Here is a 72,089-nt window from a genome sequence, read left to right as displayed (position 1 = left end):
AATTGGTTAGTCATAAAGAGTTAAGATTTGCAGACAATATGGTCCTTAAAACCAGTAAATCTGAAAGTCTGAACTTGCTCCAAAGACCATCTAGTTGGGATTAGCCATTCACCATAGCTTTAGAACATACTGAAATATGTACAGCGTGCCCTTGGCTTACGTGGGTGATCCATTCTGGACCCCCCTTGCGTAAGCCAAATACCATGCATGCTCAAGCCCCACTTAAGTCAATGGGGTTGTGCATGTGGCGGCACGCGTGCGCCATGGGTATGCACCCCATTTATCCGAATGGGATGTGTTGCCCTTTGCGCGGCGTAGCACATATGCTGAAAGCCGCTTATGACGCAGGTGCACTGTATCTCATTATTAAACTCATATGATAGCAAAATTTCTTTAGGAGTTTCAATATTAATAAATCTGTCACAGGTCTGGTAGATGCAGAAATTTATTTTCAAAACTATGTGGAATTTAATTTTTGTAGCTATGTTAATATAGCAGTAACCATCCCATAAAGTGTATAAGAAGCTTTGTAAGGAGAGACCTAGTTTTAGAAACCTGTCCTTTAAAATAAAACAATACTATATCAGAAATTGTCGTTCAAGCTCTTCTGCTTATTGACAGTTGCTGCTCATATAGAAGACTGCTGTCCTTGTGAACCAAATGATTTTCCAAAACTTGTGTGTGTTACAGGACTTACTATAATATGATGAGTGGATCTACACAAGCCACAGGACTGTTGGGGGTATTTGGGGAAAGATTCAAGGATTAAACATTATTTTTGTTCAACATATGGTATTTATCCTTTGTTGTACAAATTAATAGCCATTTAAATGATGGATTTAAAGAGTTCTGGCACAATATAGGTAAATGTGTTCTTTTATAAAATATGTAACAGAGAAGTTCTGCCTGCCCTTCTGAAGAGATCCATTGTGCTTCCCTGTATTCCTTAAAATGAGAGGTTTTGAGCAGGAGAGCTGACCTGCAAAAACACTAGAGCTTCCATAGTTCAATAGCTGGGTAGCATGTTTTGGGTTTAGGAAGGTTGAGCTGTAATTATCCCTTGATCGATCCCATTCTGATATCAGAAAAGTGGCATTTTCTCCAAGGTTAGAGCTGCCCTCTCTAATCTTGGATTGTAGACCTTTATGTCCATTCTCAGAACTGGAGATCAGAGGAATTCTAATGTCTTTGGAACATCCTCCCATTTGCTGTAGAGATGCAGCCTACTGTATGCATGTCCAAAGGAGGGTGACTAAAATGGTGAAGGGTCTGGAAACCATGTCCTACGAGGTATAACTTAGGGAGCTGGGGATGTTTAGCCTGGAGAAGAGAAGGTTAGGAGGTGATATGATAGCCCTGTTTAAAGATTTGAAAATATGTCATATTGAGGAGGGAGCAAGCTTGTTTTCTGCTGCTCCAGAGAACAGGACCCGGAACAATGGATGCAAGCTACAGGAAAAGAGATTCCACCTGAACATTAGGAGGAACTTCCTGACAGTGAGGGCTGTTCGACAGTGGAACACACTCCCTCAGAGTATGGTTGAGTCTCCTTCCTTGGAGGTCTTTAAACAGAGGCTGGATGACCACCTGTCGGGTATGCTATGATTATGAGTTCCTGCATGGCAGGAGGGTTGGACTGGATGCCCCTTGTGGTTTCTTCCAACTCTATGATTCTATGTATATACTCAACTATAAGTCGACCTCATGTATAAGATGAGGGCAGATTTTGGGGCCAAAATTATGGATTTTGATATGATCCATGGATAAGTCAAGAATAAAATTTAGGGGCATATAACAAAGGATCTAAAAGATGAAGCAAAGGAAAACAATGCCAAAGAACTTACAAAATCCCAACAGGTATAACTTTCTGTGCTCACACTAAAGGCTGAATGGATAAGAGAGTAGGTGGAGGTCAGGGCTTCCAGTACAGATTACACTCTTACCTTTCACCAGAGGATAGTTCCTATTTTTTAATAAGAGTCTCCAGACAATTAAGAACCCTAAAATATCAGGTCTTCTAATCCTATGGAAAGCTTCACCTTGTAGTGGGATTTTCCTGTTCAGATCGGTTGCCCTCCAATTAAGGAGAGTGATGGACCTGGGTGGGGGTAGGACTTCTTAGTCGTCTGATTCAGCACACATCCTAAGCGATAAATAGGCCTGTAGTCTTCTTACAAAAGGGACTTCAGGATCCTTAAAGGTTTTGCAGTTGGTCATGTAATGCTAGAGATTTGGATTATGTCCCTCTAGCTCAGTGTAAACAGTGCTTTAAAATTTAGAAATATCGCATATTGGTATCTGGCCTTTGTTAACTTAATACAGTGAATTGGATCTGGGATAAATTTCCAACATGTTGAAGGATTATGTCTCTGGAGGGTTTCTGATCAAGCAGAGAACTTCTGTGAGCAGAATGTTATTTCTAGTTTTTCCCTTGGCTCTGAACTTCCTCTTGAAAACCTGCTCCTAATAGTTGGGGAGCCCTCAGGAATAACATGAGAGATGACACCAATTTATGGGCAGGGGGAGGACTGAAGAGATCACCCTAGCAGTAGAAATACCCTAAGTGTAGCTTTTGTGCAGAAACACCTGACTCCATCAGAGTGAAAATAATTTTCCTTTGTTTTTACAAAACTCTGCTTTAAAAATAAAAGGCAATTAACTATGCATTGTGCTTAAGGATAGAGGTATTGGTTTCAGTTCATTGGTACAGTTCAGGCTGTTCATTACCTATCTCTTTTTTTTTTTCTTTCTCACCCCAGCAACAGCCAGAGTCAGAGACTGTTCATCTGTTCATCCCAGCCTTAGCAGTAGGAGCCATTATTGGAAAGCAAGGGCAACACATCAAACAACTTTCTCGTTTTGCAGGCGCTTCCATTAAGGTAATATTACAGTGATCAACTTCAAATTTCCTGTCTTCATTTACTGTAGATTCAAGTTTTTACAAGTACAGTACTGCTTTGTTCTGTATTCTAAGATAGATACTGTACTTGGAATGCAAAACAGTAAATGGTACCTGCTGTTTATGAATTGGATCTTAACTGTCTTCTTTAGAGACAAGATAATTACAAACATGTTTTAAAAACTTTTTTGAGGAGTGAAACGTAAACTGCAAAAACCTCATTGCCTTGGTGGTTATGACTGGTAGATTGTATTTATTCTTAACATGGCTTAAACCTTTAGACCATTTTTTTAAAGTTTAAGTTTATTTTGCCATATTGTACACAGCTGAAAATGCTACTTAATTAGCAAACATGAACGCACTGTAAATGTGCTTCTCATGATGCTCCAGATGTTTAGCTCAAATTAAGAAATGCAAATTGTTCCAACCTGTCAAGAATTTGCTGTTTCGGAAGGCCACTGCCTAGACTTCTGCTCATTTAATATATTAGGAATATTTCAGTATGACAATACAGTATATCTCTGGTGAAAGAGCTTATCTCTTCAAACCCTCACTGTAACTTTTACCTCACTTTCTGTCTAAAGGCATCTTCCAAAAGGTGATTTCACTTTTCCACTTTCTCCAGCTCTGTTTTCTGGAAAATTGGTGTCTCCTTCTCTGTAATCATAAATACATTTACATGGAAATCTGGACTGAAATCAGTGACACATACCTCTCTAATACTGTATCCTCATAAACACAACACCAGTAATTAAAGGTCTGTCTTCCCGCATATGAACCTGCCTGGATCCTGGCACTCTGCCATGAGATGTATTGATGTAGAGAAGAGAGGGGACAGACTCTTTTGTAGTAGCCCCTGTGGTGCTGATATTGTCATCTTTTTGGCTCTAAAAAAAAGGCACACACACACAGGTATTTGAATAATTGCAATGGTTCATCTTGGTAGCTATTTCTGCTGTTTTAAATCCTTGGTGACTAGGGATTGGTTTTAGGTGATCTTTTGGGAGATCTTTTATTAAATTGTCATGGTTTAAACAAAAAAAAAACTGCACATGCATGTATTTACAAACATCTCCGCCTTCAATAAACCTCTTCAAGACTCATTTTTGGCTGTGTGAAGCGAAGCATAAATTTACCGAACTGAACCACCAAACTAAAGCAACTCATAGGCAATATTATCATCAATTTACATGGTTAACAGTGAACTTGTATCTAAATAATGGAGTGGGTGGGCTGTGTGTTAGCTTTTATTTATGTTTGTTTTTGTTTTTATTTTGGTAATCATCAGAGTAAATGAATCAAAACCTTTTAAATCTTTCACTTATGTTACATTAGATTGCACCTGCTGAAGGACCAGAAGCCAAGCTGAGAATGGTGATAATCACTGGACCACCAGAGGCACAGTTCAAGGTACCGGATTCTATGTTTTCTAAGTCATTTTTTTGAATCGATTAGAACCACACCTGGCACATCTAAACATTTACATTTCCTTAGTGTGTAAAGCAAAAAATATGTATATTTATGGAGATGCCAACTCTAGCCTTCTATGTTATTGTTGGAAGTAGGCATTTGTATCTGATGTTGAGTGTGTGCATAAATGCACGTGCTGGTTACTCAACTATAAATATGAGCAGAATGATCCAGGGCAGTTTTAAAGAATGTTGCCCCATTCAAGTGAACCTTGACACAATTTTTACAGCTCTCTTGAAGGTGACAGTTTATGAAAGCACAGTTTCCATGTGAATGCATGGCTCAAGGACCTTACGATGACTGCTGCAGTTATTAATATAGCCAAACCACATTTACGGAGAAGGGAACCAGTGCAGTTTGTTTGGTTTGATCCAGGGGATCAGGATTTGAATCTCTGCGTAGCCACAGAAACCCATTGGCCACCTTGTGCAAGTCACATTCTCTTAACCTTAGAGGAAGCCATGGCAAACTTCCTTCAGATAAATCTTGTCAAGAAACCTCTGCGATAGGGTTACCATAAATTAAAGTCATCTTAAAGGCACATAACAATAACTAAATTTACTTGGACAAATAAAATGGCTTCAAAGTTCCCGACAGAATTTTGGATGACATCTACGTTTGAAACGAAAATGAGCTGTATGCTATCTATACATTTCTAACAATAGCATGCTGTGATTTCTGAAAGTAATGGTGAACTGAGGTTTTGCATCATGGAGATTATGTTTGATGTGACATTCAGAAGAATATACCCATCGTTCCTCATCAGTGTGGCTATCTTACCATAAAATGTACTATTGAACATCTTAAACTACAGCAGTCAAGTAGGATTTTCTCTTCACAATTAAAAAATTGGGGGGGGGGGGAATGTGCTTGTTAGGAAGATAGCCCTAATGCTGACTTGGCACTGGCATTGTGAACATTCTTACCAACCTAGTTAAGATGAGTCACATCCTCGTGCAATGAGATGTTGGAAAGACACACTTATCCCTTTACACTCTTAAAACAGGGCTGTTTAATGCAGCCCCTGCCTCCTGTTGCATTTTGGGATTTGTAGTTCAGTGAGGCTTAAGAGCTCTCTGGTTGAATATTCTAAATGCCCTTATGCATTTAAATGCATTTAAAGCGACCTAGTCCCGTTTTAAGAATGTAAAACGATAAGCTCCTTAGTCACGTTTCCCTCAAATCTTTCACTTTCATTTTCCATGTTTTTTAATTTAAATAGCACCTTCAGCTTTACATATCTTCTAACTTGCTGGTGTAAATTGTTGTGGCAAATGCAGCATCTAGCAGAAATCACCCACTTACTTTACTGGCTGTGAGATACCAGTATCAATCTTTGTAATATTTCTTTCAGCACTTTTATTCTTTTATTTCACAGTTCTTGGCCATATAACAACATAAAAGGAGAGGAACTGATCATGTTTTAGCTCACTCCTTCTGTTTACTACTCAGTATTTTAGATCAATTCTACTCAAAGTACTAGTCCATGGACCTATGCCAGTTTGTGAATCATTGGCTGCTGATCCATGGCTAGTTTCCAGAAAAGAGTGAAACATTTATAGCCAGTGTACACAGATAATTTACTGGTTCCTAGTACAGCGCAGGATGGGTGAGGAGACCTGCTGTGTTGAGTGAATATTTTTAGAACTGAAAACAACTTTGTGGCAGGTTCAAAATGTGAAAAATAATTTGTGAAAATTACACAAATACAACAATCAGCTGATGTACTAGTGGAGATGGAGTAGGTATGAAACTGAAACCTATTCCAACTCTATTAGTGATTACAGCTGCTAGAGCCTTAGCGTAGCATAGGACCTGGAACCAAGCATTGGAGGACCTGCCTCCCAACTGATAGACCCCTTTTTGCAGCCTCCTTGCTGAGTGTATGCAAAAGCTTAATAATACATTATATATACTGGTATATACATGACTATAAGTTGACCTCATTTATAAGTCCAGAACATGATTCGGGGCCAGAATTATGGACTTTTATATGATCTAGGGATAAGTTGAGAGTCAAATTTAGGAGGATGTAAAGGATGAAGGAAAATGATGCCAAAGTATTTACAAATTTCTAGCAGGCATAACTGTTTGTGCTCACCCTAAAGGCTGGATGGATGAGGAGTAGGGTTGCCATGTCCTGATTGTTCACAGAATAAATCCCGGTTTTGCCCACTGTTGAACTGCCCCATCCAGTTCAAGTTGCCTTTCCCGGTTTCCAGTGAGGGGACGCAGCTTTGGACCAATGGGGGAAACAAGGTGAGCACTAGTACACAGGGAATGCCAGAATACATAAAGTTGGGTCTGGATTGAACTCAGGGGCTTCTGGGAGTTGGGGCCCAACCAGGTGGTTTCAATGCTGGCTGGATTCAAATTCTTGCTCAGCCAAGGAAGGCAGAGGGAGGAAGGAAGAGGAGAACTACATCTCCCGGCAGCCCCTGCCCTTCCTGCCACTGCCGGTCAGTCGGGCTCTCCTCAGTTCCTCCTTCCTTTCTAGCCTCCTCTTCCTTTCCTTCTTTTCCTCCTTCCTCTTCTTTCTCCTGTTTCCTCTCCTTCCTCTTCTTTCTCCTCTTTCCTTCTTCCTCTTCCTCCAAGGCAGCGCTGCTGCCCTGGCTGAGTCCCCTCCGACCACACCGGGCTCCTCCCCCCGCCTGCCTGATGCTTTGAAGCCCTCAGCAGACAACAGAGACCCACCAGAGCCCAGCACTTCTCACCTGCCACAGGTGAACCATGCCCAGGCTGTCTCCTCTTACCCTCAGGCACCCTCCTTTCTGGGCCTGAGCCTCCCACCCTCCCTGGGGCCAAGCCAAGTGAGGCTGAGGACCAGGGTGGCAGGTGCCTCAAGGAGGCACCTGTCTGTCTTGGGCATTTGTTTGGGAAGGAGGCCATGCCCTACTTTTTTAGGGCATGTCCTACATCAACCTTCTGTCCAAGAAGAATGTCAAAATCTTCTCCATTTTGAGCATGTTTGAGAAGCATGAATCTATATTAATGTTTTAGAATTTTTGTTGGTCATGTCCTCCATTTTTCTTGAATGTCTTATATACATTTCCCCTACATTTTGTCCCCATTTTGTGGTAGAGAATTATGGTAACCCTAATGAGGAGGGAACTAGGCTAAATCATAGCTGTGTGATATGTGAGGGACATGACCAGGGACAGGTGGGCTAAGAAAACATGCACATGTCAAAAAGGATGAAAAGGCAAAACAAAGAAAATGGTGATTGTGCTAACACTGATCATAGCCTTTAAATTTAATGTGATAACTTTAACCCAGAAAAGTAAACAAACATACACAAATCTCTTATTCAAATCCTTCAAAACCTGATTCCTCTCTGCACTCCTTTGAGGGGAAGCATCAAGGAATTGCCACCACTGCCATTTTCCTATCCAGGTATTCAAAAAGAGCAAAAGGATTGCTGCAGGAGAGAAAGTAGAAGGTACTGATCCTTCTTTTCGACTAAGCTCTCACCTTTCACCACTCTACTCAGAGAAGAGGATGCGTCTTTTTTTGGGGGGGGGGGGGGATAAAGAATTAAAGTACAGTATTTAACATTGGCCGATGGATAAGTTCACTGTGATTTTTTGGGTCAATTTTTGATTAAAATTCTACTTATATATGAGTATATACAATATATATACACTGTATTATAAGCATAAATACTGTACAGTAATAGTGTAAGAAATGTACTGCTCACAGTCTCAGAAGAAGTGCAGACTGAAAGTGTGTGTGTGGGGGGGGGATAACTTTGGACTGTTTGCATGCCTGCTTGCATGTTTGCTGCTTGCAAAGCAAGATGAGAGGCAAAAAAGGCACTAAGCCTTCGATAGTCGGTTTAGCTCCTTATTTTCCCTATCAGCTCAGTGTGCATTGTGCAAGCATTGCATGCATATGAGCAATCCAAAGTGAACCTCTGTAAAAAGAGGAATAGATGCAACCCTGGTTTTCTTCTCTTGCGTATCACACAGATAAGTTCCATTAATTTAAGGAGGGGTCTGCTCTTTCCATAGGCAAGCCTTGGGACCATGTGCACTACTTGCCTGCATTCCCAAGCAAGCCTTCTAACCAAGAACTGACAAAAGAATGCCCCCCCCATTGAATTAATGGAGCTTGTCTGTAATTTGCAAGTACTGTATCGAAAGAGCAAGTCCGTGAAAAGTGGGTGTTTCCTACAGTGCGTTCAGAAATTATGGAAGTAGTTGAATGGACTCCTCCAATGAACAGTTCTAGTGCAAAATTATCTAAGAGTTAATACATCTTATTCTAGAATGCCCCAGAGGTGGAGGGGGGGTTGTTTGTTTTTTTGAGAATATATCAAGGAGATAGCAAAGCAAGTTAAGGATAAAGTTGTGCAGACACACCAGTAAATGGTTGGTTTGCATATAAAACTTATATCCCAAACTGTGAACATTCCCTGGAATTGTTAAATCCATTATGGAAAGAATATGGTTCAGTTGCAACTCTGCTGAGAGAAGTCTGTCCAGCAAAACCCAGTGACTGAATAAGGAGGTTGTTGGGGCATGGTGGTGGCAGCATCATGTTGTGGGAATGCTGTTCCTTGGTAGGAATTGGGGAGCTGGTCAGGATTGAGGGCAAGAAGGATGGAGCCAAATACTGGGCCCAGGGCTTCAACTTTCAGCAGGACAGTGATTCTAAGCACACAGCCAAGTAACATGAGTGGTTTGAAAAGAAGAAACTAAATGTCGTATCCCGATTGATTTTTGTTTACTTAGCTTTTGTACCCCACTAAAACAGTTTTTACATGTTCACTTTTGTTGTGGTAAGAATGCCAATTAAATCCACTTCAGTTCTTGTTAATAGCAAGACAAAAGGTGGAAAAAGCAAAGGAGGGTGAGTAATTTTCAGGTTAAGTGTATATTCTTTCTGGGTGACCTGAGTGCAGACTTCACCCACAAAGAGCCTGTCCATCAGGCAGCAAGCCAGCCTCTGATTGACTGCTGGCCAGGCAGTCCCCAGCAGAAACCCATGCTTTAGCATACAAGCTTCTGGGAGGAAGATGATGCAGTCAGTGAGTATGCTTGTTCCCTCTTCCACTGCTCCCCACTTTCTGCAGCCAGCAAAGGGAGATCTGGGTAAGCCCAGAACCCAACAGTGACACAAGTCGATACAGATCATTTAGAACTTTAAAGCCTCCACTTAACACTGTCAGCTAGTTCCACATGCATCAGTATTATGACAAATTAAGTCAGTTCATCAATTCAAATGCTTGGAGTTTGGTTTAAGGTTTTCCTTAAATTTGTTTTGTTTTGAATTGACCTCCTTACTGCAGTTGTGTGCTTCCAAGTCTCTGGCTTATGGTAGCCGTAAGGCAAACCTGTCACAGAGTTTTTCTTGGCAAGATTTGTTCAGAGGGGTTTGCCTTTGTTTCCCTCTTGAGGCTGAGAGAGTGTGATCTACCCAAGCTCACCAGTGGGTTTCCATGACCTAGCATGGATTTGAACCCTGGTCTTGAGTTGTAGTCCAATACTCAAACCACTATCACACTGGCTCTCAATCTTCTAACTAATTAGCAGAAATGCTTACATTCGACTGGTATTGAGTTTGTGTCAGATGTCAAAATATATTGTTAGTTTTGTATATTTTGTTAAAAAAAACTTTCAAATGATTGACAGGAAGAACTAGTAAAAATTCCAGTTTAAAAATTTTAAAATGTGCTTCTTTTATAAAGTTCACTCTGCTTACTAGACTATGATGAGAGGAGCTACTAGAATGGAATAATTATGGAAATCAGTTCTGATTTGTGTATTTGGCAAGCTTTTATGTATATTTTTCATGGCATTTGTATGAGGGATTTGAATTTAGTATTGGAATGATTTGGTTGACATACAGTATTTCAAAGAGCCATGTTAGTCTGTCATAACTCAAACTCTTAAAAGACTGAAACAATTCCTAGGTTTTCCTCTGCCCTACACTCTTGGGCAAAGAAAGGAGGGCTAGACCAACTATCCTGTGTCCATGAATTTCTTAATGCCCCCTTCCCCTAGTGAGAATAAACCAAAGTAAAAACCACTTTTCTCCATGTGGAAGAATTCACCCTGTGGGTGCCAAGTAGCCAAAATTACTCTGAGGTTTAATAGACTTTAAGAAGACTTATCTGTGTTAGTCTGTCATCTTAGTCTGTCACCTGCTGCCTTGTATCCAATAAATAAATAAAATTTGGCATCTTACTGTTAACATTTTGTTTCACTTCCACCACCGTGTAACAATGCTTTGGAATCTGTAGCTTTAATATTATTCTTATCAATGCATCTGAAGAAGCGGATTGATATTCATGAAAGATCGTGGTAGAATAAATCAGTTTTTTTTAATTAATAAATTTTAATTAAATAAAGAATAAATCAATTTTAAAGGTGCTGGTAGATTTTCTCTCCTCACTTTTTCTTTTTTGGTTGCTATGTGTTTTTTCCTTTGAAGGCTCAAGGAAGAATCTATGGTAAACTTAAGGAGGAAAACTTCTTTGGACCTAAAGAAGAAGTGAAACTTGAAGCTCATATAAAAGTGCCATCCTATGCTGCTGGTAGAGTTATTGGTAAAGGAGGCAAAACGGCAAGTGGCTGAAAAAACCTGAACAATATGAATATTGTCTTTTTGACTAATGTATAGTCTATGAAGATTTTCATACCAGCGCTTACCATGGGCTAAGCACTGGTAAAATGCCAGTAAAATGTTTAGGAAGTGCTTGTGTCTGAAAGCCTGATGCACTTCCTAAACAGTGGGGAATCTTCCTCTCACCTCCAGCATCCCTGAATCATTCGGGGAGCAGCCATTTCCCATTAATGTAAACTTTGTGTTAATGGGAAATGACTGCTCCCCAAAACTGATATGAAAATCTTCTAATGCCTGGCGGGCTAGTGCAATAGCATATCATCATCAGAGATGCTAGTAATCTCAAAATGAGATTGGTTTGATAAATCTGAAGGGCTGAAGTTTCAGACCAATGTAGCAAAACAACTTACATTGTTCCTGATGCAACATTGTCTATGCCCAGCTGGCCATCCCCCCATTTTCCTGGGCTAACTGTAACAGCCCCAAATGCACCCCCCATGGCTATTCCATGCATGGGGAATGTCAGAGTCATGTCTGGGCTATGTTCCCATAGACAGACACAAATTTATTACATCATCTACTGGAGTTCTCCAAAGGTCTCAGCAGCTGATGTAACCATTTTGTGTGTGGTGGACATTTCATTGAATGACATTTCTCCTACCCAGCCGCCTCTACCAGGCATGGAATGGCCATGGGACACTACAGTGGTTCTGTGGTAAGTTGGGTTACACCTGCTTGTGCCACTAACAGGTTGCCAGTCTGTGTTTCCATGGGTTGCAACTTTGAGACTGAGTCACATGGGGCATTTTTGAGACATAAGTATTCATCGTTGTGCAGCTTTAGTAGGGTTGTGGGTAGGGTTGCTAGAGTAAAAATTGGAGAGGCCTCTTGTACCTTTAATTAATGTGTACAAGAGGGAATTTCAGGTTTTGCTTCTCACACAACCAGGTAACATGTAACACTTGCTGAAATTCCATCTTCTGCACAACCATTAAAGCAGGGGTCGTCAACCTGAGGTGCCTGTACCCCCAGGGAGTGTGAGATGGAATTTCAGAGGGTACAATAAAGACACTTGTGTGAATTTGGATTCAAGTTCTTTTTTGTCAGTCAAGACAAAATCTAGGAATCACTTGAATCCACAGGCGGGCCTGTGGATCACAGTCAGCAAGAAAGTTCCATGTTTTGACAAAATCATGAATGAGAAAGCAGGGGCAAAGAAGTCATTGAATTTTATGTTCACAATTGGAATAAATAAATAAATTATAATCTAATTGCTCGATTTAGATTTGCATTCAATGTGCTGGTTAAAAGCTTTTTTTAAATTTCAGTTTGATTACTTGCAGTATTTTATGTGGTTCAGTTTGTGGTACAAAAATTAACTTCTTCATCTTCAGATGTAATATTTCTTTTGAAGGGGGTGCAAACATTAATCAAACATTCCCTAGGGGTGTGGGGCATAGAAAAGGTTGGGAACTACTGCATTAAAGGTACAGGACATTTTCACTCTGGCAAACATAATTATGAGGGTAATGCACAGCATGATTTTTATCATCCTCATGAAACTGTATAGCCCTTGTCATTTCACACACAATCTTCTCCCATTCACCTATATGCATATACATTTACCTACATTCATATTTCTCAAATTTGTGAAATGTACACATGGCCACCCCGTACAAACACAGACATGACAATGCCACAACCCAGAAATCTTTTCTGATCTCTCTTGACCTACAATGCTGCTTCCCAGCCCTCCCAGCCTTTATGTAAAACACTTTTTGCTGTTGCTGCAAGAGCTATTGCTCTTATTGTTATGGCAGGGTTTCACTGTATGAGGAAAACTGGTTTAGTATTATATAAATGGTTAGATTATTATTATTATTTTTATAGGTAAATGAGCTTCAGAATTTGACAAGTGCAGAAGTTGTTGTTCCTCGTGACCAGACACCAGATGAAAATGATCAGGTGGTTGTCAAAATTACTGGCCACTTCTATGCATGCCAGGTGGGTGTCTATTTCTATATTATGAAAACAGGGTACATTTTCCAGTGTTTCATAATTCTAAATAGCTAACTGTCCCAATACATAAGAAAGTATGAAATTGCCTGCTGAACCTAAGCTATGCTTATTGTCTCCATTTCTTTTATAGTCTTGTTGAGAAGAGGAAAAAAGGAAATTTGTTCAATTATGAATTGCGACAGTTGGTTTCACACTGGATTGGCAGAAGGCTCAATTCTAATGGTGTCTCCAACATGTAATTCTATACGTGTTGATACTTGGTTCTGCTTGGTTTTCTTTCTCTGTTGGTACTTTTGACTTGCAGAATTAAAGGATAAACCAAAAATGTTTTAAATAATTCATGTCAACATTTTAAAAAATATATTGTCGTCCATTGTGCACATACATAATTTCATTCTTTATTATTAGGGCTTCCATGGTCTTGAATGCTTTTGAATAATTGAAGCAAGGGTGGGAAAGAAGATTATAAAGGTCAGTCTAACAAAATGAGTGATAATTAAAACTGATCCATACTTACTTTTCTCTGCAGCTTGCCCAGAGAAAAATTCAGGAAATACTGGCTCAGGTAAGAAGGCAGCAGCAGCAGCAAAAGACGGCACAGAGTGGACAGCCTCAGCAGAGACGAAAATAAAGGCGTAGGAAAAGACCCTTCGGAGACAGATGCCAGACCAAAGAGAGAGAGACTGTAATGGGCAGGTTCTGGGCACCTGTTGGAATGATATGCAGACGTTTCACCATGCCAGTCATTTGTTTGAGGACCAGGCCACAGTTGGCATGCTGTCTCTGAGAATGTATTCTTTAGGCTCTCTTACTTTTGAAACCCAGCTTTAAACTAAGGACCCCTTCACTTCCCTTTCGTTCTATTCTCACAGTTTAACATAAACTTGTTAGTCTTCTTTTATTGCTCTTACTATTCCTCAGCAATTTTAGAACTTGGTTTAATGAAGCTTTCTCTTTTGCGTTCACTGATTTAAAAAAGAAAAGGCATTGCTCTTCTAGTCCACTTGTAAAAGAAGAAGAAAAACATTTGAAGGGTGGGATTATCAGTTAGGGTTTGGGGTTTAGAAAAAGGGCATTGACAAAAGAGGTGAAGTGTTACTCCCAATGTTAACCAAGTGGCATTTCTTTTTAACATTTGGTTGCATTTTTATATAACACTGCCATGTATAAACTAAGGGAAGTGTTTAATGGTGTTGGCCAGGGCATGAAAAGATAAATATGCATTTTACTAAACTACCTCAGGCATTTAATACCTCAATTAAGAAATTGTTCCTTTTTTTGCTTTTTTTGGTATTTTGTATACTTTATAAAGCTAATAGTTCTTGAGCATTTTATTTTTTTAAAAAAAGTAAAATTTGATCAGCCAACAGCCAGGAGTACTACAGAATTTATTGAGGTGGGAGAAATATAGAAGGTTGCTTCTAGCTGTTGGCTGACAGGAGTGAGATGGAAAAATAGTCTTGGAATATCTGAGGATGTCAACACAATCATTTGTTTGTGGGGAGGGAAAATCAGTGAATGTTCAAATGATACCTGAACAAATGCCAACATTCTGATAGCAGCAATGCCATTATTTTTCTTTTAGGATGGGATGAAAAAGTTTGTGATGGTACTTTGTTGGGAACAGAACAAGGAAGTGATGGCAAGAGGCTGGGACTTGGGGGTAAAATTTTTAGAAAGTCTTTTGGAGACTGGACTTATTTTTCCCTTGTACTACTTGATTGAATGCATGAACCCTTTGTGCCTTTGACCATCACTACCTACCTACTAATGCTACATTTAAAAACATTTGCAGCCCATTTGTACTTTGCCGTTCTGTTTCAAAGAGCAAGCTTCATCTTCAGTTTGGTAGGATGCCTGATCTGCTAGAGCAGTTCAGAGGCATGGGCTCTCAGCTCTCCAGCAGATTGCTTCAATACTGTTTTCAGTTATCATGATATTGGGCAGGGGAGGAGAGATCAAACATGGTTTGATCCCATTTAAAGGTAATGAAAGGCTAAGTTTACATATCCAGCCACTACTAAGGGCCACACTAAGCCACTTCAAAGGCGTTTTTTTTAAACAATGAAAAATGAATTAATACAACCTTAGGCTTGGCTTACAAAATAAATACAGCAGAATTTATGCAACCCACCACAAAAAAAGGAGGAAGAAAACTTATTCAAAAGGCAGGGATCACAGGAAATTTACCAAATTTATTATTATTATTATTTTTAATTTCAGAATGTAATTTGAATCATGATTGTGGTAATGTGTATTCAAGTTTCTACAATAAACTTCAGTCTACCTCAGTTTTAACAATGTGGCAACACATGGTGCATAAAGACTGCTGTGTGCACACGCCTGCCCGTGTGCACAAGCCATGCTATTACCTCAGACCCATTTGTTTGTGATGTTTCTGTGCATGAAAAGATTGGAACTGCTACGCTGCACTGATTTTGAGGGGCACAACTAGCAAAAACAAAAGCTTGTTTCACCATTTTGTTGATCTACCTCTTAGATTGATATGAAAATAGAGGCATTTCTACATAGAATAGATCATTTTCCCAAAGATCATTGTTGTACAGGTTAGATACATTTTTTGAAAAATGGTCTGGTTTTGTTTTTTTTACTGCATCTTTTCTTTACTAATTGGTTTAAACACCACAAATTTGTTTTAGTTTAGCAGAAGGAAGAATGGAAGCCTTTTTCTCTCTTTTTGGACAGTACTTTGCCTAATGTTTAGGAGATTTTTTTCCCCCTTACAGTTACTGAAGTATGAGATGGTCATAGTGTGAGTTTTTGTTGTCGGAATCCAATATCCTTTTGTTAATATTGGAAAAAGAATTAATTGATTATTTTCCATAACAGTTTTACTTTATGAAACTAGTGCTGCATTTACATTTACTGATTTAAATATTGTCATTTTCTTTTTAAATTTGTAGACTTTAGTTGGTAAAATCATGTCTTTAACTTTCAGCTGAGACTTGGAAATAGCTCGGAAGTGATTCTGTAAATGATTTCAGTATTCACAAAAGTGTTGGTCATTTCTCCTCTGTAATGTGCCCCCAATGCAGCTTCACTTGCCAGATGCCTCTGAATGAAATAAAGAGTTTAACTCCTATTATTAGACCTGTGGTTATTTCTCCCCTTCCAGAATATGATTAATGTGGAAGTTCAGTGATTTGTAGGTCAAACTTAGTCTTATTTTACAAGATCCCTGCACAGGCGAGTGCTGCTGCCTCTGTTTTGCACACATTGGACAGCTTCTTGCAGAAATTAAACTTCAAACTAGTCTTGGGTTAACTCCTACAATGCATAATCAGTGCTCATATCCCGCTCTACAAATACCTTCACTAAAACTCATTGGGAAGTTTAGCAGTTTCAAAATAACAAACTCTCTTACACTTGCTTTCAGGAAAAAGGATTGATGGCAGGGTTTGGGTTTTGTTTTTTGCAAAACATTAAAGGCAGAGACAATCCTGCCTTTGCATGAAATTGCTAAAGTGTTCATGGAGGAAAAATAGATTTTATTGCCTTTTTGCAGTATAAATCAATGGTGTTTAAATTTTAGAACACTTGTGGACATGATCCAATGAAATATAAGCACCTAGATGCCATAATTCTGAATGGACCAAGCTTACACTCAGCTCTCTCACTGAAATCTGTGGAACTGGAAATTGCTTACCTTGACTTGACTCCTCCTTTGTATGTGGCTCAGTTTCCTTTAAAGAAAATGAGGCAGAGCCTGAGATGACCCAGAAAAGAGCAACTATAGCATCAAATCAAAGTTGCATACTACTTTTAGAACCACTGCTATAAAAGTGGTGTGGACATTTGTCTAGATCTTCTTCAGGCAGCATGAAAGGAAAATGAACATAGAGAAAGAGTCAACATCCATCTTCAGCTGCAGAGCCACACAATGGCAAATCTGCTGTGCTTTTTATTTTAATAAAACTCACTGTGATTCACTAACTAGGCTTTCTCTGAAAAAACATTGGGAGTCAGCCTCAAAAAAGGAATCCTGGCCATTCCAGACTTTGGAGGTTATGAAAGATCTCAAACAGGGCTAAATATGTACTTGCTAACAGGAGAAATGTGATTAAGCTTAATGACAAAACATTAAGAAAATAGAGGTAAGGTATGGGTTTAAGAAGCACATCTGACTGTGGGGCAAAAAACAGCAAAGACTCATTTCTTTGAGAAATCAAATTGTCATTGAAATGATACAGGAGACAGCCTTCCAAGCATGCTGGTGCATTATAACCAAACACCTTTTAAGCTGTGCATATCAGTGCTTTTCTGTGCCCAATGGATAGGACAATACTGACAGAAGGACAAATCATTACATGGCCTACGGTGCCAGCCCTCATCTATTCTCTGCAACTAGCTTGAAACCCCCTCTTCAGTTCGTTTCAGCAGAACATTTTTCCCATGTTGATCTAACAAGGACTTGCTTTCCTTCTTAGTCCCATCTAACAGTGGGAAAAGTGAACCACTGTGTGACTGACTTGCACTAATTTTGTGCACCACATAATTCATGGCTTTGTCTTGATGGCAGCAGAGAACCCCTTATTTTTCACTATTATTACATCTTGCTCCTGAGTGGACAGGGAGTTAACTACACCCAGGAAATGCATAACATGATCTCTGAGGAGTCTATTATGCCCAATTTGAAAGGCACTGATCATTTATTTTCACCTGGATAATACTGATTGTACTAAAGTTTAAATATGCCTAAAGGCACCAGATAGCATCTGGTATCCTTATAAAATTCATGGTATCACCATAGGGTGATTTGAAGGCACATACATAATCACAATCATCCTGAAGGTATCAGATTCCATCTGATCTTTGAAGGTCAGCCCTGGTTAGTACTTGGATGGGAGTCCACCAAGGAATACCAGTTGCTATTAGGCTATATTTCAGAAGACAGAAATGGCAAAACACTTTTGAGTATTCCTTGCCTAAGAAAACCCTATGAAATGCATGGGGTTGCCATTGAGTTGACAAGCACATGTGCACATGATACTGTTTATGCAAAGAAAGGCTACTATATATTTACTTCCCACAAGCACAACTTGCTTGTTATGCATCACTGATCGTTGAATGGACAAATGTAGATCAAGATTTCAGACACAGAAAACTAAGCATAATGAAAGAAATTATTAACCATTTCAGAAGAGTTGTATTTCTTCTGGTTTTGGACATCTCGTTGATTAGTACTTTTCAGACAGAATGCCATCTGCCAAATTATTGAGAGCAGATAAGAAAAAGATCCTAAAAGAGTCATACTGGGATAGGGGCAATGATTAGCTTCTCAGCCAGCTGTGTCCACATGTTGCAAGTTGACCTGATTTCATCATTTCTTTTGAAATATATGCAAACTTCGTTTTCTATATGCATTTATTTATAAAATGTATTTTGTACAGATCTAGTCCATAAGATTGCTATTTGAGCTTATGACCACTATGCCGCCACAGGTTAGTTTTTTCTTCTTGGCATCAAATGTTCCAGTTGGCCAGTGCAATCAACAATAAAAAGCATTTATCCATGAAAAACTTTGTTCTTTATCTTATGAAGTGGCCAGTTCTTCCTGTTCTGAAGGCATCCCAAATATGAAGTTATCTGGTAGGGATTCTGGGATCATCTGTGCCAGCTGATCGTCATAAGATCGGAGTGTCCACAGCTTTTCCAATTCATAGACTTCACGTGTCTCTGGCAACATGAAATGGACTACAGTATGGCCTGTGAAAGGAGAGTAGCACACTAAGCAAAAGGAAGCAAGCATTTTTTACACTGTTGCTTTATTCTATGACTAGAATGTCTGAGTGGGACTTGTTCACCTCTTCTCACCCTGTAGAGGGAAGAGGGCCTGATCAAACATCACCCCTCTTCTGAGGTGTCATTTGGTGCAGGCCACACACCCCACACACCCTCAGTGATGTCAATGATTTAACCAAGGGCATGCTCTTCCGTTGTCCTCAGGGTGTGACTCTGGTGACTTCGGACACATCTTGCCTCAGCTGGGGCACTCATTGTGCTGAACTGGTCCAAGGGAAGTAGTCTCACTTCTGATTCTGCTTACCCTGATGGAAGACAGGGTGAATGAAGCACCTAGGCCTCAGGACCTTAGATGACTGGCTTCAATCTATTCTCCTGGCATTGCTTAGACTCTCCACACAGTACTCTTGCACTTAAATGGTGGTGCTTCCGTGCCTTCACTCAGACATTAGGTCTTCTTTCCATGCTGACTCAGCAATGGCCTTTCTGCTGCACCTTAAGGAAATTGGTCTATCCCCCTCACCACTAATAATCTATCTTGTAGCTATAATGGTGCATCATCCAGCAAGTCACTTAGCTGCATTGCTGTTTAGAAATTTTACTCTGAAGAGATTTCTCAGGGGCCTCTCTATTATCTACCCACTGGTATAGGACCCAGTTTGAGCATGGTCTGTCTCCATAGTCCTCTTCTAGTTTATGTGGAAACTATTCTAACTCATGACGGACTTCAGGCACACCTTTTGGTGCTATTTATTATGGTGTCCAAAAGGGCAGTTACTGAGAAAAGCTACTCAGTAGTGGAATATTCTATGGATTATGATGGCTTAAACCAAGTCATTACTCTCTCTGCTTCTCAAAACTATCACAGATTTTCATCATGGTGAAGGAGCTTTTAATGCTCTACTCGGTCAAAATAGTCTAAGTTTAATATATTTCAAATTCATTTTGTTTCTATCATTTTCTACACCAGCAAACTGGAGACAATTTACTCCTTCTGCTTTAAGTATCCAATTAACTCAACTGTTATCAATAGTAATTATGAAACTGCACCTTTCTAGGCAATTGGAATACATATGAAAAACATACTTGAGATATCAATTTAAAATAGAAGTGATGTAACTTTATGCCAGGTTTTCTGCTTCTATTACACCTTATCCTTTTATGTAGTTAATTTGATCAATTAACTTATTAATATGCATAATCCAATGTAACATTGCATTCAAATTTAAGCACGTAGATTGGTGCATACAAACAATTAGACCAACATGATGAACTAAAATTATATTTGTACTTTTATGGGATGAAAAGCATTTAGTAATACCATTTTAATTAAATTGTCGTGTTGTATATTGAGGTGGAAGAAGTCACTTCTTCAGTCCTTGCAGACAATGTGAATTACCACATCTGGAAAACCCCTTGCTTCAGGAAGGTTGGTTTATGCAGATGTATTGTTACACCAGCTTGTTCAAACAACCTCTGCAATGCAGTTATTACCGCACACACTCCTTAATTCTAGTTAATTCTATATTAGCAGTAAATAATTTATTTACCAAAATCTATGCACAACCAGTCATCAGTGTCTTTTCCCTCTATCAAAACATGAGGATCGCAGTCTGTCTTCAAATGCTTGTACTGAAAAGAAGAAATAAGTCACTGTTATCCATGTTATTGACAACTAATATCTGAGCTCAGGAGACTAATAACTGCTGGAGCCTGATTAGGCTTTTCAAGAAAAAGGTGCTTCAACGGCTATGTAGTACATCTCTACATTTACAGAAAACATCCCATCTGAAAATAACTTTTGGTGTTTTGCCAATAAAAAAAATGTTCATTCCAGAAAGACTGGCAAACTCAAGTGAGTAGATTCTTCCTAAAGAATGGCAGTGACCAAAGCCTACAATTTTTGGATGTTCTTGCCAAAAATAGAAGTGTTCTCACTCCTCTCCAAGCAGGTCTACCCAGCCAGAGAGCCAGGGGAAGCATACCAGATAAATAAAGTGCCTTCAAGCACTGGTATCTACTTCTCAGCCACCACTCTTTTTCAAGGGAAAGGCCAGTGGGGAGAGTAAGTTGGGCACTGTTGCTTGCAGGCACCCTATGTACCTTCAGACAACAACACCAGTTATTCCCCATCCATCATTCATGTTCTGAAGTAGAAAACTAGCAGTAGTTGGGTTGATGGGGTATGTCTTGCACAGTCATGGTTTGCCAGTGGATGGCACTGCACTCATCATGACAAAAGGCCTAGCGATGCACAGTGGGAACTTTCTGCCAATTGACTTAGGAACACAGGATGATACCTAATACCAATCACTGACTATTGCCTCTTCTAACTGGCAGCAAACCACCATGGTTTTAACTCCACCTTGAGGTGCCATTCATTGAACCTGTGTTTTTCTGAGTGCAGAGTAAGTGCTTTGGCAGCAAATCTCCATGGTTTTCAACCCTACGTCAAGGTGCCACTGATTGAGCCTATCAGCCCACAGTCCTTCCCCATTGTATCAGCCAGTCAAAGATGCATAAGGAATCTATCCTGTACAAGTGACTTCCAGAAACTTGATAGGCACAAAGCCATGGCTGTCAGATACCTTGGATTGACTCTAGATTTAATCATCGTTAGAACAGACCCAATTAAATCAATGGAACTTAAGTTAGTAATGATGAGCAACTTGAGTCCCATCAATTTCAAATTTTTTTCCAGATGTATTACTGTATATGGATGGTAATCAACAGGTCTTCCAACCCAATGTACTTACAGAAGTAGTCATGTTGCGTTCTATTTTGGGAGAAAGGTGGGATACAAATTAAATAATAAAACAAATAAAATACTTCCGTATGCATTAAACTATCCTAGGAGATAGTTTAAAGGCAGAATCATGAGTGTTCTGGGCCTTCAGAAAGCACATCCCTTACACGTGAGGAATGCTGTACAACTGTCCTCATGCAATACTGGCAGAATTCTCAAAATGTTACTGGTTTTTCTGCAGTTCTGCCCACATAACTAATCCTGACAGAAGCTATGTGGGAGGAACAACACAAAGGCGGACTGCTCAAAACAGAATGGAGGAGTTGTCTATTGTAGTGCATCGACAGTCATAGCAGAAGGGATGGAGTGGGGATAGAGAGCAGTCCCCTCCCATTATGAAGCATGCGGCATAAGCTAGTTATGCACAAGTATGCCACCAAAAGGATGCCGCCCTACGACTCCCAGAACCCACCAGGCAGCACACAGTACAGTAGTTAAAAAAACAAACACCTTTCCCAAGCTCTGACATTAAGTGTACTGCTTTCTTGTTCAAAAGGTGTTTGATTTGCTCTGAAAATTTATTTTCCTTTCCCTCATTCCCATAGCTTTTCATTTTCTACCACAAGCTCTGCCTTTGGCAAGCTAGCAGGCAAGGAATGTGTTGGTTTTGTCCATGTATAATGCCTTGCACAACTGTGTACCACTGATAAATTGCTCTCATTTACAGAGCATTTTCTGTCTCGTCTCTTAAAACCAATTCTTCCTCCTGCAAATTAGCAAATACTGACCATTATAAATACATGCAGGAAAGTCCGCAACCTTCAAGTGACATTTAATTATAGATAAAATCTGTCAGCTTTGGTAAACTCAGACTTCATAATTTACTATCTCTTTTTGCCCTTAATGAGCATAAGTGACTGCCCCAGTTCTTTTTTGTTAACATTGCTCTCAAATTCTAAAACATTGGTATTATTTGTCATACCATTTTTATCAGGTAGTGTGCCATAGCATGGAGGTGCCTTGAAGATGTTCCACTGACAATGATAAAATAGTTGCTGTATTTCATTTCTGGAGGCAACTGGATAGCACAAATATCTTTGGCGTTTTCTTGTCTCAGAAGTGACACTATATCCTCAAAGTTGAATCTTGAAGGACCACGTTCTGAAAGAAGCAACAACAAAATGATTAAAATCAAACTACAAAGTAAAGAGACAACCTAAGGATAAGATGGTGTAATCACTGGGTCTCTGCCAATAGGCAAATGAGTTTTGGATCTCTTTACAAGATCTCTCCACATCATGGACCAGTGATGGCAAACCTTTTAGAGACCGAGTGCCCAAGCTAAAAGGCGTTCCCACACCGGGTATCATCCAGTGCTAAGGGGGGCTGGACTTCCCCGGAGACAGTTAAAGGCACAGGAGGGCATGGAAGAGGAGGAACAGGTGTACCCTCCCATCTCTCTGCAAGCCCTCAGAGATGGTTTTGTGTGCCAAAGAAGGCACACATGCCACAAGTCCACCACCACAGTCACAGACTAATGTTAACTCTCCAATGGTACAAACAGGGTTAATTTATATAAGTGACTTTGTTAGATGCTCTTTTTTTGGTCTTTGCTCAGTATTTTGAGACAGGGAAATGAAGGTGAGAATAGGGGATGAATTTTGCTTTCTAAACTGCATGCACAATACACATTGTTTATTGCGGGGAGGGGGGAGCTGGGTCATCTTTATGCACTTTAGTTTTCAGGTTTGCTTCTGCACTACATAACCCTTCTGAATCCATCTTCCATTACCCTCAGGTCCACCCTAGCCCTGAGATTGGATTGCTGGCCGGGGATAATCTGGATAGAATTAATTGTTGAAGAGCCCACTTCTACCATTGGCTATAAGGGGATGCTGGTCCTTCTCTGCTGTACACCACCCACTGCATCACTTATCACCAACAAAGCTTACATAAAAGGAATGATGCGCTTCGTACCAAAAAAAAATAAATTCTTCAGGAGGCCTGAAACTATAGCCAGTTCCAGCATAGAGCAGAACAGATGGCCATACTTTCCTTCTCTCTCTCGCCACAATTTATTTTCAAGGGGAAAGCATGCACAGAGAGAGATATGGCCATTTCTGCTACATTTATGAGTGAATATTGGCTTGGAAACAGACATAACAGCTAATCAGTGAAAACCGTAGCCTGCAACACAAACACCCCCTTCTGTCATGGTTTAGCATGAGGACAGTCCACTTCTACTGTCCTTGGAGGGCATATTTTAGGCCTCCCTCCCACAATCTAAACCCAGATGCTCTTGCTACAAGAGAAAAGGTGGCTCTTTCCCCTTTGTTTGTTTTTTAGTTCAAATCCTGATGTGTAGAGTTCAAATGTATTGCTTCCCAAGAAAATAAGGTTGCCAGGAGCCATTTAGCATTGTTACTTTTATGGAAAGCAAGGTGTGCTCTGCTCCCTGCTTTCCATAAAAACAGCACTTCAAAATGGCTTCTGGCAGTGGTGTTTTTGTGGAAACTTCCTGAAGTGCTATGAAACTAGGAAACACAGATGCAAACACCTCATTTAACATTTAAAACTAGGAGGGGAAAGGGTTTGTCTTTGTCTCTCACAGCAAATTTAACAGTAGTCCCCACATAAAATGGATGGGGCTGCAGCCGGCCCTTGGGCCATATGCTGTTTCTGTCCAGCTTCGTATTAAATCTAGATTAATACTAGCTAAGCACCTGTTAACCCAAGGTTTCAAGCCCTTTGCAATCCAATTTCCAGTCATAATTTAAATAGGAATTCCTCCTGCGCGAATGCAAGGCTAAAACATGCTTATGCTTGAAAAGGAAGAGAGGAAGCAGAAGGCATTCCTGAGATGAATGCCTGGTCTGTAAACTACGTTCGCAGAATATTACTGATCTGTAAGCCAGGATGGTGTAATAATGGCTGAACCTCAGGCTACAGCTCTGGAGACCAGGGCTTGAATTCCCTGTATATCATGCCAGTATTTGGTTTACAAACCCATCTTGGATCATGATCTCAAGAAAAGATCTAACCATGCACTAAGGTCCACTTTTGGTCTGTCATACACACTTTACGGCTGGCATCCTGCCAGGCGATGTAGGCCTGCGTAAGCTGCACTATGCATGCAGGGCAAACTATTTGTGTGTGTTGTGTACCTTCAAGTGATTTGTGACTGATGGGGTCTTCTTGGCAAGATTTGTTCACAGGAGGCTTGCCACTGCCTTCCCTTGAGGCTGAGAGGATGTGACTTGCCCAAGGCCACCCAACAGGTTTTATGGCCAAGCAAGAATCAGAGTCCAACATTCAAAGCACTGCACCCCTCCATGCAGGGCACACTATTCATCCTAATGCAAGAGAGACAGTCTATTCTGCTGACAGTGGCAGAAGCAGAACTGTGCAATGCACTGTGTGATTGTGTATTACAATCGTTCATGACACACCACTCTGCCATGCGTTGGGCAATGCTGCAATTGCTAGCGTAGGGTCTCCCCACGATTTGTGCAACGCTGAAGGGATGCTGGACGCAGCTTCTGAGGCACTCTTCACATGATCAGCATCTAAGCTTGGAAAAGCACGTCTGCTATCAGCATACACAGAGACCCCTGGTGTGAGATGCTGACACACAACGGCTGGAGCAAGGTGCCAAATGCAGGGCCCCCGCTGCAAAGGAACACCGAGCCAGCAAAAAGCTCAGCCCTAACCCCGCCTCTACCTGGGCGTCCTCTCGCGTCCTCTGCCGCCACCGCCGCCTGCTCCGAGCTCCCCAAGAAGCCGCCCAGCCTCCGCGACCCCAAGGGGAGAGGCCCAGCCCTCGAGGCCCCACAAGGCCTCCGCCGCAGCCCCACACAGCGCCCAGCCTCCCGGGAAGCCCAGACCCACAGCGGACGCAAGCACCGGACGCCGCGCAGCATGGCGCCCAACTGAGAGCGCTCGGCCTTAGTTCTGACAGGGAGGGAGGACGCCCCAATCCCTTCATTACCGCCAGGCGCGCTCTGATTGGTGGATGTGAATGGCTGAGGAAGGCGGTGATTGGTTGCCTGCCTGGAGCGGAAGTGGCGACTGCGGGGCGCACGCGCACAACGGAGAGTGAGGCCAGTGGAGGAACGTCCAGGCTTTTTGCCCTTAGTAATGGCGCATAATAATAATAATAAATAATAATAATAATAATAATAATAAAATTAATAATAATAATATAATAATAATATAATATGTGCTTTGTGTGTGAGGGTCTGTTGTAGTGTATATATATGTGTGTGTTGTTGTGAGGGAGGGATAATGGGTTTTTGGGTGTTTATTGTATTCTGTATTGATTTTTTGGAAGCTCCTCATTCAACTGGAGAGGCAGGATATAAAAAATATTATATTATATTATTCATTTACAGTCTTTCACCAAGTACCCAAAGTTATATAAACATTATATTATTATTATATTAGTGTGTGAAGGTGTTAGTATATGTTGTGTGTGTGTGTGGTGTGTTTGTGAGAAGGCGGTATGTTTTATATGTGTAGTGTGTGTGTGTGTCTGTAGGTGTGTATATATGTATATATATATATATATATATATATATAATATATAATTTATTTATCTAGGCACTGCAAATTGTGCACAGCGCTGTACATAAAAATAAATATAAAAGAGTAAACCTGATATAAACTGGGAACGTTTTAAATTTTGTTAGCCACCCGGAGTCCCTGTACTGTGAGAAAGGCGGGATATATATATATATATGACTCTAGAGAAGTGTAGGCTAATGTGAAGGTCTTTTGGATTTGGAGGCACTTTGTGTTTCAAGCCTCCATCCATCCCTTATTCACCTATACAGGAGTAAGCCCTACTGAAGTTAATTGGACTTCCTTCTGAAAAGATACTTATACTGCATTGCTGACCATTCTAGAAACAAAGTCATTCATGCCAAAGGTGAGAAGCCTTCACAGACAAGTGGCCCTTCCATCAGGTCCATTTCTGAAAAGAGAAGCTAGTTCCTTCAGAGGAAAGGCACTTCAGAATGGAATTTTATGCCATTGTCCAAAACAAACAAACAAACAAACAAACAAAAAACTGGATAAATCTTCAGAAGCGTAGGAGACATCTGACTTGTGTAAAGATCACATATGACCAGGGAGGTACTGATTCACGAGAGAGGTAGCCCCATAATCAGGAGATTATCACACAGGGAAACGGATGGGAGTGAAGCAGATCGCTTCCATCCTTATGGTGCAATCGCACAAAGATTATCAGACGATGTTGTGCTTATTTTGTTAATATCCTATCCTTATGCCATCCTTATTGCAAGATCACACAAAGATTACCAGACGACATAACGCTTACCCCATCATTATCCTGTCAATGAAGTGGAATTGACTTGTCATTTTTCAATAATGAAAGTTTCTGTTAATGAAAACTGACAGGACAATTCTACTTCATTGACAGGATAATGAAGGATAAGCGTGACGTGTGTGATAATCTTTCACACGATAAGGACACAAAGATGGGAGCGATCTGCTTCAGTCCAGTCCCTATACTCCATGTGACAGTTTTCTAAGTGTCAGCATCTTACGTTCCCACTAATATCTATTCCAAAAAAAAGTTCCACTGATTTTTATTGAGGCTTACTTCCAGGTTAGTGTGAATTAGATTGTAGGCTTAATATAACACAGTGGTTCCACAAACACATTCTGTAGCATAATTTTAAGAATTCAAACAGATGCATGGGGTGGACAATCCATAAATTAAAATTTATTGGCAAATGTGCTTCTATACATATATTTTTCCTTGTGTGCCTTTGAGTCATTTCTGATTTAAGGTGTCCCTAAAGCAAACTTGTCACAGGATTTTCTTCAAAGGAAGATCTTTATTGTTTGAAGACCCATGGGTATAAAGTACAGGTATTTTATTTGAGCACATCTGATTCTACCCCAACATTTATGCAAACTGTAGCCATGGACACTGCCTAGTACACCTCTTGCCACAAACAAGAGATTCCCTTCTCCTCTGTGCACCTCTGGGGTATTGAATTTAGCAAGCAAAAGCCATGCTGTACTGAAAGATGTTCAACTAAGCGAAAGTAAACTCTGTGTGTTTAATGGTCTATCCATTTGAAGCCATCAGAGTTAAGTGGCAGTCAAAAGTGTTTGGAAGCTAGACCTTTGTATAGGAACAACACATATACTACTGTTCATACCTGGCACATTGAAACTGAATGGTATGCACCACAGAGTATACTGGGACTAGAGGACTATCAGTTTAACAGCAAGAATTTCATCTAGTTTCTGAAGAAGTCATTCCTTCAAAAGTTCAATGGGAACCTAAGTGCAATTTTTGCAACAAAAATTATCTGCCACCCAACACACAGTTGTTAATACACTGGAGTAACTCAATTAGTAAACAGTCAATAATACCCAGCTTAAATTGTTTATTAGCTCATATACTATTGTATATCCAAGAGAGTAAAATGTTCTATTTCTCCACAAAATGCCATTTTAACAAGTGAATCAAACCATTATCCTGCATGTATAGTAAGCTTACCATCTACCCCCTTATTTTAACAATTAAGCATTCTTCCATTGAAATACAGTTCAATATAAAGCACCAAATGTATGCAAATATGAGATTATACTAAAGAGTTAGATGATTCCTGGCTTGCTTTTCAGCAGAGGATCTCGTTCATTGTTGGCTGGGAAGAGAACAGCCTTGACGTTGTTGAAGTAAACTCTCAGTCCTTCGCTTGTTGCCTCCTGTTCTTTTTTCTTTTCAATGGGTTTGTATTCTTTATACCTCCTGTAAGGAATGTTCAAAATGAGTTTACTGAAAGGTCTTCCTGTGAGGGTGCATTGTTATGCTAGTAACATCAGTGGGTCCCAAATACTATGGCCAGACTACAGAGATCATGTGAGTCCCATGCTGAAACAGCTGCGCTGGTTACCTGCTGTTTGGGGCAGAATTCAAGCTGCTGGTTTTGACCTTTAAAGCCCCAATTGGCTTGGGTCTAGATTATGTGAAGGACTGTATCTCCCTATACAAGCCAGCCCTAACACTAAGATCAGCAGGAGAGAGCTTTCTCTCCGTTGACCATCTTCGCAGGCATGGTTAGTGAGGACTTGGGAAAAAGCCTTTTCTGTGGTTGCTCCCAGACTATGGAACTGCCTTCCATGGGAGGTCAGATTGGCCCCCTCCCTGCTCTCTTTTCACTGGCAGCTGAAGACATTTTTATTTAGTCAGGCTTTTGGTGGGTGAATTTTACTTTTGTCATGGGATCTGCTGTTTTAATGCTTTAATGGTTTTCACTTTTTAAAATGGTTTTAACTATACTGTTTTTAAATTTATACTTTAATATTATTATTTAATTATTATTTTAACTTTTGTAATTAATGTTTTAGTTTTATCTTTTTAAATTATTGTAAGCTGCTCTGAATCCCATTTTGGAAGAAAGGTGAGATATAAATCCCATAAATAAATACAGATATGCTTTTTTCTTTCTCTGCTAGATCCTGGGTGGGTGGGCATGGGATGGGTTGTTCAGATTCTACTCAACAATTTGATTATTCGGCTTGAAAGATCCACAATGATTTTTCACATCTCCAAGATAACTAAAATTATGTATGCTGACTGAGGTGGCCATGTGCATAGGATACAGACCTGTATTTGAAGTGCCTTCCACTTTAAACCTTCTGTTTAATTCTCCCTTCAGCCTTGTATTTAGAGGGCTGTCTGATTTCAAGATAAGTTTGATTTCAAGATAAAGGCTTCTAAATTTCCTATCTACACTTAGCATTTGGACAACAGAATAATCAGGCATATAGACTTCTCCACTGTTTGAAATGTGCTGTGCTCCCTATATAAATTGTAGTATTAATATTTACTTCTAAATTTACCATATATAGTTTTAATGCATATCTGAGTACACTTTTATCTTCTCATTTAGCAACATTCAAGTAGCAAAATACTGTCAATACAGTACTTGAATTTTTGACAGTCTGGAGATTTTAATAGCTGGGCTCATCCACTTACTTGTAAAGGAAGAAAGTCAAGGAAACAGCAACCACCACCAAGAAAGCACAGGCAATCAAAACTCCTTCTGCTGTTCTTGAAAATGATCCTCCAGCTTGAATCACAAGATAAAAATGGTGGCATTAATGAATATCCAAACTTATCTCAATAATTAAGATGTGTTCAAGTCTAGTCAGTCAGATATCTATTGCAGAAGTACATCCTAATACAGTATTTAGTTTATGTCAAATATAATAATGAAAAGTCCCTACTCCAGGCATTAGCAATATTTACGGTAGAGGTAGGAGAGCTGTATTCCTCTAGAAATTGAAGGACTACAATTCCCATTACTACTGACTATTGGCTGTGCTCACTGGGACCGACAGGAATTGAAGTCATATCGCTGAATTTATCGGTAATAGTTGTGGCATAAAGAACTAGTAAAATTAAAATTATACCTTTAAATTACAATATCATACACGTAGCCTAAATGTATTTACACTTACATAATTACCTATGGTTAAAGTCACATCACACTGTTGACTCATTTTCAGCTTGTGGTCTACTAAGACTCTTAGAACCTTTTCACATGTATTGTTGGCATAAGTATAACAAAACAAAACAAAAAGCCAAAAAGAACCCTAATGGCAAAAACTAGCTTGAATCCATAGATTAATGTTTAAATATTTGAAAGGGTGTCATATTGTTTTCTGCTGCTCCAGAGAATAGGACACAGAGCAGTGGATTCAAACTACAGGAAAAAAGATTCCATTTGAACTTCTTGATGGTAATAGCTGCTCGACAGTGGAACATGTTCCCTTTGAGTGTGGTGAAGTCTCCTTCTTTGGAGGGTTTTAAGCAGAAGCTCAATGGTCATCTGTTGAGAGAGCTTTGATTGTGTATTCCTGCATGGCAGGTGGTTGGACTGGATGGCCCTTGTAGTCTCTTCTAACTCTATGATTCTATTATTATTTCTCTCCCTGGAACAATAGAGAACCTACCTAGTTGATTTCTGTTAGTCTGTAACTAGTTAAACTTCTTGTGCATATAACAGAAAAGTCAGCCAAAAAGAGCCCTAATGAGAAAGACAGGCTTCAATCCAAAGAAAATGATGAACATGGTCTCTGTCACACGTTTTAATGGAACTTGATTAAGGATTGTTCTGGTAGCAAAGCCAAAATGATCAATCTAAACATTATACTACTACTGATGAAGATCAGGCCAAAAATATTATGAATATTCTGCTCAGGATTCAGGCCCAGGTCATCTCCCCCCCCCCGCCCCCATTTAGTTTCTCTAATCCCTTTGAGTTTAGCTGCTATGCTCAGAATCTAGAAAGGGAAGGAAAGAATGAAAAATGCCAGCAACAGTGAAGTTTTTTGAGCTATTCCAGTTCCTGTGCAAAAATGTTGGGGCAACATCCTATTATGCCATGGCAACTTCCTGTAGAATCATGGGTTTTTGGGTTGGCAGGCTCTGGCTAAGAATTCTAAATACCTTTCCCTAAGCTACAAGTCCCAGGATTCTATACAGAGTTGCCATGCTAGTTAAAATGGAATCATTAATTGTGTAGTGTGAAAGGGCCCCTGGACTTGAAAGAGCAATTAAAGCTCATAAGCTGTACAAAAGGACTATTCCTGATGGAGATGGAAATTGCAAGAAGTGATGTGTTAGTAAGAATTGTGGACTTTCCCTGCGGGTATGGCTATGAGGACTGCGGTCTTACACATCATATCATCCCACCACTGCTTTCTTTCTTATATGCCTTTGGCAGCCTATTTATCTACCATGCAGGAATGCCTTAACTTACAAATCCAGTAGTTCTTTATAAGATAAGCATTTCAGGTGATAACTGCATGTGAATGCAATTGTTCAACAGGACTCACCTCCACTGATGGATATCAGAGTACTTGTGAGAGCCAGACTTGTAGCATCACCCAATGTGATGTTCACACAATAGGTTCCAGATTCATTGAAAGCTCTTCTGATGGTCAACAGGCACTCATCAGTGATATCCACAGGATCGCATGCCTCACTCTGTAAAACCTGGCATGTGGGATCAGCAATCATGGTGCAAGCATCTGTAGGAAGACTGGAAAGTGGGAGGGAAGAAAGACAGAGAGTGTATTTTTCATCAGCTTTGTTTCATTACAGCCAGTTCATTTATTTATAAAAATATGCTGGATGGAAAAGGCGGATCGTTTCCCCAGCTACACAACACAGCACCCCAGTGCACCACATAGCCCACTTTTGGCTGGGGGCTGGGGTAGGAGCTGTATCCAGGTGCCTTTGGGTTGACATTATGTAGCTAGTGGAAAGGTATTGTGCGCAGGACTGCATTAAGTTCTTTCCGCAATGCCTTATGTACAGGTATACTTTATTTAACTATGTGGGTATGACTAGTATATCAGAAAATTTGATAGTAGAGACATAAATAACATGGAAAGAAAAGGGGTAGGTTCCTACACTAGGAAACAGAAGAGCAGTTCAATGTGTTTCCGTAAGGTTTTTATTAAAAACTAACATTATGTATGTGTAAAAGGAAACAACCAGGTTGCACTGCATAAGTAAGGAAAATATTTTGAAATTTCTAGAGATACTTAAAAGCCTCTCTCAAAATGCAGACAGGGATGTTTTTTTTTCTCCACCAGTTTCTGCTTTACTTATGATCTCCATTTCTGTGGCCAAACTGTTGCTGTTATTGTTGTGGTGGTTGTTATTGTTGTGTGCCTTCAAATCCTTTCATGGGGTTTTCTTGCCAAGTTTCTTCAGGGGGGAGGGGAGTGTCATTGCCTTCCTCTGAGTGTGTGACTTACCCAAGATCACTCAGCTATTATGTGCATGTACTGTGGATGTGACAGGATAGGGTATGGAGCCATGACAATATTTCAGTGTTGTTAGTCGTCTTGAGTCTCAGTATTGGGAAGAAAGGCAGGACATAAATAAAGGCATAAAGTAACTTCAGATGCCTTGTTGCAAATCTGAGCTGACTTTCACTTGAGAAAGAAGATGGGGATGTACTTTTGAAAGCAGGTCCTTCTTGTTTAATATTAGACTGCCCACAGAAAATGTTTACATTGGTAAGTAATATTAATGAACATTGACAGCCCATGCTAGTGACTTTCAGTTACAGTTGTATAATTTTCTCTTCTTTTGGTTACCTCTTCTGTAAGATGAGATGAACACACAGTAATTATAGGCTACAATTCAACATCACGTTAGCATAGCATAGAGATACGTGGCACCATCACTACACAACCCCCATGCAGAATAGGAACATTGAGCAAAAAGCTCAATGACTGCACTACAGACAATTCACAATGTACAACCACAGTGTACAATGAACAACTGCAGGGAGTGACACTGTTGTATGTGAAACTCTGCTGTATTAGCAAAATAGATTTGTTGTGCTATGTAAACAATTCACTCCACATGCGTAGTGTGAAGTATACATACATATGTCACTAACAGGATGCCAGATGCTGACCAACTTAAGCTTCTATAATATGTCAGTGTTTGTAAGTTTTATGAGAATCAGAACTGTCAGCATTAATTTCAAAAACCTACCTCCCTTGACAGGTTACTACAAAATCAACCATGGAGTTCTCAACTTGAGTGGCTGCCACCTGGACATTCGTCATTTGGATAATATTTACCCCAAGGATCCCCTCTGGTAAAAGAAAACCATTTCACAAGATGTCAGAATTTTTGAGACAAGAACTTTGACAGGAAAATAAAAAAGGGAAAATGACACTGGTGCATTGTTTTGGAGGACCTTAGCTTGAACTGATGACTCCCCAGAAATATTAATTTATGGTTTAGATAGCATAGAAACATTACCTGTTGTGGCTACAGCTCCTAGATTCCTCCAGCCAGCATGGCAAGTGGCCGGTTGGAGGATTCTGGGAGTTGTAGTCCAAGATAGCATCCAAGCACCATTTTTTTTTATGATGGATAGACATACCAATGTTTTTCTCAACACATTATTCAAATAAATTACATCATATTAAATTTTGGCTCATAAGCATTTATAAGCATAAATTTACCATTAAAATTTTACTCCTCATTCTTTTTAAAAAATTTGTTCATTGTTACATTTAATGTTGCCTTTTGTTTTATGGCATTATGTTTTAATTTGTATCTAAACTGTTTTTATGTTTATTTCCTGGAAGCCACCCAGAAATAATTTATCTTATGGGGCAGCATACAAATCCCATAAATAAAGGAATAAATCATTTTCCATTGTAATTTAATAACAGATTGCAATTCAACAGTTTAATATTTCTTCAGCATTTGATATAAAGTGCTCAAGATCCTAGGCTGAATTAACTGTATGATCTACAATCTATTGGATTTGTGTGTCAATATGTTTCATTTATCATCTTAACCACTCTTGAATTAGATGTAAGTTCCATTGAAATCAATGGGGAGCCAATCTTATTTCAAGAAGGTCTTCCTAGCTTGAACTCACATACAACACTAATAGCACCAACAAAGGAATAAAAGGAATAGTGGTATCAATTGCTCTGACCACAAAAGTGTCACAAAATGGGATAAGAGAACAACATTGTAGGCAAGTGGAAACAAATATGACTTTGGGGCAAGCTGGTGAGACTGATAGCTTTGCCCCACCAAGTTTATTGGTGAGTAGGGCCATCCCAAGATATTTTGCTAACCGATGCTAAGGTCAAGAGGGCAGTTCTCCAATTCCATATATAGAAGGCTGACAAGAATGTTAGCAGTATCTTCCACTGCTAGGGATGCAAAACAGGTCACAGGGATTCCTCCAACACAGGAAAATAGTTAGTGAGCTGTTATCTCTGCTACATGAAATAGATGCATCACTTGTCCTAACGCTAGGGCCAGCACTGCTGATGAGTTTGTTTAGTGAACTATTTCAAAAATATTGTTTCATAGATTTGTAGCCAAAGTTTCCCTTCTCTGTATACAAGGAATGTGATTAGATGGAAAAGTCTTCCTCCAGCAGAAAGGATTCTCTTCTTGTTGTTTTTAAAAACTTCTTCTGCTCATGGATGAGAACCTTTGATACCTATACTTAGTTTTGGCTTTAGGAAACCTAGCCTGCAAAAAGGAAGAAGAGGGAGATAGTTGTCAGCTAATGAACTGTTCCTTTCCTGATGCTACAACGTGGCTATTCTTCTGAAATTTGTCACTTGGAGACACTTTCTGCAAGAGGAGATTTACAGACAGCATCTTTAGTGCACAGTGAAGCATTTCACACATTGAAAACTGGGACGTGTGGAGCCAAGCAACATGAAAACATGATCAAGATGGCAAAAATCATGAACGAGAAAAAAAAAACACAAGCTAGGAAAGATGTTTGCTTTTTCCTGAACCAACTGAGAAGGACAAGATTCTGCCCTCTTTTTATCTCCCTCTGCTGAATTGAGTGCAAACCAATTTTTACACTTTGAACTCAGTTTGCAGCAATTTGGTTTCCTAGGACAAAGAAAGAGAGTGGGAGGAAGAAAGATAAACTGGGGAATTTTTTAAACAGCTGAAAAGTGGGATAACATAGGATTACTCAGATATAATCAGACCTCACACAACAGGACAATTGGAGGATAGAGTGAAGTTAATACAGTACAGTACTTAACAAAACAATCTGCTTTTTCTCCTGCTGTAGATACATACCTACAATGAAAAGTGATGCTTTATAAGGTCCATTTCGAGTAACATGACATCCTTCAGCAGAAAGCTGTCCTGTTGGTAGCTCTGTTGTGCTGTAGGAGGTGGGAGTAGTCATATTAGATGGTAGCTGGGTAGTTATTGCTGAATCAAGGAAAAAGGAAAAGAGTTAATGTAGTTAGACCTTGTAGCAAAACATTTTGAGTATCAGGAGCAGGATCTATTTGAAATATCTCCAGGTCTTGCATTCTTGCTCTCCTCTCATAAATATCAAACTCATATAGAAATATTTCCTTGGACACTATGCCTATTTTGTAAAGCTGCATATTTTATACTGTTAACCAAAGGCATGTCAAATGATTACATCTCCTTTTGGTGGACCTGTAGCTGGATGGCAAAATGAGTGCCTTAAAGTTTACTGTGTAGATTGGAACTTGGAAATAACATACTAAAAGTAAACTCTCTTACTCAGAACACATTGTTTAAAAAAATAACAAGCTATTGCCATTACATTTTATGTTTTAACTAGAATGCTAGAAGTGTTGCCTTCTAGTATTATCATATAGAAGATATTAGAAGGCCTACGGGAGAAATAGGAATGCAGTAATTTTTAAAATCTGATAAGCCATTTATTAAACACTGCCAAAAGCTGTTGTTCTGTTAACCAGTCACTTAATTTAACTAATTTGTTAATATTTGCACTGAATTACAGGCTCTTACCTGGGGTGGTAGGTAGTGGTGGTGAAGGTGTCACTGGTCCGCAAGGGGCAGGTATAATAGCCTGGACAGACAAGTCAAGACTGAAATTTCCCGGGAGTTTATAGGTATGTGTTGAAACCGAATTGTTGGAAACAAACAAACCACTGCCATCTCCATAATTCCAGTGGTATGAAATAATGGAGCGGTTGAGGTAGTGGCTGGGATCATGAATCTTGACCTCAAATGTAATAGGGATATCCTTGATGAAGATATGGTCAGAGGCATTGCGGTCATTCTTCTGGGACATGTTCACATAGAAGGGGATTTTATCTGGATATAAAATAAAGCCAGAGAGAAGGATGAATGCAAGACAATGCTGCCTTTATGGTGGAGACACTGTGGTTATAACAAAATTAAGGGTCATATCAAGCATACACATTGATTTCAGGCCACATTAAAAGACCCATATTTGCTGTGGCAAATTTAATGCAGGCATCGGATTTTCTATGCAGGAAAAGGAAGTGATAATGTGCTGTGCACAAAATTGGTTCCATTTTGTGGGTTGGACATGCATAGTTTACATTTTGGACACATTAGACACAGCTGGATGTCACAACAACCCAAGCTATAATGAAAACAGGAACAATCAACTACGGTTTCTTTAGTATAATGTCCAAACCTGGGTAGAAGACAGCACTCTGGTTTATTCTCCCTACAAGCCAGAGAAAGAACCTTAGAATAAACTATGCAGTTAATCACACAGGAGTCTAAGTATCCAAATCCCGTGCAGAAACTGGATTTAAATTCCAGGAATATCCCACAAAAGTGGGGTTGTTTTCAGACACATCAGGGGCACTGAGCATTAATCCAACATTAACCCACACAGAAAGTGGACAAAATTGGCTGTTTTTTTTTTAAAGCAGCTGGTTTTGTCCACTTTCTGTGTGGGTTAATTTTGGATTAATGCTCAGTGTGTCGGAAAACTATCTCACTTTTGAAGGACTTGTCCACTTTCTGTGCAGGTTAATTTTGTATTAATGCTCAATGCGTCTGAAAACAATATCACTTTTGTGGATTTAAATCCTGTTTCTGCACGGGATCTGGCCGGCTCCCTCCCGTGTGATGAATTCCGATGAGTTATTTCTCTGTCTCATCAAGAGAGAAACCAGAGAGCCAACGTCCTTCAAGTCTGAACATCATGCCTAACAGGTAGACAACTTTGGTAGGTTCCAGGGTCAACCTTTGCCCCCTGGGATCTGCTGTAGGCTGCACTCTTAGCAAAAGTTATTTTCCACCATTTTTAAATGGGAAATGACAGCATGTTTATTTCCAGTTAAGATACACAGCATACACACATTTTTAATAAAATAAGGAAGCATACTTAAATGGGAGACATGCACTTCTTGGATGCTTCCAGGAACATAGTCTTTCTTCTTTTTTTGCACCAAATAAACAGCAGCAGAAGTAAGTAATTTGGCCTGGCTAGTCAACATACAATCCACTTACATTCTGTCAATGTTTGTGTGTGAGTTTGTGTGCCAACATCCCTGATGTAAACAATCCAAGTGAGTTGTGATGTCAACTAGACTCACCTGTTACCACATAAACAAGACTTGCTGCAGTCACTGGTACAAATGATCGATAGCCTCTTCTGTAAACGGACACTTCCATAATTTGTTTCCCAAGAGTTATATTTGTTGTGTTGATAGACACAATAGCTGAAGACCCTCCTGTTTTTTGGTAATACTGGCCTACAGAATGAGAAGAAAGGGAAGAAAGTGTTTGTGGTGTGGCTCAACATTCTTACTTTTCCAAGGATTACATTGATACCTATTCAATTCAAGTGGATAAACAAAAGGTCCTTCCCCAAAATGCTAGATAAATAAATAAAAACATTTGAAAAACAAGTCAAAAGTACCTTGCATTTCTATCCAGCCTTTCTTATCCAGTCAATTCCGACTTATGACGACCCTAAGGTGAATTTATCATGGAATTTTCTTGACGTTGCCTTCCCTTGAACAGGGATGTAGCCAGGACTTTGGGAAGATGGGGTCCAGACTAAGTGCCACCATTATAATGGGGCTTGGGCACAGCGGTGCGGCAGCATGCACCATTCATTGTATCTAATGGAAGGGGGTCTGGACCCCGCGGACCCCCCCCCCAGCTACATCCCTGCCCTGAAGCTAAGAGAGTATGACTTGCCTAAGGTCAGCTAGTGGGTTTCATGGCAATGCTGGGAATGGAAGCCTGGTCTCCAGAGTTGTAGTCCAACATTCAAATCACTGACTGCACCACTCTGACTCTCTTAAAGTGGAATAAACATCATCTCTGCAGTGCTAGCCTTTGACTTTTAACAGGTACCACCTGAAACATTAGTACAACCCAGACCTCACTGTGTGGATAATATTCTTACACAGTTAAGTCACTAGATGGAACTGGATCTATTTGTAGTGGGCGAAGTAAAGAGTTTCTGGACTGTTCTATTTTTGCTGGAAAGAGAGAAAGAGAGAGAGAGTAACATTCTTGTCCAACTTTGTGGTAGATGTGATTTTTGGGCCTTCTGCGATAGCAGCAGCAGTTCTGCAGCAAAAACTTTAAACTGATTAATTAACAATGATCACCAAATGTACATCACAGAATACTTAGTAGTAGGCAACAAGAAAACTTGTAAAGAATGTTATACTATTTGGAAAATGCTAAGTAAGTGAATAATAAAGGAATAAAAATAAGTTAAAACCAGCATGTATTATAGGACTAACCAAAAGTATGAAACACATAGATGAAGTTTCTTCTCCTCCAATCATGATGGTAGGGAAAAGGTCTCCCATCTGGAAACACATTGTGGCTATTGTTGTGTGTGCAATTTTCCCAGCCACAATTATCAATCCATTCAGTCCAGTTGTAAACATACTGGTCAGGAAGATTGACATAATCTGAAGAACCTAAAGGCAAACAAAGAAAAAAAAGATATCTGGGATAGCGATGATGGACATACAGCAAAATACGGTAACATCCCAAATCCACAAAACAGCAATATCTTTATTGGGCCAACCAAGAATGCACAAAATACACCATACAAGCTTCACAGATGCAGCTGAGATGATGGAGCTCCTGTGGGATTCTTTTGCAACTGCTTTTTGTACCACGTCCACAGCTCACTGGCGGAAGAGGATTGGATGCATCATCATTCAACACCCCACTCTCCAATACCCCATAATTCCTTTGTTGGTGTGGCCACCTGGCTTATAATGTTAGTTTTGGGGGGCATCTGTAGTCACCTCAAAGGTGCCATAACCATAAATATGACTTGTAATGTTTATAATGTTTGGCTTACAACATCATAAATACAGGACAGGATGCCAACCTTTGTTTTATTTATTTATATACTGCTATTCCAAGGATCATAGCGGTGAACAAAAAATGTTGCTTCAAATGGAGCAGCAAATGGGGTGTACACTCATCAGTGAAGTCAAGGTGCATGGCACTTAAGGCCAACCAAGTTATTTTGGAATCTATGCAAGAAAATTCTCGAAAGACATCTCAACTCTGGCAGTAAAACTGCATATAATAAACTGAATAATTAAATATTTGCTGCCCTTCTGTGAAACTCAAAATCATCTTCTGTGGCAGCTACCTGATGCTAGGGTTGGCCCTGGGGGCTTACCTCTGAGGAAACATGAACAGGACTCTACAATGTGTTATCTATGAATCAAAGCAGCTATAGTGCCTCTTGGAATTCAGATACTTTGGAGTGCCAAAAAACTCCATCCATATCTTTCAAAGAAAATGCTTGAAGACAAGCATCAAAATAATTATAATTCAGGAAATGTCATCAGTTGCACATTCCACAAGGCACTCCCAGCAAAACCAGTAATCTCTGGTATCGCCTCCCCCACCCACCTACCCAAAACACACACATGCATCCAGACAGTTGTTACTTACCATTTATGCATTTTCTGTCATACACTATATTGCTGTCATTATCTTCTCTTTGACACTGAGGAAACTTCAGGGTCACACTAAAGGTCACATTGGATCCTACCAGTGCTGGGCTGTCACTGGTCAAACTGGCCACCACCCTTCCTCCTACAAGAGTTAAGATTGTGTCTATTTACTTATTACATCAACATTTCACTTCACTGCCAAGTAGTTCAAAATGGTATACAAGGTTCTCCACCTATATTAACCTCACAACATATCTACAAGCAACATACAAAAATACCTTTCTAAAATGCCTCCTAGTCATTCACATCTTTCAATCAACTCTATAACATGGAACAGACTTTTTATTTTTAAAAAATTATGTGTTAAATAATTTATACTATCAAAAAAACTCAAGTTTTTTTAATAAACACATACTGGCTGGCATCCAGTTAGTGGTATATGCAGACTACGTAAGCCCACTTGTGTATATTTTTATTGGTCATTGAGGAGGTTGGTATTCTTGTGATGACCAAAGCCTTCCTGGACTCATTTAGACACTACAGGCCTCCCCTTGCATCTGGTTATGTTCCTGTAGCCAGATGCAGATTGCTTGCATCATGCATTGAGACTCTGGTGATCTTGGTGGATCTCAGTGGATCATGTAATAATTCTACATCTGGCTAAGGATCCATAGCCAGGTACTTCTCCGATTCCCCCACTCTCTACCAGTTATGGAATGGTTGGGGAAGGGCTACAACAGCTAAACAGTGAGTCTAAGGGCTGTTGAGAGGAGAGATGTAGCATAGTTCTGCCTGCAGTACCACAGCTGGCCTTCCATATCTACAGATTCTTTATTCAGGCATTCAACCATCCACAGTTCTGGGAATACATATATATATATATGTGTGCCAAAAAGCTGATTTTGCCATTTTATATAAGGAACACCATTTTACTGTGCCATTGTATTTAATGAGATTTGAGCATCTATGGATTTTGGTATCCATGGGGAGTCCTAGAACCAAAGCCCAGTGAATACCAAGTGCCTACTGTATTATTCTATGCTCTTCCTTATAAGATCCCACTGTCAAATACAGTTCATATACAAATTTGTTTAATGCAAATTTCCTGTATTGCTGTATTCCATTTCCTGTATTGCTATGTACTGTATATGTATTATCCTACTTGTGAGTATGTATTTTCCCTGGATAATGATTAACCTTCCATTTTGAAGCCAAGCCCTCCCTTCAGTCCATCTGCCTTGGTCCAGGCCTCGGAGGTTGAGAGGAACTGCTGGACCTCTTACCCTTTCCTGTCACCACTCCCTTCTCCTTCTGTGTCATGTCTTTTTAGCTTGTAAGCCTGAGGGCAGGGAACCGTCTAACTAAAAAGATTGCATGTACAGCGCTGTGTAAATTTACAGCGCTTCATAAATAAAGGTTAATAATAATAATAAATAAAAATAAAGGAGAACCTACTCCTACTGAAAACAAGCATTCGACTATATTAACAGTAAATCAGATCCTTATCTAGCCTAAACTGTACCATGCACACCCAAGAGAGAGGAATCTCAGACAAATCCCAAGGTTTGCAAAAATGTACACACACTATTGGCAGCAGTAGTGAAATTGTATGAAAAAGAACAGGCTAGAGTGTTAGAGAGCAATCATTTTAAAAGGGGTTGTTGCTCAGCTTCTGAATCATGGCTTGTTTTGGCACAATAAACCCTAATGCTAGATTCAGGCATAATGCTAACCTATATGTGCCTGGTTTGTTTATCCATTAACTTGAATGCAAAGAGTAAAAAGGCTGTGGACACCAGCATATGCTGATTTACAGAACAGTTTAGTAAATCAGGACTCTGGGTTTACTGTTATTTGTGAATGAAGCACTTGTTAACCATTTTTGAGGCAAATAGTCTAAACAAGGATTTTCATAGGGGCTGCTCACCTCTAGAATCTGATTGATATTGATATTCATGATCCCCATCCACCCCAAGAAGAAGCTACTTCTCTCGCCTCAAATCTTTAATTTTAGTTAATCTTTTACTTAACATGTTTAATTTATATTGTTGCTTATTTTTTTGCTGTTATTGTTTTACTGTTTTAGCTGTTATTTTTATAATTAGGAGGATGGTTGGGGGAGGGGATTATTTAAATATGTGAATTTTATATTATATTGTATTTTATTATAAATTTGCTGTAATCCAACTTGATTCCCTTGGCAAAAGGCGGAATATAAATAATAATATTTATTATTATTATTATTATTATTATTATTATTATTATTATTGGCAGTCTCATACAGTGGCATGCTCCTCACTTGCTCAAGATAGATTGACTTTTTCCACCATGCACATGAAGCTGTACCTTTCCAGCAGTTTTCCCATCTGGGGTCTCCTTCTTCCCAGTGAGGGTAGAGTTTGTCATTCCAGTTGTTGTGGTCAGAAGACCAGCCCTTTAGCCTCCTGTGGTATCCGTTGTGAGAAAATGCCCTTCCTCGAGTCATCACATCTTGAAATTCTAGAAAGCAAAGTTAACAATATGCAAAGTGTTATCATAAATCCTTTGTTTGCTTTTGCATACACTTCACAGTGAATTAACTTTCTGCAGAAAAATATAGGGTTTTATTACTATAAAGAAAGCATATGTCTAACTTGGGGATTTTTGTATATTTTCCCTTAGCTGTGACATGTTCAGAAGCTACAGAAGGAATCTTATAAATATAGAAGCCCACAGAATTCACACTCTCCAGTACCTCCTTTGTTGATTTTTGCATTTTTGGTAAGCATTTAACATGATTTAATTTCGATTATAAATTATTGTATATGTACTTGACTATAAATCAACCTCATGTATAGGTCAAGGCAGGTTTTGGGACCAAGATTATGGATTTTGATATGGCCCGTGTATAAGTTGAGGGTAAAACTCTGTTTGTGATCACACTAATGGCTTGATGGATGAGAGAACTTCCATGACAGATTACACTCACCTTTCACCAGGTGATAGTTCCTTATTTTATATATAAGAGTTAAAGTACAGTACATTGAGCCATGAATAAATCGGCTCAATTTTTTGAGGTCAATTTTTAAACTAAAATTCTTAGACTTATACTTGAGTATATACAGTAATAGCAGTTACCTGTTTTAAATCAATTGCAGCAGGATATCTGAACAGGAGCTATGGAATTATATTCAAGAGATTTAAAGAATGTCTATTTAGTAAATGCTGTATACTGTAGTTCAAATTAGTGAAAGCATGTATATACAGCGGCAGTTTAGCTCCATACTGGGATTTGTACTGTAACATTTCCTTGAAATATACACAGGATTAGGGTTTCTGAAGTCTTCTATACATTTATTCCAACACATACTTAAATAATTTTGAAATATTGCCGTTACTGTGGCTTGAAGGGAGAGAAGAGTATGCTGGCACAGCTCCACGGTGCCTTGGGTACTTAGAAAATGATGGGCCAAGGACAGGGATAGTGGAGGACTCTAGGTGTTGGACTACAGCTCCCAGCATTCTTTGTAATTGAATATGGAGGCTGGAGCTAATAGGAGTTGCAGTCCAACAATACCTGGAGAGCCGCATTTTGCCCACTTTGCTTTAATGTTGGATTTTAGACTAGGGAATCCCAATCCTGATCAACCTTGAGCCAGTTATTATTACTCGCCTTAATCTTCCTCACAGTTGTTTTGAGGATAAAGGGAATGAGATAACATCTGACTGATTGTAATCTTATTCTCACCTCTCAGCAGTTTAATTAAAATTTTATTTACTGCAGAAAGTTGCTTTTCAATCAGAAGGTCTACCAAATCATGTGATATGCTCAAAGTCTTACTCCAGTTTTTCTGTCGATCAACAACCCCCCCCCTTGCTTGTAGGAATGAACTTTGTATGGGATGGAGAAAATGGGGGGAAGTAGCAGATAAATAGAATCTGCACAGGCCAGGAAGTGGAGGAACACATTTCACAGAGCACCCACAAATACCCAAGTACTGAAAACAAGCCAAGTTATCTTGGTACCTGAAGTTTATTCTCCACATCCCAGGCAGGGAAAATACAATCCCAAATGAACTACTACAAATACATATACAATAATTAAACAAAAATAAGATGCAAAGGAATGTAATAACAAAGTAAAATAAAGGCTTGCCCATGCCAAGGCACGTGAAGTGTTAGTCACTCTTTTAAGGATCAAGGGATCTCTTCACTTTTTTATGGGGCAAGCTCAAGAGGCTTGAGAGGTCACACTTTTGGATCTGGTGTGCTGCATGAGGCCCACAGTTCACACTTTCCCCATCCCTGCTTTAGATTATAATTCCAGGCCTGTTCAATGTGAAGTCGAAGGCTTTCATGGCCGGCATCCATGGTTTTTTGTGGGTTTTTTCGGGCTATGTGGCCATGTGAAGATGCCAGCCACAGATGCGGGCAAAACGTCAGGAAGAAAAAATTTCTAGAACATGGCCACATAGCCTGAAAAAACCCACAAAAAACCAGGCCTATTCATTCTGCTGAATGATACTCCGAATATTTGCCCTAAGTGAGCCTCTGTTTGACGTGATTAATACGGGAGCAAGAAGAGGGAGTAAATACAGAGGAAATCGTACCAAAACAAACAACAAAAATGTTCCAATCAAAACCAGTGTTTCTGTCCCATGCCTTCCCATCTGCCTCAATCAAAGAAAGAGTTGAGAAGCCCTTCTCCTTTCACATCCCGTCTTTATGGAAAACGCCAGAGTCAACCAAGATCTTTTGCTCCCTGAGATGGAAAAGCAATTGGCATACACCCCTCCTGCCTATCAAAGGCTCAAAGCACACAAGGCCAACCAATTTATTCTGAGACACAAGACTGAAGATTCCAACAAAAACTTTTCTCCTTCTCTGCCAGAATAAATATAACATAAACAAATTAAATATCAGTTTAGTGTTCTTGCATGATACGCCAAATCTGCTGTCGCCTCCATTTGCCTAATTGGAAGTCAAACCTGGAAACTATCATTTGATTCTGTCACATGCTGATCCTTGCGTGCAGGAGAAAAGGATAAGAGGAAGGGTGTTTTGTTGTTGTTGTAGAAATAGAGGATTTAATGTTAAGATTTCTTTGTCCACCAACTTCTTTTACTTCCCTACATCAATATCTTAAGTCTCAGCTCTCTGCTCCAGTCCATTTCTGCACTACTTCACTGGGAAAGAAGATTTTGTTGGTTTCCCTATGCGATCTTTAAAAAACAAAGCAAAAACAAACAAAAAGACTATAGAAGTCATTACTTTTAAATTCATAGAGTCAAGTCATAGGATTTCTGACTTTCTGTATTTACTGGCAGCCCCAAAGGTCACTTTGAACAGTGAAGCTGTTAATCACCCCACCTGACACATTGGATGAATGCCTACATTCCTTTTTTAAGACATGTGCTTATTTTATCAAAATTCAGAGCGCATTATAAAGCCAATGTTGTGTCACCCTCAGCAACAAGAGAAAGATGCCCAAGCGAGATTTTAGATCTCCTTCCCTATTATAAAAGAACAGCACTTTAAAAAATCCCAAAACATGAGTCAAAACAAACATAAATTACTAGCAGATGAAGAGAAACAGCATGCATCAAAACACCCAGTACAGCTAGGACCAATAAGGTTAGGATGGGCTGCCAGTTCCAAATGTATGCAATGCACATATTATAACCTTTTACACCACTGTTTTATCTAACACCACTATTTTATCTAGCATGATTATCATACCTCCCTGCTTTCATCCTGTATCAGTAATAACTAATGTAGTTCAGCATCTGATCTCCACCTTAAAGCTAGCATTTAGTTAAGTAACATGTAGCTCTTCAGACAGGGCTGGTCAACAACTTCCATCATCTCTCACCATTGACTATGCTGATTAGGGGTGCTGGGATTTATAGTCCAGCGACATCTCAAGAGGCATAGTTTGCCCAGCCCATTTAAAGGGTTAAGAGAAGTTGGGGAGGGGTAGGCTTTGCAGTTTTGCAGTTTTATTCCTCTTTAATCACCTGGCTATATTTTATTTCTTAAATCAATATATATCTTGCCTTTCTCTCAACACAGAATTCAAAGAAAGTATAACAGAACAACAACAGTAACCCATTAATACAAAAGTTAAAAAATTAACCACAATATTGTTTCTAAAAATACCAGTTAAAAACCGGTTTAAAAACTTGTTTAACACATAATAAAACACAGAAATGCTCCATCTGCTGCAACAGGTTAAAAACTGAAGCCCTGCCTAGATAAAAAGGCTTTGAGAGTGACACTCTCAAGCAAACTTGGACTTTGCAACCCTATGCTGCAACTTTATGCACATTTTATTTATCTAGATAGGTAAGTTGTATCATCATCATCATCATCTCAATTTATATCCCACCTATCTCTCAATAATGGGACTCAAGGCAACTAACAATATATTTAAAAACTATACAAATTAAAAACTACACAAAGTCATTAGTAAAAGTATAAACATAGGAGTTATTTTAAAACTATTTAAACTATTTATAAGGTTAAAATGTTAAACATTAAAAAATAGGAACTATACAAAGCTTAGAAATAAAACTGCACAGCATTAAAACTCCACCCCAGTCAGTTTCTGAAAGCCAATGTCACGTGGTAGCACATGTTTATGTGCCTATATGGTTTAGAATTCGCACAGGCAAAGGCTTTCATTATAACAGATAAACATTGACTTTATTGAATAACATTTAGCAAGAATATAACTTAGAATAGTTCCAAGGTGGTATAGGGCTTGTACAGATGGGCGCTTTGCGCTGGCCTGGGCCCAAACTAGGGTTGCGCGGGGGCTGAGCTTTTACATGCTCAGCAACCCTACCACGCACCCTGGCCGTCACCATGACACACCCCCATCCATATGGTGCGCACAATGATGACGTCTGTGCAGCACAGCGCCCAAACAGCGCTGTGCTCATGTCATCATGGTGTGCAAGTGCACCAATGGCACCCTTCACATGGCCTAAAAAGAGCCCGTTGGGGAGCAGGCTCTTTTTAGGCCTCCCAGAGGCTGCAGCGTTTGGTTGCCGGGGTCTCCATCCAGGGCAGAAAGGGGTAGTGTCTCACTGCCCCTTTCTGGCAATCTGTTCAGCCCCATAGTTACATAAATATTACTGCAGGTATTTCACAATTTCCTCTTCACAATCTCCAATACACTTTCTCTGACATTCAGTATCCTTCTCTCAACTCAATTTCCTTCAACTCCTTTCAACTCTCTTCACCTCTGTTAAATCCCCCCTCAACTCCCCTTCAACTGCTCTGCATTGAACTCCCCTGAGCAGAACTCTTGGACTCATCTCAACCTTATTCCCTTAACTCAACTTAACTTGACTGACTTCCCAGTCACTCACTCCTTCCTTTTATATTTACTCCTTCCCCGGGACCCTGTCCCTCACAGTCAGCCTGAACTGAGATTTGCTGTCAGGAAACTAAGTCTGCCCAGTGACTCCACAACAGCCTGACAACATAAAAAGGTTTTGACTTGCTGACAGTAGGAGAGCAAGAATGGGACCATCCTGGCCTTTCCAGCAAGGAAGTTCCAAAGTGTGGGAGCAGTGACTCCCTGGTTATCCCATCCTTGTCCCATCCTTCCCAAGCAATTGCGGTAAGGACTTTCAGATGATGTTTCATAGATCCCGTTGTTAACCCAGCTAAAAGCACGATTGACGATGATCATGCAAAAGACTTTCAGATGATGTTGTGCAGATCCTGTCATTAATCCACCATTAACCTTTCATTAGCCCATCATTAAAGTGACATTGGCTGGTATTTTGCATTAACGGAAGTCCATGTTATTGCAATGCCCCTTTAATGACTGGTTAATGGCAGGATCAGTGCTACGATTAGAAAGCCTTTCGCACTATTGGGTTAATGATGGGATAAGGACGAGGGAGCAATCCTGTCCCCATCTGGTCTGTGTGTGATAATCTCCACAGACTCAAATGGAGTAGGGTGGATCTGTTGCTGTTTTTTCCACATTCATAGGGCTGACTATGTGGATGAAACAGAAAACTAATGAGCTCTTTGTGTTCTGGGGCATAGCCTTAAGCTAGGGTTGGCAGAGTGAAAACTGGAGATGTCTCCTGTACCTTTAGTGGTTGTGTAGAAGAGGGATTTTTGTCAGGTGTTACTTGTCATGTAACTAGGTAGATATGCAACACAGACTGTGTCTCCCCATATGAACCTGCCAGCATTTTAAGATCATTAGGAGAAGGCTTTCTCTCAGTCCCACCACCATCACGGCTCACTTTGTGAGGACATGAGAGAGAGTCTTCTCGGTGGCTGCTCCCACCCTCTGGAATGCCTTTCCATGGGATACTAAGCTGGCTCCCTCCCTGCTTGCCTTTTGCCGCCAGACAAAGATCTTGTTGTTTAAGCAGGCTTTTAATGAGTAAGCAAAGGAGCTTCTTACTGGGATGTGGGTTTTTAAAAAAAAACTTTTTGTATGTCTTTTAAATGATTATATTCAGCTTGAAGTGTGAATTGTAATTTTTTAAACATTTTACTATTAAGGTTTTTAAATTGACTTTCTTTTGAACCCATGTCGGTTCCCACTCTCGGAGAAACTGGCATACAAAACAAACAAACAAAGACCTCTTGCAATTCCCTCTTCTACACAACCATGAAAGGTACAGGAGCTGTTTCCACCCTGGGAATCTTAGTCTTAGCTCAGGGAGACAGAAGTCCCTAAACTACATCTGGTAAATACTCAAGACCCTTGAATAATTTTAAGACTCTTATGTACATTCATTCTGCACATCCAAGGGCCAAACCAAATATTCAGCACACAATTAGCCCATATGTATTTAGTTTTTCTTTCTTAAAAGCAGTCACAGCAGCTCTCAGTCCATACTAGTGGGACACACTTTCCCCATCCCAGCATGGCATTTTGAGACCATGGAGGGTTTGAAAAGATCTTAAAAACACACACACACATATTTTTTCCACCAAGGTCTCAATCCAGACTCCCTAGAACTTTTATTTGTCTCTGGATGAAAAGTACTATGAGAACCAGTGTTACTTTCAGTTCCTACATTAAAGGCTTGGCCCCTTTTCTCAGACTGAGGAGAATGAATCTTAGGCCGAGTGGGGATTCAAACCCTGGTCTGCCTGTATCCTACTCCAACACTCAAAGCACTACATCATGCTGGCTCCCCCATAAACATATAAACAACAATACTTTGCATACAGTTCATTTTATTGTACTGTGATCCCTTGGTATCCTTTGAGGTTTGGTTACTGTACCACTTGTGGGTCCGAAAATCTATATACAGTCATATTTGTGACTTTGATATTTGCAGATTTGATTATTCACGGATTTGATTAATATGTTCTATCTAGGAATATCTAAGTCCTCCAGTGCAACTCTATGGTCAAATTTAACTAAAAGATGCACTGAAAGACCTAGAGATTCCTAGAGAGAATACTCTACTAGGCATTTGTAGCTCCTCCAGTGCAGTTCTATGGTCAGTGTCTGTTGGACGTTGACCACAGAGTTGCACTGGAGGACCTAGAGATTCCTAGAGATGTGTCCTCTCAGGTAAAAACATGGTGTTTTTGTTATTTGCGGTTTTTCCATATTCATGGGGGTCCTGTGCCCCTAACCCTAGCGAATATGGAGGGACAAGTGTAAAATGGTAAAATAAAGGTTTGCTTTTTGGAATATATTTAAAAAAATATTTTCACTCCATGAATCCAAAGATGTAGAATCTGTGGATATGGAAGGCCGACAGCATTTAGAAACTGATTTCCTTCACATAGACTGCTCAAGAAAAACAACAACAAAAAAGACAATGAACATTATATGTGAGAGATTAATGACAGGGAAAAAAATTAAATGTAAGAGAAAGGAAATCAATTTTTTTTTTGCACCCAGGCCATGGACTCCTTCCTGTAGGTCTATGAACCCCAGGTAAAAAATCCCTGCTCTACTTGTCATTTCTGTACTTCAGATAGTGCTCCACCATGTGCCTTTACCTGCAGATTTCTAAATATGTGTTTGCCCAGAGAAATATGCATCCCAAACCCCACAGGAGATGTGGGGGAGCTTGGAATGGCCAATTGGTGCAGCCTCTCTGCCATTTCATCCTGAGATTTATAGATTCATGAGGTATTTAGTCTTCCATCATATGGAGCTATGACAGTTAAAATAGCATCAAATTGCCATGATTCCTCAGTCAGTGTAGATATACCTATCTTCCTAAAAGGAAGATGGAAGCAGTGACTATATTGGAAATCTCCACTGCAATTGGAACCGTTGTTGTTGCATGACAATTTCTAACATCCCCCAGTCAGCAAAAAGGTAGGTTTCCCAAGCTCTAGTCTCATTCCTGCTATATTTTAGCTTTGCAGCCATTGCAGATGCCACCACAAATCCCATACTATGAAGTCTGAGGAAGCCTAGAAACTATAGCTTCAAAAGTCAGACTATTTGCATGTCACATTTACAGAGTTCACACACTTGTATTTCATGGTAATTAACCCAAGAAAACTACCCGCTACACCTTCTTCTGCACTCAGAATCACTTGTGCTGAAAATAATCCCCATAAAGAAGCATAAGAAGGGAAAAGAAAATTAACCCATTACCCAGAATTACTATGAACCTTATTGGACCCCATTATGGGCACGGGAAGGGGCCACTCAGGGCTGCACGAATCTGAGAAAAAACACATTTCACTGCGCCTCAAAGTGTCCTCAAAATGGCCCCATTCCATCGCCCGGCGCCAAGCCATTCCCATTCAGGACTGAGGCGCATCCTTTGCTTCGGTCGGAAGATGCGTCTCAGTCCTGAATGGGAACGGCTTGGTGCTGGGTGACAGAATAGGGCCATTTTGAGGACACTTCGAGGTGCAGTAAAATGCATTTTTTCTCAGACTCGCATGGCCCCGAACGTTCCCTTCCCATGCCCATAACGGGAGAAAAAATGGATCCAATAAGGTCCTATAACTGGTGACAGAGTACAGTATTAAGTTAAAGTGCAACCTGTATAGATATAATATTGTATGTATCCCCTCAGAGCAGCGAGTTTAGCTACAGTGGGGCAAAATGAGGGCATTGCTCCCCAAAATAAGCATTCTGCCTCCATTTAATTTCCCTTTATTCCCCATATATCTAGCATTGCATTAGCTTAAAATGCCAGTTCACATTCAGAAAGACCATTTAGGAATCCAGTGAAAAGGAACAGACAAAATTATCAGGGGAATGCAAACACAAGAAACTAAAGAGTTCCAGGTATGAACATTCTCTGCAATGTTAGAAATTTGGGGAATGAAGGAAAATTTAATTGGAGGGGGTCAGAATGTCCCCTCCCCAATAGTTACCAACCCTGACTCAGAGGTCAGCCCCACTAAGCTTTTTTTGCATTTACGTCTACATAAATGCCTATAAGACTGCAGCCCAAGTCTACTAAGAGCAAAAGAAATTGCAAGTGCTATCATATAACTCTTTCCTGCAAGAGCTCTTCAAACCAATCTCTGCACCTGTGCATTTAGCCAGAGCTTTATTTGCATACATCAGCTTCACCTGCTGATGTCTTTAGGTCAGTCTGTCTGAAAGGGCCCTAGTGCAGTGCATTTCCTTCTCAACTTCTGATCAACGATGGCAATGCTAGGGCTGGTTTTCCTGAGGGGACACACAGTAAGGAACTCACGTTTGGTGGCCACAGCAGGTAGGACGCTTTCAGCAATCAACAGGTATCCAAGAGGGAAGATGAGGAAAGCCCACTTCATCATAACTGGACTCTGAGACCACAGAACCTGCACAGGTTAATTTGCTTCTTCTTGAAAGTTCTTCAGAGTAGAAGTGGATATAATTTTTCCTCTCCTGGCCTCCTCCCCTCTGATTAAATTAAAGCCTTGGGGCTCATCATGTGATGGCATTAAGAAGAGATGCATGATTTTGTGTCTTCAGCTCTCTTTCTTTTCCAGCTCATGTGCTTATGACTCATTCCTCTCACTTTCAACATCCACAGATTTTTTTTACAGCTCTGCTTAGCTGTGCAGTCCTTTTGCCTCTTGGCTGTTTCTAAAGTAACATTGCACCTTTCACTGAGGGTGTGTAGTCATTTATGATGTGACTTCTTACAGTATTTCAGGAATAGCCAACTTCTGTACTCTCAGGGAACTCTTGCTGTTCTTCAATCAGGGGCAATGCTCCTGACTCAGGGTCCAGAAATGTTATTTGTGTAGGGTCCTATGTTAGAAGCAGTAACACCTATACTGTTGGAACAAATTTGCATCTAGCATGGCCTGAAACCTGCCAGGGAAATGTAACACTGAAGTACGAGATGGAGTAGAGAGACAGGCCATCTCCATTTTTGAAAATAAACTTATTTTCTTTCAGTGAAACTATGGGCAAATGTTTGTGGAATATAAGAGAGGTCCTGAAAATCCAAAGATACATCTAGTTCATCATTCTGTTTTCCATAGTGGCCAGTCAGATGCTACACTGAATTTGGGACCCCAACAGGACATGGCTGCCCATACCATTTGGCAGCATGAGGTGGCAGAGGATGGGGGCAGAAGGGTAGCAAGGTGTTGGAAGGCAAAGCTGGGTCCATGAGGCCTGCTTGCTCTAGACTGCCTGAGGCCTGTTACAGACAGCCAAAATAAAGCTGCTTCGAGTCACAGTGGAGATATGGTGTTTCAATGATGCATGTGTCCTAAGAGTCCAATAGTTGCACCAAAGCTACGCTCCAGCCCTAAGGACTGGAGCGTGGCTTTGGTGTGGCTTCTGGACTCTTAGGACGCATCATTGAAACACCATACTTCCGCTGTGACTCAAAGCAGCTTTATTTTGGCTGTCTGTAACAGGCCTCAGACAGTCTGCTCTCCAGGTTAGTTGAATTATAATTCAATTGCCATTCCAGTTATCTTCCTCCTTCCTCCCCTTTCTATATGCAGAAGATATCAGGCAACAAACTTGCTAGCCACTAGGACAATGTATGCAGTATCAACATCTTTGCAAGATATACATGAAGCATCTGAACCAAATACATTTATTAAACATTACAAATTTGACAAATATAAGTCAGCACAGGCTTTATTTGGGAGAACAGTGCTGTAGGCAGTGATACAGACTTACAAAAAGTCCCACCTAAATTTGGAGGGCTTGGATAGATCCCAAAAGTAGTGGCTTGCTCCACCTGCCATCCTGAGAATGAGAAGTTGTACTTACTGTGAAGGGGCCATTCTGGGACGGCAGGGGGGAATCCATGTTATTTGGTATTTCTGGAATGAGATGGAAATAAAACAAACAAAAACCTTAAATAGATTGATAGCAAAGTTAGATAATAAAACTGACAGAGAAGGGAAGAGGAGTCTAAATGGAATAAATTGAAAATAATGTTGACTCCTGCCTCTCGGTTGGTGTGTGGGATAAAACCCAGAGGTAGATCATTCCCCCTGCCATGCCAGCATGACCCTCCATGGTAAGTACAGCTTCTTAGTACCTTGCCTCAGGGAACAAAATTGCTAGTCCTGGCTCTGTAATGAGGTGCTTCCAGACCATGCTTTTACTGTGGGATTGCACATACGCATTCACAAAATAATATAGGATATCCAGATAGCCTCATACTCCATTGGTAATCCTCCCATGATTTTCTACCTCTTCTTGGTTCTCTCTGTGTGTTGTTATTGTTTTTTAACCACAAAGAATCTATTGAGGAAGATAAGTCATATCTTTTGACTAGCAGCACTAGAAACTATCCCTTTAGAAGCACAGTCAGTCACATGAAATCACTAATGCAGGACATGAGAGACAGTTTTGCCACACTGCAGTTGTCTGCTAACTCCTGATTCCAACTAAACAAGAGGCCTGTACATAGCAAGAAAAGCTCTGTTCAGCTTTCTTCTGAGAAACACCCAGAAAACTTCAGTTATTGGGTGATATACAAATAAAATAAAATAATTTTAAAAATACCCAGCAGGTACAGCAGTGGCCTTCATCAAAGCATTACTCTGTGTGTGTGTGTGTGTGTGTGTGTGTGATCAGCCCTGCTTCCTGTGTAGATCTGACAGGACCAGAAATATGTTTTAAAACTCAATAGGATTGCTTTTTGGTGGAACTGCAGATGCAATGGTGCATGAAAAAAGGGGTGTGTGGAACATACATATATACAAAGAAAAAAAATTAGGAAGGGGAAATTAAAATACCCCCTCCTTTTTATGATCTTCATCTCCCTAGGTGGAAAGAGGCCTCATGTATTTCCCTCTGTATATATGGTTGGGAGTATCACTAAACACTGACAAATGTGGAAGCACAGCAAAGAACTGGCAACCCCACATTATCATAATCCTCTACATGAAACTCCTCACATGAATCAATATCTCTTTAGGATTTCATATTGCTGCTTCATGACTGTTAGATGCTTGATTCTACCATACATACTCTGTTACACAAAGAAAGAGGGGTGGACTGAGGGGTCTCCACTTAATATGACGATTACTTTAATTGTTGGGAAAATTAGCTTTTGCAAGAGGCTATGTAACCTTTAGCACCATTCGCACCTGTGTATACCAGTAATAACTGGGGAGAACTCAAGGTTTGAGGTGAATTAAGAGAGTTTTATTTAGAAAAATGCAGAGTGCAATCACACATACAAGAGCAATTCACAGAGATACAGCATTCAGAGCATTCAGACACATACCTGAAATCCACCCCCAACCAGTATGATGTTTTCAAATACAACAAAGTCTGGATGTCCTTTCCCAGGAATTGATAATGGGATTCCGGACTGGTTGATGGCTTTGATTATAGTGGGGAAAACAGCAGTTGGATCAGGATATCCCCAGGATGGATGGACAGGGATGATTGGCAGGGAGCACAACAGGGGATAGGCAGAGAGATTGGCTTACTCCTTTGAGTGTAAGAAGACCCATTGTCTCAAGTTTCAAGAGGAAATGGACCTGATTTGGTGGAAGGAAGGAACACTTAAGTCTCATTCCCACTTACCAATAATTCGGTGCACGATCCGAATTGATGGATGAGTTCCAGAGCTGAGCATGGTTCCCATTACTATTTGTTCCAATTGAGGCTGAGGAAGCCGGGGATGGGCCTTCGGGCTTCCCTGGCCTTCTCCGTCCCCGGCTTCCCCCAGCCTTCTCTGCTCTGGGACCAATCCATAAATAAATATAAAAGCCAGGGAGGATGAAGTATAGGCAAGCTGGGGTGGAAGGAGACAGGCCGTCATGGAGGTGAGGTAGGCTGGGAGGACAGAGGCAGGCCAGGAGGATGGGGGCAGGCTGCAACGGAGGTGAGGCAGGACGGGAGGATGGGGGCAGGCCATGACAGGGGTGAGTCAGGCTGGGGGACGGGGACAGGCCGTGAGGTGAGGCAGGCCACGACAGAGGCAAGGGAGAACAGGAGGATGGGGGCAGGCCTCGATGGAGGTGAGGCAGGCCAGGAGGACGAGGGCAGGCTGCAATGGAGGTGAGGTAGGATGGGAGGATGGGGGGCAGCCTGCGACGGAGGTGAGGCAGGCCACGATGGAGGTGAGGGAGGATGGGAGAACGGGGGCAAGACATGATGGAGGTGAGGCAAGCCGGAGGGACAGGGGCAGGCTGAGACGGAGGTGAGGCAGGTCAGGAGGACGGGAGCAGGCTGCAATGGAGGTGAGGCAGGCTGGGGGACGGGGGCAGGCCGTGACAGAGGTGAAGCAGGCCGCGACAGAGGTAAGGGAGAACAGGAGGACAGGGGCAGGCCTCGATGGAGGTGAGGCAGGCCAGGAAGACTGGGGCAGGCCGGGAGGATGGCCCCCCTTTCTGAATCACTTCAGCGATTTGGGTTAAATGGGAACCAGACTCATTTAAACTGGTTCGTCCAGAATCATGATCCAGTTTGAAACATAGTGGGAATGAGGCCTTAGTACACCCATTTAGATTTGATTGTCTTACTACCTAGATGCCTCCCATCTTGCTCCTTTTCTCCTGGGAACCTGACCTGGGGGCAGAGCTTCTCTCCTCACTGCAAACTCTTCATATATCCATAATGTAAGGAATCAGATCAAACAAAAGAGGAATTTTAAAAAAAGTTTCCTTGGGTCCAAAACACACTGCAGAAATAATCCAATCTGAGAGCACTTTAACTGCCCTGGCTCAGTGCTAAGGAATCCTGGGAATGTGGTTTATTTTGGTACCAGAGCTCTCTGACAGAAAGCTAAATGTCTCACAAAACTACAGTTCCCAGAATTCTCTAGCATTGAGCCAAGGCAGTTAAAGCTGTCTCAAACCAGATTATTTCTTCAGTGTGTTTTGGACCATAATTGATTATTTGTGCACTTAAACAAAAAGATGCATGTGCTTGTATTTTGAAACACCTGTCATACAATGAATTTCAGGGGGATAACCATGCTCGCTTGTTGCAGCAAAGGTTTGCATGTTATCATATAATAAATTATTGCCAATAAATTATGGAATTGTGAAATGCAGCCCAGTGCCTATTTCCCCCATCATCAAAGAGCAGCCCTTTATGTCATTGCACTGAACAGATATAAGCGCGAAACTTGGTGTGGCACATGCCATCTATCATCAGATCTCTCAACAACATTTTCTTGGTGACAAAGCTGCCATGTGGTGATGCTTTGATTGGCAAAGGGACAATGGGGAAGTCATTAGACCATGGCAGTGGTACAGTCCTTTTCTCCCTCTGATGTTTCCCTCATTGAAATTAATATTTCACTAAACTGGTAGCCTCACTGGGTTAAATAAGAAAGAGAGACTGACATTTATATTGTATCCACTTAATCTTCTCTTTTCATTCTTTTCCCTCCTGGGAGGTTTAAGTAACAGCATTAGATGACTACCCTAGTTTCTAATGTAGAAAAAGCATTGGACTGAAACTTGAACTCTCACTGCCTTTCCAATAGTGTTCTCTCCTCCAGAGTAGTAACTAATTTTGGTAGCTATGAAGTATAGCAGAAGCAAGGAATCTCTGGCTCTTTAGAATTAGAACGAGAATTTCCAGCAGCCACAGCCAGCAGGGCCAATGTTAAAGGATTATTGGTGGTGAAGGGTTTTTGGTAAAGGATTATTGAACTAATTGTATTCCAATTTGTCTGGAGTACCAAGGTTCCTCAGTTCTGAAATAGGAAGTGAGAGGAAGCCACTTACTGAGCTGATTCACACTACAACATAATCCGGGGTGGAAACCAGGTTATTTCTGTGGCGTTCATACTTGCACTGAGTGCACTCAGTGTATTTTGGGGTGGGTGGGTGGGCTGCCTCAAAAGCCACTTTCCCCAGTATATTTGATACTGGGGGCTTTTCTGTGTCTTTTGAAAAGATGTGGATCGCCATGAATGAGAACACGCTGTCAATTCAGTTCAAGGCATTCTGAACCAATTCTTCCAAAACAGGAAGGGATGGGTTAATGCAGAGGGATGGACCATACACATCCCACCTGGTCTTGCCAGTGAAGACACCAGCTTCATAAATCCAGCCAGTATTTCCACCATTGCCTCCATTTCCCTCGGCTTAGCATCGGAAGGCTTATTTATACATTTATTCACTTTTTGTGTTCAGATTTGAACTGTCGGTTTAAATTAAGAAGCTAACAACTACAAAGAATGGTAACAATAGTTTACCATTCATTGGTGATAGGGTTGCAAAAGTACACTCATGATGGAATTACATAATCTGATGTTTGGGTTAAAAGGGTCTCCTCCTTAGCATATGATCATCAGCACAACTTCTGCTTGATGTGACCTTCCCAAACCAGTTTAGCCTTCTGTCATTTTCTTCTGATGTGTATGTCAGCCAAAGGATTGGTGCAAAGTCTTAGTTATCTTGATTAAAATAAGATCGTCTAGCATTTCACAGATGAAGATAAGAATGGAGTCATTGTTGTTGTTCTGTGCCTTCAAATAATTTCTGATTTATGGCTACCCTAAGAAAATCTATCACAGGTTTCTTGACAAAATTTGTTCAGAGGGGGTTTGCCTTTCCTCTGAGGCTGAGAGACTGTGACTGGCCCAAGGTCATTCAGTGGCATTCCATAGCTAAGTGAGGATTCAAAGCCTGATTTACCAACTCCTAGTTCAACATCTAAGCTATTACACCATGCTGGCTCATTTTAGGAATGGAGTACCCTTGCAAAATTTCAGTTCTTAAACTAAACTTATCAGGCAGGGTGCCTTCCAGATGCTTTGAACTGAACCTCATCAGCCCCAACTTTCAAAAATGAAATGTTACTTATTCGAAGGCACTATGCATTTCAACTAAAGAAATAGTTTTCATTTAAAAAAAAACCATCTGAATTGTATATAATAAATGAATTCTATTACTATGCACTCTTCACTTCATAGAGGTGTGTATCAGATTTGCCAGTCTAAATTAGAACAGCCTCTCCACACAAGAAAAAAAAATATCTCTAGACATCCCAGGTTTTGCTCCAGTACAAACTTATTATTTATTTATTGGCTTTATATACTGCCTTTATCCCAAAATGGGATTCGTTTTGGTGATCTACATGACGTTTTCCCCATCTTGACATATTCCCAGGAAACTTCTAGTACATATTATCAAAGACTTTTCATTCCATTTTCCCAGGTTAGTTTAAATTAACCCACTATTTCTTGCATTGAAATGTACCTCTCTATGGCTGTCCATCTGTGTTAGACCAGAACTAGCTACGATGGCCAACGCCAAAAAACACATTGATTTTTTCCCCCCAGGACCCAAATTCAATAGAGATCGAGTGAGAAAACAGGAATGCTTGCAATAAAAGGAAATGATCCTAATGCTTAACTAGTATAATATTACTAAAGCACTTTAACACTTTGACTATAACTCCTGAATAATAATTTAAAAGGGCTCAGTGGAAATTGGTGAAAGCCAATTTCTGAAATGTTGCCTGAGTCCAGATGTGACACCTAATCAGTAGGAAGCAATGGAAGAAGAACATAAGGGAGAAGGGAATGAGGGAAAGCTGGGATCTTTCAATGAGGAATTTGGATGCAAAACCATGAACATGCAGGTAAAAATCAAAACAAATAAAAAAATAAGAATTGGAAAATCTGAGGTATTCCAGGCATTTTTTTTCCTTTTCTGGATAAGCCATCATGGTTTAATTCAGGCCAAGACATCATGATTAAATTTCAAATTAAATCAAACCATCAGAAGCTTTCTGAATTGGTCACAAAATCTATACCTATAATTCAGATGATATTTAGCAGAGCTTGAGGTAAAACTCCCACATGCTGACTAGGTGACTCAGAGAATTGTACCCACAAAACATACCTTTTCCAAGCCCTGGAATTAAGTTCATTTTGTGTTAAGCAAAGGTTGTAGCTAGTTAAATTGAAATGGGACGTATCTGTTATGTTACTATTGTTGCAAGTCCACATGAAGGTAGATGGTTATCTTTGACACCAGCAGAATCTTACTTTATGGACAGACTAAAGGGGAGAGAAAGATAAAGGAGCAGAAGTGTTTGTGTACTGCTGGATAGTCAGGAATGAGAATAACAGTTAAAGGCTTTTAAAAACACTGTTCCTCTATACTATAATAATTGGCAGTACCCTCAGAGTATTGGCCCTATTCTCCCTTCTATCTATTCATAAATCTAAAAGTGGACCAGCTGAGTAACTTAGTAATTTTCCAGTCTTGAATTAAAATTTCTAATTACATGGCTAAATTTCTAATTATATGGCTAAGATATAAGCGGCTCATTTACATAGTTCTAGTTAATTTAGTGATACAAAGACCATCATTTCCACATTTCAAAAAAGCAATGCCTGTAAAGTAATAAGATGGTTTCACTACATACTTCATCACTTTAGAATGACATCTGTTCAGCCATTTAAAAAATTCAACTATATATTTCAAATTAGGGCTGCAATCTTTGCTAATATTGAGATAATTAGTGTCAATCTTAATGAGCAAGGGGACATTTAACTTATATAGTGGCAGATATTATTTTGGTTTAATGTCTTTCTTTTACTAATTAATAAGCACATTATTAGAAGGAAAGGCCATATTTTGTAATGGCCTTTCCTTCTATCAATATGGCCTTTCCATCCATCAGTATGTTTATATTTTTGCTCATTATACTCAGGGCCTACTTTTAGACAATGAGGTGATCACCTTGGTTGTAGATCTTGGAAATTGTCATGGGTTGTTGGAGGAGAAAATCAAGTGTCATTTTGACTGCCCTTCAACATTTCCACTTGCCTGTTGCCTTCAGAGGTCATAAAGGCTACTGTCTCATTTTCAAGTGTAAAGGAACCTGAAAGTGCCAGTCCAGTTATCATTTCACATTATATGGGAATGGATGCCATGTTCTTCTTTGCTTCAGGCAAAAAACAAAACAAAAAACTATGTTGAACCACCCGTGGATACATTACATGGTAGCTGATACACTGCACAGTAATTACAATGTTGTTGCACCATTGTGATTCGCTTTTACAAAAGCCTTTGACTGCACTGACCACGAAAAGCTGTGAAATGCTTTTAAAGAAAGAGAGTGCCACTACATCTGATAGTCCTAATGAAGAATCTGTACTTAGGACAAAAGGCTAAGGTAAAAACAGAATACAGAGAAATAGAGTGGTTCCCAATTGGCAAAGGGGTCAGGCAAGTTTGCATTTTATCACACTGTCTGTTCAGCTTGTATGCAGAAAATGTCATATGAATAGCAGGTTTAGACAAGGAAGAAGGAGGGGAGAAGATAGGAGGAAGGAACATCAATAGTCCAATAAATGCAGACAGCATCATACAGAAAGCATCGCAGACTTGAACAATCACTAAACAGTCAAAGAAGAAAATGCAAAAGCAGGCTCAGTGTTAAATATAAAGAAAACAAAAATAATAACCATGGGGTCACTTTGTCTCCAAATGAGAGATATAAACATTGCCGTTGTTGTTAACATCCCCAAGAACACAGGCTGCTAGCTATATATTTCCTCAGTAGGTCCACACACACAACCTTTTTCTAAAAAAAAAAAAAAGGAAGCAGTAACAAGTGCTAAGGGAAATCAGGAAAGAAAGGAAATTAATGAAGTGTCTGCTTTAGAAACTGTCCCTGATTAATCATCATCATCATCATCATCAATTTATCCAACAAAAAATCAACCATGTGTTGTAGTTCTACAAATTACCTCTAACAATCAAAGAAACCCAGATACAAGAATTTTGTAAGTCACTTGGATGATTTGCACACACACACACACAGAAATACAATACAATTAAAAACATAAGTCTAAGCACCTAACATTCTTAATTAAGCTATCTGCATATCTTGTAGTTTAATATTTGCAGTGGACACTTCCCTATTGAATCAAGCCATGAAACATTGGTCACTGTCATTGTTCTAGGTGCAATCAATCAATATGTATATATAATAAATAATAATAATAATAATAATAATAATAATAATAATAAATTATTTATTTGTATCCCGCTTCTCCCGTTTGAGGATCGAGGCAAGTAACAGCAAGGAAAATTTCAAATACAAAGTCACAGAAAAAAATAAGGAAAAAAAGAAAGAAAACCCCCACCCTCATCAATAAAAAATAACAATAAAAACATTTAACTGGAATAACATAAGTTAAAACAGCTCGGCAAGAAGTGACAGCAATATGACAATAATGGGCAATAATGAGGGGGCTAATTAACATGGGTGGTTGATTCTGTTTTAGGAGAGGTTATGTGCGTCTGTGTGCACATATGTATTGCACCAAGATGATACCACATCAGGACTTTGAGTTCAAATGTTCCTTACTAGTGCAGTCCATTTATTCTAGCAAGCACACACTATCTTGGCTTTAGCAGCAGTTTCCAACCCGAAAAAGGCATGTCAGTCACACTTTCGGATATGCTGTACAACTATAAGCCCATTCTCAGCCAGCATAGTCATGTGTCATGCTGGCTAGTGGTAAGAGGAAATGTTATGAATCACATCTGGAGGACCATAGGTTGGAGAAGACAGTGATGAAGCAAAATGTTTTAAAGACAGGTATACAAAAAACTTCCTATCATGCAAAAACACTTCCGTTTGAAAAGCTTTGATATGGAAAATGCATGTGCATGTTTCTCTCCCTTTCTCTTTAAAGAGGTCATTATGATTGGACACCTCATAAAATAGGAGTACATTTTATTGGCTCCATGCGTCGTCATGATGCCTATATGGAGAATGATGTAAGTTGCTTTTGCTCTCCTTGCAAAATTGTAGGAAATGCTATCAGCAGACCTATGGCTTACTCAAGTTGCAGCATGCAATTTTGCAGACATTTTTCAACCCACGTAATTGGATGCTGTGCGTGTTACAGCGTATAAATCTTTTTATTTATATCCATCATTGTATCCCATCTTGGTCTCAGAACTTAGACTCAAGGTGCCGCAGAACAAGGTTGACTGAAAAACACAGACACAAAAACATTAAAAGCTATCATATTAGAACCCAGTTAAACAAAATTTAACATCAGAACCAGAGCTCAGAAACATTACTGTCTATTGCTACAATTCCCACAATCACAAAATTCTGGAGGATTAAGGGAAATGTCATCAAAATGGTAGTTTAAAAAAGTGTAATAAACTCTGATTAAAACAAAACTGAATTAAAAGCATTCCAAAAACTCATCAGTAAAGAAAATAGTACAACACACCATTAAAAGCCCATATGAATAAAAAGATATTTTCCTGCCAGCAGAACAACACAGGGAGGGACTAACCTTTGCAAGGAAATTCTACGGCCAAGGAATAGTCAACAAGGAAGACACTCAGATTTTTGCCTCTATATTCTGCTGTTGTTTAATACTGCTGTAATTGTGGAAGTGGAAACAAATATATCCCTCATTTTGAAGGATCAGTCATAGGGCCTTATCACATGTGAAACAGGAGCTCCAATTCAAAGAGAGGAGGGAGCAGAGTCACTTCAGATCCAAAGCAATTTCTATTATCATACCTGATGAATGAAATTGTGGTCTCTACTTGGGCAAAGCGGAGCGAGTGCACATTGTATTACCACACCAGAGGGATTCAACGATTCAAATTGGCACCCTTGCACATGTTCAGTGGAGCTCTGGATGCTCTCATCCTTCCCTGCCCCGTCCTTAGCTGTCATCCTTCATTGGGGTGAAGGAGCAGGCAGGAGATGATGGGACAGGTGGCAGGGAGTCATTGGGGGCGAGATAAGGGTGAAGGAGCAGGCAGGGGATGATAGGACAGGTGGCAGTGGGTCATTAGTGGTGAGATCAGGGTGAAGGAGCGGGGGGGGGATGATGGAGGCAGGTGGCAGGGGGTCATTGGGGGCGAGATCGGGGTGATCTTCCATACCAGACCAATTCGAAGTGAAATCAAAGTGAGCATGGAAACAATTTTTGTGAATTCACTTGTTACCGAATTCACAAAAATGAGGAGTCACTCCAAATTGACTGTGGATCCGCCTTGGAACCACCACCACCCCCATAGTAAGCAAAGATGTCTGATAATACATCACGTTATAATGTGAATACGCATGGGTGGACACACAGTGACTCTGGATCTGAGCTGCAAAACCCCTCGTGTGATAAGGCCCATAGAAAAGTGGTATTTGCTAGGATTCATGTCACATTTAAGTGTTTGCCTGACAAAAGGTATTTTCTCTCTCTCTCTCTGCTCTGGCCAGAAATTTCAAATCTCTTTTCAGTTTCCCAAACTGCTCTCCCCATTTGAGATCTGTACCGTATTTGACCTCCTAACAATAATTTCTTATAGTGTATTGGCTTTATCCATGTTAGGCTAGCCAAGAATAAAATGAGAACATGTGGCTGAAGCACTGGGAATCATTCTGTCTGATCGGAAGCAATCTAATTACCTTGGACACATGACAGAGCATATGCTAGAACCACATTTCATGTGATCTGTAAGAATAAAGCAAAAGAGGATTCACAGGAATGCAGATAGCAAACTGACAGGAGAGCATTGACTACACTAAGCAGAGAATACACGCATACTATTCATTATTATATCTTGCTAGTAACCCTTTTAATGAAGTTCTCTTAGCAGTAGAAACCAGTCAGTCTGGTAAAGTAAGAAGCCACTGCCATAAAGTCAGTGATGCAGTTACATAATGTTAGCCATTGACTTCATGGCCTTACAGGCTAATCTTCCTTAGGTAGTAATGCTAAACTGTGCATTTCAAAATGTAAGTAAGCTTTGCTGTGTTTGAGGGCCATCCTACCCATTCTCTTAAGCCAAGTCCTGGAGTTCTGCCCAGATTCCTTCCCTGAAAGGACACCTACAGGGATGTAGCTACAGGGAGTGAAAAATGAGGACATTGCCTCCCATAATTCTGCCCCCAATGAAATTTTCCTTCAGGCCTACATTTCTAGCATTGAAGCAATTTAAAATGCAAGTGTTCAGAAATACAGTTTAGGCATCCCAAAAGGAGGGACTGGCAAAACTACCAAAGGAATGTGAACACAGAAGATTGGATTTCTGGGTGTTTATGATCCCCAGTGGCTTGTCTGCAATGCCAGAAATTTGGAGACTGAAGGAAAATTGCATTTGGAGGAGCAAAACTCTTACTAGGGGGCAAAGTCTTCAACTCCCACGCCACCTCCGTAGCTACATCCCTGGATACCTCCATAGAGTTGCTACTGCCTGGTTAACTCCTGTGAGGTGTTTTCTTATTGCTGCCTTATGCACCTTGTGATATTGGATTGTGACACTTTTACAGGTACCACAGAGGAAATGTGAAATGAATAGAGAGAGTGCTGGAGAATGGCAGGGCATTATTGCCAGTTTGAGGACAATGAGAGTGTTAGATGTTGGCATCACTGGGCACCCAATGAGGGCATCCCTTACCCTTAAAGCTCCCCCTGCTCCTCTTTTTCTTCCTCTTTGCTGTCCCTTTCCATTTAACAGAGCAGTAAAAGGAGTAAGGAGATGTTTTAGCAGGCCTGCTCTTTGCCTCTAAGGCTGCATCTGCACTGCAAAAATAATGCCGTTTGACACCACTTTAACTGTCATGGCTTAACGCTATGAAATTCTGGTATTTGTGAGATATTTAGCCTGCTCTGTCAGAGAGCTCTGACACCACAACAAATTACAAATCCCAGAATTCCATAGCATACAGCTATGGCAGTTAAGGTGGTGTCAAAGTGCTTTAATTCTGCAATGTGGCAGCAGTCACAGTGGCTGCTGGCTATGCAGATCAGTCCCAAAAGAAGAGATCAAGCAAATAGACAGAAGTGACTAGGGTTGTCAGCTTAGGACTACTCCAGGCAGTGAGAGTTCAGTATCAAAAGGTAAGACCTAGGGATGATCCCTTGTGATGTTACAACAGACAGCCTTTAGTGATGTCCTTAAGAATAATAAATTAAGTATCAACCACAACTACACAAAGTCCGCCATTAAAACAAAAAACACCAAATCTAACAAATAAGGAAAAATATAGTTATCTCTTGCCCTGAGATTCCTTTTCAAGACAGCACTCTCACCTTGGGATTCCTTCCCCTTGTCTGTGGACTGGAGAAGACCGTCCTTTGTAGTGAGATCTGGGAGCCCTAATAGCAACAGTTACAAGAAGATGGGTCATTCACTGACAAGTATCTCCTAGATCAGGCCTGTACAACATATGGCCCGTGGGTTGCCTGCGGTCCGCCAAGAATTTTGGGCAGCCCATGAGGATGTGGACAAATTTCAAGGCTCCTCTGCTGTTCAGCCTCCTCCTGAGGAGAGGGCCATGTGCGGGGGGAGGAGGAGGACGGTGAAAGCTTGCCCTGCTAGGCTCCTCCATTGCTCAGCTTTCTTTCAAGAAGGCCAGGTGGCAGAGGAGGAGGAGGACGGCCAAATGCCTGCCCTGCAAGGCTCTGCTCCTTTTTCCTGAGGAGAAGGCCAGGTGGTGGTTGAGGTGGAGGACACGCCCTGCAAGGCTCCTGTTCTGCCCAACTTTCTCCTGAGGAGGCCAGGCAGTGGACAAGAAAGAGAAGCATGGCAGTGCAGGGGAGAGAAAAATGTGGAGGAAGGAGAATGGAATAGTGTAGTTGGAATTCTGAATATGAACACTTCCTATTGCAACAATTTTATCTAGATTTGTTAATAATAGTGAAACATAACTACTTGAAGCAGACTATGGATGGGGCTTAAAATCTGAATATGCATCTCATCTGAAAATAATGCAATGCAGAGAGACTTTGCATTTGGATGTGCATGATTTATACCCACAATTCCAGATCAGACAATGCCATATCTGAAAAGGTCAATGCACTGATCTCCTCATATTGACTGAAGTGCAGTAAGATTAATGTTTAGCCAAGTGCATGGGAATAGAGAGAGGGTTATGCCAAACTGGAGGATGCAGTTTATTAAAAAGCTTCAGAAGTAGTTCACAAGATATCTTTAGTCAAGACTCAGAGCCAGTACAGTTGGCCCTCCACATTTGCAGCTTTGAGTTTTGCAGATTTGATTACTGTATTTGCATTTTTCATTAATAAGTCCTCTCTAGGAATCTCTAGGTCCTGCAGCATGACCCTACCAGAAACTGACCATAGAGCTGTGCTGGAGAATCTAGAAATTTCTAGAGAAAACACTTCCCTAGGCATTTATGGGTCCTCTAGCATGATTCTATGGTCAACTTCTGGCAAATGTTGACCACACAGTTGCACTAGAGGACCTGGAAATTCCTAGAGAGGTAAAAAGAATAGTGTTTTTTTATTTGCAGTTTCCCTACATTCATGGAAGCCCTGGGCCCATAACCCCAGCGAATGTGGAGGGGCCACTGTTATTGCAATTCCTTCCTCTATGGGCATTCTGTGGCAGAGACACATTGCAAAGCAGGGTGCTGAATCCATGCTGGGTTTAGCCTGAATTTTAAGGAAACTATGAGCCCTATTCCACCTTCCAAATAGATTCAGAACCTTGGCCAGTTAATTTAAAGTTCGGTTTAAACCCCAGAATGGATTCGTTGCCCTCATGACATGAAATTCACCAGCCACCAATGACACTTCACCAGAGCCAGGTTCCCCCTCCTCCCATATGTAGTTACATTTCTTAATAGACATAGTTTTTTTTGTGGTTTTTTTCGGGCTATGTGGCCATGTTCTAGCAGAGTTTCTTTCACCAGCATCTGTGGCTGGCATCTTAATAGACACTTGCCTTTTTTTTCCTTTGGAGGAGTGTTAACTGCTTTTTAACTGGTGTGAAGTTGCAGGACTCTCTTTTCTGCAGTGTTGGAGCACCCATATTGGTTCTTTTAAAAACAGTAGGCATGAGGGCTGAAAGAAAGGATAACAATCGGGAAATGCCCCTGTAACATGTCTCTTCCTCTCCCATGGCAGAATTATTTTACTCCGCTTAGTACTTCAAAACACAATCTTGTAACTACTAACATTACTCTTGAGCACAAATCTGTCTTTTTAATTTAAAATAGTGAGCCCTTCCTTGCTGACTCCACATAACCTTAAATGAACTGTTCTTTTCTGAGTACGTTTACTGAAAAGCTTTGGAAATCCCCAAAGACTGATACTGTAATTAATTAATCTCCACTTTATCCTTTACAGATTCATTTACCACTTATTCCCTGTACAGCTGAAAGCACAGGGAGATTTATAAACTATGTCCATTAATTTAGATATCAATATCTCCTTCTCAATATTGATATCCAAAATGTTAAAGTGAATACTTTACTATGAGCCAGTTGAGTTTAATTGCCAATCCCTTTCAGTCATAAAGTAATTGCCGATAAAAGCAATTAGGGTTGCCTTACAGAGTGCATTCTGTCTTGTATTCCCATTGTGTGCAATACAATATATCCTTCTAATGCTCTATAACTTTTCAAATAATCTCTGGAATCATTTGTATATGCGTATCAACTAAGTCTTTTTACTGCCTCACAGCCAGATCTATAAGAATTCACTCTTTGTCAGAGGTCCTAGTAGGCTGCCACATTAGAGGTGGTAGGAATGCAAGACTATAATGGGAATTCAGTTGGTGTACAACTCATCAACTGCCCTGTTCAAATGAATGGAGATAGTGTTGGACAAGTTCTGGAACTCCAGAACCTACTATATTCTACTTAGAAATGCAGAATGGTGGGTGGGCCCTGAACAAGCCAGGGAAGGGGTTAACTTACAAGTACAGGTTTACCTTTGATCAATGGGGGCCCTCCCAAGAAAAGCATGGCCACATCAGAGCTTGTCATTGGCAGGAGGGACCATTTTACTGATCATAGCAAAATTTTTATAGTTTCAATTCAGTATGAGATCATGGTAATCAACAGCAGTGGCATCACTAGGGGGTGCGGGCTGCACTGGGTGACACCTCAGAAGAGGCACACAGCTGAGCACCCCCCCCACCCTGCTGTGCACCATTTTACTCATTAGTAAACTACTGTCCAGAAGGGAGGGAGAGTGCCCAGAGCACACATCCCTTGCTGGGCGCTGGTCTACTCATGTGTGAAATGGCATCCAGCAGGAAGGGAGAGTGCCCAGAGCAACCCCCACTTTGCTGTGCACTCGTTTACTCATGAGTAAGCTGGCACCCAGCAGCAAGGTGAGGGGTGTATTCTTTTTGCCCCATTCCCTGGAGGCCTCACCATCACTCCACACGAACAGCTTTTGATTGACAATCAGTGTTTACAGACAATATTCTGATCAGTGAAAAGAATGTAAGAGCAAGCTAGAAATTTTGCAGTTTAGAACAATATAGGTCTGTAGAATTAGACATCCTGAGAAAACAGCCAGATAAGATACAGTACTTGCAACATCAGGGCACACAGGATTCCTTTCCACAGTGGCCTTCTGTAAAACATGTTGGAAGATTTTTGGCATTCTCTCTTCCCCTCCTTAGACAGATAGATTTTCCTGCATGCAAATCCTACTTCTCCCCTCATACAAACATCCCATTTGTTCCTACTGAATCACAGGGCAATAACTTTGCAAGTTGGTAAACTAAACATGTGATTCAGGTCACTCCCACTTTTGAGAAGTCTTCTCAAAGATTTTCTCCCTCCCTGTTGAGTTCCTCATCTTTCTCCTCTCTCAGCTTTCTTTGGAAAGATGGTGAAATACAGATTTCTTCTTTACCTGAATTATTCATTAGCTAGATTAGGATATAGCCTCTACGTATAAGTAGATTAAAGCCATTAGTAAACCTTTGTTTAAGCTGCAGGCTACTTGTGTTGTTTTTGAGTCAGACTCAGTCCTTAGAGAAGCGTAGTTAGACAAGGACACGTTTCTGCTACTCTGCTGATTTAAAGCTAGACCAACAGACTTGGCTTTGATATTTAAATATTTTTGTTTCTTTAACAAAGTCTGAAACCTTAGGAAACGTGAATTGCCCTACAAAACGTACTCTCTTTGTCTTAGATTTTAGGTGCAGAAGGATGAGGCTGAGAACAATCTCAAAGATGGCTGTGCTTTTCCTCACCAAACATTCTCTGGGTCTGGCAGTAAATTCTATAAACCAAATTCAAGTAAAGTGGGGAGATCTAAATCTGAGGTGATTTCATGTATATATCAAGGTCAGGTTTGGGGGTCAGAATAATGAATTTTGGTATGACTTGTGGATAAGTTTGTAGGGATAGTGGGTTTTTTTAGGTTCTCTTGGGATAGACCTAGCTCTTGTCTTTTACCTCTATTTAGATAAGGCAATGGTTCCTTTTTTAATGAATTAAAGTACAGTGGGCCCTCCACATTTGCTGGGGTTAAGGGTACAGGACCCCTATGTAAGTGGAAAACCACAAATAAATGACCATAAAATTGTGCTGGAAGACCAAGAAATACCCCCACATCCTCTAGAAGGCATGTGCAGGCTGCAAAAACAGTCCCGTGGGTCACATGCAGTCCACGGGCTGTTCTTGGCCCAATTTACAAAATTTACAGCGCTTTATAAATAAAAGTTATTAATAATAATAATAATCTTGCTTTATGCAGTGTACCTAGGGAAAGTACAGTTGCTCCCTCATATTCGTGGGGGTTAGGGGAACAAGACCCTTGTGAATATGGAAAATTCGTGAATAGTGCAAGCTATTCATGGATTGGGGATTCACGAATTTGATTATTCATGACTGCAGCATGCGCCCTGCCCACCTCCTCCTCTGATGCCTGGAACAGCTGCAGCCAGCTGTCCCAAGCATGGAAGGAGGAAGTGAGCAGGACGCATGCTGCAGTCGTGAATAATCAAATTCGTGAATCCCAAATCCATGAATGGGAAGGGACATCTGTATTTTATCATGGTGTGTTTGCCTTCAAGTCGCCAGTTGACCCCAAAGCTTTTAATATTAAAACATTAAACAAAACATTCTAACAAAATTCAGTTAGCATTTAAAGCATTTAAAAACACAAATAAAACTACAATATCAACCAATTCAAAAGAACAAGGTGGTACGGTGGATTTGGGAGTGGAAGCCTATAATCTTTATCAAAGTGATTCGTTCCGTATGTTCAAAAAGCCTAAGACCTAACAATAAAATTCCCATTCACAAGCCTTGACACACACATCACAAGAATTCTCTTAGCTGTTATCATAACTTCTTCCTGTTCAGAAGAATTTATTAAATGCTAATCGGGGGTGATCTTAACCTCAAACTGCTTGACCAATAAATGGGTTACATTTGTTTCTCCTTCTTACATCATGTTCTGATCTCTTCCAATTCAGCACATCAATACTTCAAAAATATTTATATTATAATGAATACTATACTACATATTGCAAATCCAGATTAAGGTATCAGCAACAGTGTTTTGATCTTACAGAACAGTATATACAAAGCAAGAGGTAGGGTGAAACATTTACAATCATAGAGTTGGAAGAGACCTCAAGGGCCAACCAATCCAACCCGCCATGCAGGAACTCACAATCAAAACATTCCTGACAGAGGAGCATCCAGACTCTGTTTAAAAACTTCCAAAGGAGACTCCACCACATTCCAAGGAAATATAGCCCAAATATAGACAGCTCTTACTGTCAAGAAGTTCTTCCTGATGTTGAGGTAGAATCCCTTTTCCTGTAGTTTGCATCCATTGCTCCTGGTTCTATTCTCTGGAGCAGCAGAAAACAAGATTGCTCCACACCCCTTCAAATATTTAAACAGGGCTGTCATTTCACTTCTTAACTTTCTCTTCCCCAAGCTAAATTTACATAGCTCTCTAAGCCGCTCCTCCTAAGGAATGATTTCCAGACCTTTTACCATTTTGGCCACCCTCCTCTAGACACATTCCAGCTTGTCAATATCCTTCTTGAATTGTGGTGCCAGAAGTGGACAAAGTATTCAAGATGAGGACTGACCAAAGCAGAATACGGTGATGTGGCACTATTGCATCCCTCAGTCTAGATGCTATACTCCTACTAATGCAGCCTAGAATTGCATTGATTTTTCTAACTGCTGCATCACTGTTGACTCATGTTCAGCAAGACGCCTAGATTCCTTTTCCATGCCCTGCTGCCAAGCCAGGTGTCAGCCATCCTATATTTGTGCATTTCATTTTTACTGTCCAAGTGTAGCATCCTACAGTACATTTCTCCCTGCTGAAATTCATTTTGTTAGTTTTGGCCTAGCTTTCTAATCTGGGCTGGGCTGAGGACAGAACCCTGTGGAACCCCACTAGTCACTTCCCTTCAAGATGAAGAGCCATTGGTGAGCAACTGGGTTCAGTTGGTCAACCAATTACAAATTCATTTAACAGCTGCATTGTCTAACCTACATTTTACTAGCTTTTTTTTTAAATCATAGCCCTTACTGAAATAAAAAATATGCCACATCCACAGCATTCCTTTCATCTACCAAGTCTGTACCTCCAAAATAAATAAATAAATAAAAGATATGGTTGATCTGGCATGACTTGTTTTTGAGAAACCCATACTGACTTTTAGTGATCACAGCATTCCTTTCTAGGTGTTTACAGAGTGCCTGTTAAATGATCTGCTTTGATCATTTGACTGGACAAACTGATCTTTATGTCAGACATCAACACCAGATGTTCCTATCCTATCAGCCTTAGCAAGCACAGTCAATGGGAGTTACAGTCCACAACATCTGGAGGGCTAAATTATTCCCACTGTATACTAGAAGCTCAGACTCTCAAAGCTTGCTTCCAGACTGCATTCAAAGGTACTGTTTCATGTGCTGCATGGTCTCAGACTTCACACATTAGATCAAGGATGAGAAGAACAAACTCATTATTTTACTATTTCTTGACTTATTGCTTTGAGGACATGTACTGTTTAACAATTAAAAATATACTTCCAACTTATGTTATTTCTGAAAGTACTTTCCTAATGTTTGTTCAAAGGTAGCTTTCTTAAATAAGTTTTTTGGGCAGAAATGTGGTCTGTAAACTATGTAAATGTATGTAAAGATCCATAAGGGTGGCAAAGTGTGGCCCATGGATCACATGTGCCCACCAGCACATTTCT

At 40.3% G+C, this 72,089-nt stretch overlaps 3 protein-coding genes across 8 annotated transcripts in view; 1 reads left to right on the top strand and 2 right to left on the bottom strand.

Moving 5' to 3' along the window:
• Positions 1–16,061, top strand: part of IGF2BP3 (insulin like growth factor 2 mRNA binding protein 3) — a 97,564-nt gene extending 81,503 nt beyond the window's left edge. For all 5 annotated transcript variants that reach the window (XM_042471934.1, XM_042471932.1, XM_042471936.1 and 2 more), the window contains 5 exons: positions 2,760–2,879; positions 4,235–4,309; positions 10,805–10,936; positions 12,827–12,940; positions 13,485–16,061. In XM_042471934.1, coding sequence (XP_042327868.1) covers positions 2,760–2,879; positions 4,235–4,309; positions 10,805–10,936; positions 12,827–12,940; positions 13,485–13,586 — 543 coding nt within the window. In that variant the 3' untranslated portion in view covers positions 13,587–16,061. The remainder of the gene's footprint in view (positions 1–2,759; positions 2,880–4,234; positions 4,310–10,804; positions 10,937–12,826; positions 12,941–13,484) is intronic.
• A 2,261-nt stretch (positions 16,062–18,322) lies between these two features.
• MALSU1 (mitochondrial assembly of ribosomal large subunit 1) lies at positions 18,323–25,434 on the bottom strand. Its single transcript, XM_042471937.1, has 4 exons — positions 25,186–25,434; positions 22,447–22,625; positions 20,269–20,350; positions 18,323–18,682 (listed from the first exon to the last, which is right to left on the bottom strand). The coding sequence occupies exons 1-4, from the start codon at positions 25,382–25,384 to the stop codon at positions 18,510–18,512; spliced, it is 633 nt and encodes a 210-aa protein (XP_042327871.1). The 5' UTR covers positions 25,385–25,434; the 3' UTR covers positions 18,323–18,509.
• A 2,437-nt stretch (positions 25,435–27,871) lies between these two features.
• GPNMB (glycoprotein nmb) lies at positions 27,872–51,620 on the bottom strand. Of its 2 annotated transcripts, none has more exons than XM_042477016.1 (11): positions 51,407–51,620; positions 42,099–42,251; positions 39,751–39,894; positions 38,568–38,750; positions 37,401–37,559; positions 35,830–36,138; positions 35,116–35,253; positions 33,028–33,130; positions 31,347–31,552; positions 29,482–29,575; positions 27,872–28,251 (listed from the first exon to the last, which is right to left on the bottom strand). In XM_042477016.1, the coding sequence occupies exons 1-11, from the start codon at positions 51,486–51,488 to the stop codon at positions 28,098–28,100; spliced, it is 1,725 nt and encodes a 574-aa protein (XP_042332950.1). In that variant the 5' UTR covers positions 51,489–51,620; the 3' UTR covers positions 27,872–28,097. The 2 variants fall into 2 exon arrangements, with proteins under 2 accessions (XP_042332950.1, XP_042332951.1); XM_042477017.1 differs by lacking the exon at positions 51,407–51,620 and adding an exon at positions 43,480–43,597.
• Between the last annotated feature and the right edge of the window lie 20,469 nt (positions 51,621–72,089).

Source organism: Sceloporus undulatus, chromosome 6 (genome assembly GCF_019175285.1).
Source record: "Sceloporus undulatus isolate JIND9_A2432 ecotype Alabama chromosome 6, SceUnd_v1.1, whole genome shotgun sequence".
Lineage (NCBI taxonomy): Eukaryota > Metazoa > Chordata > Lepidosauria > Squamata > Phrynosomatidae > Sceloporus > Sceloporus undulatus.
This window is presented reverse-complemented; position numbering and strand designations above follow the sequence as displayed.

Excerpts from the sequence above, each read along its gene's own strand:
- MALSU1 (XM_042471937.1), bottom strand. The coding sequence starts at position 25,384 with ATGCTGCGCGGCGTCCGGTGCTTGCGTCCGCTGTGGGTCTGGGCTTCC. Across the intron at positions 20,351-22,446 it reads CACACTACCTGATAAAAATG|TACAAGCATTTGAAGACAGA; the intron begins GTATGACAAATA and ends TCTTCTTTTCAG. Across the intron at positions 18,683-20,268 it reads CTGGTTGTGCATAGATTTTG|GCCATACTGTAGTCCATTTC; the intron begins GTAAATAAATTA and ends CTCCTTTCACAG.
- GPNMB (XM_042477016.1), bottom strand. The coding sequence starts at position 51,488 with ATGATGAAGTGGGCTTTCCTCATCTTCCCTCTTGGATACCTGTTGATT. Across the intron at positions 33,131-35,115 it reads AGCATCACTTTTCATTGTAG|AGGGGATCCTTGGGGTAAAT; the intron begins GTATGTATCTAC and ends TTCTTTTACCAG. Across the intron at positions 29,576-31,346 it reads TCTGATATCCATCAGTGGAG|CTGGAGGATCATTTTCAAGA; the intron begins GTGAGTCCTGTT and ends TTGTGATTCAAG.